This window comes from Apodemus sylvaticus, chromosome 22, assembly GCF_947179515.1.
Source record: "Apodemus sylvaticus chromosome 22, mApoSyl1.1, whole genome shotgun sequence".
In the NCBI taxonomy this organism is placed as follows: Eukaryota; Metazoa; Chordata; class Mammalia; order Rodentia; family Muridae; genus Apodemus; species Apodemus sylvaticus.
In genome coordinates, this window is record NC_067493.1 from 28,663,773 (window position 1) to 28,735,861 (window position 72,089).

Below are 72,089 nucleotides of genomic sequence, written 5' to 3' on the forward strand. Positions count from 1 at the left end.
TGGCTGAAAACATCCAATGGAAAAAAGATAGCTTTTTCAACAAATGGTGCTGGTTCAACTGGAGGTCAGCATGCAGAAGAATTCTAATTGATCCATCCTTGTCTCCTTGTACTAAGCTCAAATCCAAATGGATCAAGGACCTCCAAATAAAGCCAGACACTCTGAAGTTAATAGAAAAGAAACTGGGGAAGACCCTAGAGGACATCAGTACAGGGAGAAACTTTCTGAACAGAACACCAATAGCGTATGCTCTAAGAGCAAGAATTGACAAATGGGACCTCATAAAATTACAAAGTTTCTGTAAGGCAAAGGCCACCATCAAAAGGACAGATCGGCAACCAACAAATTGGGAAATGATCTTCACCAATCCTACATCAGATGGAGGGCTAATATCCAATATATATAAAGAACTCAAGAAGTTAGACTCCAGAAAACCAAACAACCGTATTAAAAAATGTGGTACAGAGTTAAACAAAGAATTCTCACCTGAAGAATTTTGGATGGCGGAGAAACATTTTAAAAAATGCTCAACTTCATTAGTCATTAGGGAAATGCAAATCAAAACAACCCTGAGATTTCACCTTACACCAGTCAGAATGGCTAAGATTAAAAACTCAGGAGACAGCATGTGTTGGCAAGGATGTGGAGAAAGAGGAACACTCCTCCACTGCTGGTGGGGTTGCAAATTGGTACAACCACTCTGGAAATCAGTCTGGTGGTTCCTCAGAAAACTGGGCATCTCACTTCCAGAAGATCCTGCTGTACCACTCCTGGGCATATACCCAAAAGATTCCCCAGCATGTAATAAGGATACATGTTCTACTATTTTCATAGCAGCCCTATTTATAATTTCCAGAAGTTGGAAAGAACCCAGGTATCCCTCAACAGAAGAGTGGATGCAAAAAAATGTGGTATATATACACAATGGAGTACTATTCAGCTATTAGAAACAATGAGTTCATGAAATTCTTAGGCAAATGGATGGAGCTGGAGAACATCATACTAGTGAGGTAGCCCAGACTCAAAAGATGAATCATGGTATGCACTCACTAATAAGTGGATATTAACCTAGAAAACTGGAATACCCAAAACATAATCCACACATCAAATGAGGTACAAGAAGAATGGAGGAGTGGCCCCTTGTTCTGGAAAGACTCAGTGAAGCAGTATACAACAAAATCAGAACAGGGAAGCGGGAAGGGTTGGGTGGGAAAACAGGGGGAGGGAAGGGGACTGATGGGACTTTCGGGGAGTGGCGGTCCAGAAAAGGGGAAATCATTTGAAATGTAAATAAATATATTAATAAATTAAAAAATAAATAAAAGTAAAAAAAAAAGGCAAAAAAAATGACCATGTAGTTTTTTTCTTTGAGTTTTTTTTTTTTTTTTTTTTTTTTTTTTTTATGTAGTGGATTGCATTGATGGATTTTCATATATTGAACTGTCCCTGCATCCCTGGGACAAAGCCTACTTGATCATGGTGGATGATTATTTTGATGTGTTCTTGGATTTGATTGGCAAGAATTTTATTGAGTGTTTTTGCATCTATATTCATAGGGGAAATTGGTCGGAAGTTCTCTTTCTTTGTTGGATCTTTGTGAACTTTTGGTATCAGCATAATTGTGGCTCTGTAGGAGCTCGGTAGTGTTCCTTCTGTTTTTATTTTGTGGAACAGTTTGAAAAATATTTGTGTTAGGTCTTCTTTGAAGGTCTGATAGAATTCTGTACTGAAACAATCTGGTCCTGTGCTTTTTTTGGTTGGAAGACTTTCTATGTCCCATTCTATTTCTTTAGGGGTTATGGGACTGTCTAGATGACCCATATGGTCCTGATATAATTTTGGTATTTGGTATCTGTCTAGGAAATTGTCCAGTTCCTCCAGATTCTCCAGTTGTGTTGAGTATAGGCTTTTGTAGTAGGGTCTGATGATTTTTTTTAATTTCCTCAGTTTCTGTTGTTATATCCCCCTTTTCATTTCTAATTTTGTTAACTTGGATACTGTCTCTGTGCCCTTTGGTCAGTCTGGCTAAGGGTTTATCTATCTTGTTGATTTTCTCAAAGAACCAGCTCCTAGACTTGTTGATTCTTTGTATGGTTCTCTTTGTTTCCACTTGATTGATTTCGTCCCGGAGTTTGATGATTTCTTGTCTTCTTCTCCTTCTGGCTGAAGTAGCTTCTTTTTGTTCCAGAGCTTTCATGTGTGCCATTAAGCTGCTAGTGTATGCTCTCTCCCATTTCTTTTTGGAGGCAGTCAGGGCTTTGAGTTTTTCTTTTAGCACTGCTTTCATTGTGTCCCAAAGATTTGGGTATGTTGTGCTTTCATTTTCATTAAATTCTAAAAAGTCTCTGATTTCGTTCTTTATTTCTTCTTTGGCCAAGGTGTCATTGAGTAGTGTATTGTTCAGCCTCCATGTGTATGTGGGCTTTCTGTTGTTTTTGTTGCTATTGAAAACGACTCTTATACCATAGTGATCTGATAGGAGGCATGGGATTAGTTTGATCTTCTTGTATTTGTTGAGGTCTGTCTTGTGACCAATTATATCATTGATTTTGGAGAAGGTACCATGAGGTGCTGAGAAAAAGGTATATTCTTTTGCTTTAGGGTGAAATGTTCTATAAACATCAGTTAAATCCAATTGGTCCAAAGCTTCAATTAGTTTTACTCTGTCCCTGTTTAGATCCTGTTTTCCTGATTGGTCCATTGAGGAGAGTGGAGTGTTGAAGTCACCCACAATTATTGTGTTAGGTGCAATGTGTGCTTTGAGCTTTAGTAAACTTTCTTTTACGAATGAGGGTGCCCCTGCATTTGGCACATAGATTTTCAGAATTGAGAGTCTTGGTTGATTTTTTTCCTTGGCCAGTAAGAAATGTCCTTCGGTGTCTCTTTTGATGACTTTAGGTTGAACGTTAATTTTATCTGATATTAGAATAATACTCCATTTCTAGGCTAATATCCACTTATCAGTGAGCGCATACCATGATTGCCTAGAAACTTTGAATACCCAAGACACAACCCACATATTAAATGATGTCCAAGAATAATGGAGGAATGGCCCCTGGTTCTGGAAAGACTCAGTGCAGCAGTACAGGGGAATACCAGAACAGGGAAGTGGGAAGGGGTAGATGGGGGAGCAGGGGGAGGGAAGAGGGCTTATGGGACTTTCAGGGAGTGGGGAGCCAGAAAAGGGGAAATCATTTGAAATGTAAATAAAGAATATATCAAATAAAAAATTAAAACAAAAAAAAAGAATGGCTACTTCTGGCTCATTTTCTGAGACCATTGGCTTGTAAAATTGTCTTTCAGCCTTTTACTCTAAGGTAGTTTTTGTCTTTGACACTGAGGTGTGTTTCCTGTATGAAGCAAAATGTAGGGTCTTGTTTCTTTATCCAGTATGTTAGTCTATGGTTTTTTATTGGGGAATTGAGTCGATTTATGTTAAGAGATATTAAGGAATAGTGATTATTACTTCCTGTCATTTTTGATGTTATCTTTTATATTTGAGTGGTCATCTTCTTTTGGGTTTGATGAAAGAAGGTTACTATCTTGCTTTTTCCAGGGTGTAGTTTCCTTCCTTGTATTGGAATTTTCCTCCTGTTATTCTTTGTAGGGCTGGGTTTGTGGAAAAATTTTGTGTAAATTTGGTTTTGTCATGGAATATCTTGGTTTCTCCATCTATGGTGATTGAGAGTTTTGCTGGGTATAGTAGCCTTGGCTGACATTTGTGTTCTCTTAGAGTGTCCATGAGATCCGCCCAGGATCTTCTAGGTTTCATGGTCTCTGGTGAGAAGTCTGGTGTAATTTTGATAGGTCTTCCTCTATATGTTACTTGGCCTTTTTCTCTTACTGCCTTCAATATTCTTTCTTTGTTTAGTACATTGGGGTTTTCATTATTATGTGACAGGAGGTATTTCTGCTCTGGTCCAGTCTGTTTAGAGTTCTGTAGGCTTCTTGTATATTCATTGGCATTTCTCTCTTTAGGTTAGGGAAGTTTTCTTCCATAATTTTGTTGAAGATATTTGCTGGCCCTTTCAGTTGTAAATCTTCACTCTCATCTATACCTATAATCCTTAGGTTTGGTCTTCTCATTGTATCCTGGATTTCCTGGATGTTCTGGGTTACAAGCTTTTTGCATTTTTCATTTTCTTTGACCGTTGAGTCCATGGTTTCTATGGTATCTTCGGCATCTGAGATTCTTTCTTCCATCTCTTGTATTCTGTTGTTGATATTTGCATCTATGTCCCCTGATTTCTTCCCAAGGTTTTCTATCTCCAAAGTTGTCTCCCTTTGTTATTTCTTAGTTGTTTCTACTTCTGTTTTTAGATCCAGGATGGTTTTGCTCAGTTCTTTCATTTGCTTGTTTGTGTTTTCCTTTAATTCTTTAACCATTTGACTCATTTTCTCCTGCATTTCTTTAAGGTGGTTTTTTTTTTTTTTTTTTTTTTTTTTTTTTTTTTTTTTTTTTTTTTTTTTGCGTTTCTTCTTTATTGGCTTCTATCTCTTGAGCCTTCTTCTCCTGAAATTCTTTAAAAAATTTTTTTTGTGTTTCCATTATACGGGTTTCTAACTTATTCATGTTCCCCTGTATTTCTTTAAGAGATTTATTTATGTCCTTTTTGTGTTCCTCTAGCAGCATCAGGACCAGTGATTTTAAATGAAAATCTTGTTTTTCTGGTGTGTTGGGGTATCTAGGACTTGGTGTTGTTGGAGAGTTGGGTTCAGACCCCGCCATATTGCCTAGGTTTCTTTAAGTAGTGTTCCTACATTTGCCTTTTGCCATCTTGTTATCTCTGGCGTTAGTTGGTCTTGTCACTGGCTGGTGTTTGAGCCTCCTGTTAGACTGTAAGCGTATTTCTGCAACACTGGATGGCTGGGTTTCCCCTGGCACAGATTGCTGATGTGCTGCTCTCTTCTTGGGTGCCCTTGGAGCCCTAGTGTGCCTTGCCACAGGTTGTCTCTGTGAACCAGGTGATGCCTGTTTGCTCCTTCAGTGAGTGATGGTGGTGGATGTTGCGGGGACCTTTTCCGAGTGCTGAACACTCTGCTGGGCATCTGATCCCCCAATTGGGTTGGTGCACACATGTCTAGCCTAGATGCTCAGGCCCTGAGTCCAGGCAAAGGACTGATAGGCTTAGGCCCAAGCAATGTTCGCCTTGGGCTATGTCAGGTAGCCAAGATGGTGCCACGTGCCCCTACAAGTGCTGGGCAGTCTGCCGGGCAGACAACCTTCTGGGTGGGTTGGCACACAGATGACCCACTGAGCTGCCCAGGGCCTGTGTGCAGGCCAGCGCCTGTCAGGCTTAGACCCAAGTGATGTTCGTCTCCGGCTATGTCTGCTGCTGGCTTTGTCTGTTAGAGCACTCTGGTGTCCTGCAACCAAGATCGCAATGTGCATGCCCCCTGCAAGTGCCTGGACAGCCTGCAGGGTAAACAATCTCCTGGCTGGATTGGCACACAGATGGCCCACTGAACAGCACAGGGCCTGGGTGCAGGCCAATGCCTGTCAGGCTTAGACCCCTGCGATGTTAGCCTCGGGCTATGTCTGTTAACTGGCTTTGTCTGCTAGAGCGCTCTGGTGTGCAGTAGCCAGGTGTGTGCCCCCTGCCAATGGCTGACAGTTTGCAGGGAAAACAACATGCTGACTGGGTTGGCACACAGATGGCCCACTGAGCGGCCCAGGGCGTGTAGGCCAATGCCTGTCAGGCTTAGACCCAAGCGATGTTAGCCTCGGACTATGTCTGTGTACCTGTGTCTGTCAGATCTCTCTGGTGTCCGGGAGCCAAGATGGTGGATAGCCTCTTGTAACTGGCTGGAGGGAGACAGATGTCTAATGTGGCTTCAGTGCAGTGAAAAATGCTGTAACTCCACTGCTGCTCACAGCCCGGCTGACCGGTGGTGGCCAGTGGTAGTGGGCACAGGGCCGGCCTGGACCCTGTTGCCTTGGTTCCACTGGTGGTGGCCTTCTCTGCTGGAGGAGCTGCTGCTGCCGCTGCCACTGCTGTTCCCACCTCCCAGGATCACCATTTCACAATGTTACTTCTACAAATCCATGAGCATGAGAGGTTCTCATGTTTTAGAGTGTCTTTATTCAAAATTTTACAATTTTCTTTATAGAAGTCTTTAACTTCCTTTGTTATATTTTTTCCCAGATATATTTAAAGATAATGTAAATAGGAATATTTCCATGAACCTTCTCTCAGTATAATTTTGATGGGAACATAGGGGCTACTGATTTTTGTGGCTTTATTTTTATACTCTGACTCTGCATCCACTCCATTTGATGCTCCATCTTACATTATTTCTTTCTTCCTTTATATGACTTCATTCTAGTTTTCCATCTTTAAAAACCCTCTCTCTTGAAACCCTCCCTTCCCATGACCACTTATCTAATTTTCTGGCTTCTCTTGGAATTCCCAATAAGACACACATCTAAATAGTACAAGATAATACCCACAAACTATAGAAAATATTTTATATTTGTCTTTCTAGGTCTGAATCACCTCACTCAGGATGAGTGTTTCGAGCTCTATCAATTTGCCTCTGATTTTCATAATTTCATTTTTCATGAATATTCCATTTCATCCACTGATGGACATTTAGAATTTTTTCACTATGCAGATAATATAAATAGAGCAGCAATGAACATGGATGAGCAAATATCTCTGTAGTAGGATATACAGTCTTTTGGTATATGATCTCCACATGCATGCTTTGGAACTAAGATATCAAACTCCTATAAAATAAATAAATGTACTGACTTATTTTTGATGTTCTAAAAATAAGTGATGTTGAATTGTTCAGCTCTAAATGGTACCTCTAGATTTCTCCTTTGAAGGTTCAGGGGACATAATGGCAGAAGGGGTGGAAAGAATTTAAGAGACAGAGGTTGGGGAAGATAGGTATCATACATTGTCTTCACTATATGAGATGGATATTGCACTCATTGCTTCATTGAAATTGTAGTTATCCAGGCCCATCACCATTTCACCATGTATAGGAAAGGGGTTTACGAACCTCTTTTACTAAAGGGAATATGTGCAGTTAATGGGTGCTGGTGGGATATCATTTTTTATTGATGTAACCACTGATGCATTTCTCATTCCTCAGTAAATAACCTCAATTTATGTTCATGCAAGTGGTCCTAATTAAACTCACAGGGTACAAAATTCAAAACAAGACATGAAAATAGGCAGCAGAATTGATGGGGAAAAGAGTTGCAGTAGGAGGGGGAAAGAAGATGAGAGAGAGTAATGAACAATAAAATTCATTAATATCTCTATCTCTATATCTCTGTATCTATATCTATATCTATCTATCTATCTATCTATCTATCTATCTATCTATCTATCTACCTCAAAATAAATTTAAACAAAGAATTATATTTTAAGTTGCAAAATATTTCTTAAATACACACATAAATGGAAATGTTAATTTTGTTACACACTTGGTATTGGCAATTGTTCTGTAAAATGTAGCATAAAGACATACATTGTACAGTTCACAGTTTTGTACCAAGGGATCATGGATTAGTTAATTGTAGAAAAGAATACTAAAACATGGATATATCAGTGGTTATCTACCAAACATAAAAGAAGTCTTTGGGGTACATGGGGCTCAGTAAAGATATGTTTACTAATCAAAAACTGGAGAAAACATTAACTGATGGTCTATGTGCTTGGTTAGAATTTTAGATCTCTGGACACCAGGGGAGTCCATGGAGAAGTAACAACATCAACAAATGATTCACCAGACAATCATTAATCAGGCATCTTGGGGGAAAGGGAATCTGAAGGAAGGAAATTGGTTCCTGTGAAGAGCACACCCCATGGGGAAATGTTTGGCTGAATTGTGGAATAATAAGACAGAAATGTACATAATGAGAAGACATGCAAAATTGTAAGTACTACCCCTCCTATTGTCCCTTGGTATGTGTAGTTTTGATTTGCACAGGGCATCATTATTTCCTTTAACATGCTGAACATTTCAGGGTATGATAATTGACTCTCTGCCAATAATTGCACCCTGTCTGTCTCTTCTGTTAGCCTTCTGGGTGGCAAATTGGTGTTCCACACAGAAACCTTCTATTTAGACATCTCACCCAGGTAAGTCTGAGAGATACTAGAGAAAAGATTGTGATAGAGAGAAGACTTGAGCACTTGACTAACGTCAACTGAAAGACAATCCAGCCAAGCAGATATGAGATGGTGGAATGGATGAGAGGTGCCTATGGATGTTTTCTTGCTCCTTCAAGATCACTAATGTATGTAGTGGATACAATAGAATCAGAAGTGAGCTTTCAAGTCAGCAATATTAGATTATTTTTTACTAAAAGCCAATTAAAACAGAAATGAAGATTGGGGGCTGGAATGCCTTTGTATAAGTAAGACACAAATCAAATATATTTGCTGTTCATTGAAGGGCAGGAGAAATTAAACATTGCATTTGGTGAGTAGTATGAAGATGTTAGAGCATTATTTATTTCTAAGTTGGAGTACCACTCTGGGTTGATTATTATTATTCTATAACTGTTTCCTACTTACATGACCATTAACAAGTATTTTCTGTTTATTATTTATGTACTTTTGTAGTTGCTATGTATTTTGGTCATTCGTATTAAAACAATTTCTCAGAGAATCATCTCTATTTTCTTCTGAGTTTTTCATCTTGTTGAGTCCACCTATGAACTTTAGCATATATTTAATTATTCAAGGTTTTAAAATAAGCTCTTATCATGTGCGAAATACCCAAATATACTAATGTCAGTGCATAGTTTTCAAGCTGCTCCAATGGGTCCAAATATTAAAACATCATTGTAGCTTATTCATTTTATATCTATCTATCTATCTATCTATCTATCTATCTATCTATCTATCTATCTATCTGTCTGTCTGTCTGTCTGTCTGTCTGTCTATCATCTATCTACATATATAAAATGTATTATATGTTTCCTTAATTCTTGATGAACAATTCAAGTCTTTAACATGATTGTTTGGAACATTTTTACTTTGTATCCCTAGTTATTATTTAGATACCATAACTTTTAATTTTCTTTTTAAGTTTTTTATGTTGTTATAGTATATAATGCACATATTCACTATCACCATGAAAGTACAAAGATAAGCAAATCAGGTTAGGTTTATTCACACAGATCTTGCATCAGAATGTTCAGACACAGAACACAGTGATGATTGTACAATGGGATGCCAGAGGGATGAACTACACACATAATTGAATTTAATATGAAAGAGATGTTTTCTGGTGAGTGAAGAACTTCAGAGGACATTCTTTGGGGGAGGGGAATGCACATTGGATGAAACAAAAGGCAGATCTTGAATATGCTTATTGGATTGAGCAAATATTCTAAAGCTGAAAAGTCTAGAATAACACAAGGAAAATGCCTATAGTGTGATGGGAACAATAATCACATGATATTAGTAGGAAACTAAGAAGCACATGAGATCATAAAATCATGGGTTGCTAGTTATTTTCAAGAAATGTGTGCATTCATATATGTGTGTGCTTTATGTGTATTTCTTTGTCTGGTTTGTCTATCTGTGGGGGCAGAAGCAGATATGATAGGACAAAGCTGTCTCAATATATTAAAAAATAAAGCACACATTATAAAAGCTGAGACAAAAAAGTGACATGTGTAAATAACAAATTGTGATTTCAAATGACAAAATACCTTTCAGCCACATAAAGATGCAAATGAAACACTTCTGACTAGAGTCATTACTGTGGTATCTTCATGTTTCAACACCATCGGTAGTACTTTGTTTCCTATCATTTTTCGCTTGCAACAAGTTCTGCTCTTTTGTACCCTTCAAGACTCTCTTTTTTAAATTTATTTTTACAATTTTATACAGTATATTATTATCTTATTGTTTCCCAAATACTTACCACCTCCCACACCCACAAACTAATCTTCATGTTCTTTGCCTTCTTTCATACTTTTGGTCAAAAGGTTAGCATATCCTTCAGTGTCTTTCTTATTTTTCCTAGTGTTATTTCTTCAGAGAAATATGTGACCATATGTCATGCATATGTTTTGCAGAACATATGGAATAACAAGAGGCTGAATTTGGTTGCTTTGGTCCTTGGCTTCTTACTATCCTTGTTTAAGGACTTTCCAAGAACTTATAGGTAAAAATCATCTTCAGAGATATTGAAAAGGTTTTATATTCTGCTATGTCTTTGGAGCCAGAACTGCTAAGCTTCAGACATCTTTCTTATACCATAACCACTTGGTCAGAGAGGTACCACATACCTAACATGGAGTTGGCACACCCATATTAATCAAGATTGTCCACAGGTCAATTTTATGGAGGCATTTTTTCCAGTTAATATTTTTCTCCCTAGAAATGTTTAGGTTTAGTGTTAACTTGACAAAGCCCATTGAGACATGGATTAGTGTTTAAATATGTCAATATGTAACTCATTGAGAAAATTCTGAGAACTAGTGAAGATTCCCACGTCATGGATGGGTAGACAAAATACTATGTTAAACTAGATTTACATAAAAAAATCAAATAATTTAGGTCTTGACTGTAGAATATGATAGTGTTTCTAATTGCCACATTTTTCTGTTTTGTTTCTAATTTTTAGTAATTTAAACCACATGGATGTAAAGAATTACACAAAAATTTCACAATTTCTTCTTCTGGGAATTTCAGAGGACCCAAGAATGCAGCCTGTCCTCTTTGGACTGTTCCTGGCCATGTACCTAGTTACAGTGCTTGGGAACTTGCTCATCATCTTGCTTACAATTTCAGACTCTCACCTGCACACACCCATGTATTTCTTCCTCTCCAACTTATCACTTGTGGACATCTGTTTCTCATCCACCACTATACCAAAGATGCTAGTGAACCTTCAATCACATTGTAAGCTCATAATGTATAAAAACTGCATCACCCAAATGCTTTCCTTCATATTCTTTTCAGGATTGGACATCTTTTTACTTACCATAATGGCTTATGACCGATATGTTGCCATTTGTAAGCCCTTGCATTACACAATTGTCATGAATCCCAGACTCTGTGTGCTAATGGTTCTGGTATCCTGGACAGTCAATATCCTGCATGTCTCATCACAAGGCTTCATGGTTTTACAGTTGTCCTTCTGTGCAGAATTAAAAATTTATCACTTTTTCTGTGAGCTTAATCAGATATTACAACTTGTCTGTTCAGACAACTTCCTTAAGGTTCTTGTCATGTATCTGTTACCTGTGTTGTTGGCAGCTGGGTCCCTCATTGCTATTCTCTGTTCTTACTCTGAGATACTTTCCTGCATACGTGCCATCTCATCAGCTCAAGGGAAGTATAAAGCATTTTCCACCTGTGCATCTCACCTCTCAGTTGTCTCTTTATTTTATTGCACAGGAATAGGTCTATACATGAGTTCTGTTGCAACAGAAAACTCACAGTCAACTGCAAGAGCCTCAGTTTTGTATAGTGTGGTTACTCCTATGCTGAACCCATTCATCTACTGTCTAAGGAATAAAGATATAAAAAATGCTGTGAAAAAGGTTTTGGCATAGAAACAAAATCACACCTAGTGTGCTTCAAGAAATCCTCATGGGCGCAGGATTCAGATTCTCATAGTGAGATCTTAGATACATTGATATGATTTTGGAAGTAGAATATTCTCCTTCTATTATATTATTGGAAGTTCTATTTCTCTAAGTTCAGCTTCACTATTCAATTGATAACACTATTTTTTATAATTTATGATCAATGAAATAGTCAACCATCTCCACTTTGTCATTTTCTGTAGTTTGTCCAGAAAAGCTTTAAAATTTTAAAATCTCTACAAACATCGTTAAGCATAATTTAATTTCAAATGGCATATATAACAAATAAATTTTCTGTTCTTTAAAATAGCAATAAGTGTTATTACTGTTAGGAAGAACTGCACTTGGCACACAAAGCTCTGTATATAATATTATATTAAAGGAAAATCAGAAACTATAGTTTTTCAATATGTATTCTTCATCTCATGGTATGTCATGAACTCAACTGAGCTTTTGGATGATATATTAGTATCTTATGGTTGGACGTTAGATTTTATTCCCATGTGCATTGTTTTTTTTTTTTTTTTTTTCTTTTTTGGATCACTGGCATGCGTATACCATCCTCTTATAATCTAATGTTTGAAGTCTCAGCTATAATAATATGACAAAAGAAAATTATTAAAGGGACAAACATGGTAAATAAAGAAGACAAACTATCCCTGTTTATAAATGACATGTTTCTATGTTTAACAGAACCCAAAGCTCTATCAGAAAACATCCTTTATATATAATAAACATGGTCAGTAAAGAAACAGGATAAAAACTTCAGAGTAAAATTCAGTAGCTTCTATATATACCAATAATGAACTTGATTGAGAAACAAATTGAGGAAAGTACCATATTCACAATAGCTGTAAAAATAAAGTGCCTAGGAAAAGTGATAACCAGAGAAATGGAAGACCTCTGCAAGAAATACTTAAGGCACTGTAAAAAGAAACTAAAATACTGAGATGATGGTTAGACTTTCCATGCTCCAGGATGGCCTGAATTATTATTGTGAACATTGCCAAAATTCTAATGTAATTCCCATCAAAATTCCAGTACACAATGCTAAAATATGCCAATATATAGCTTCAAACTATACTATAAAGCTTTAGTGATATTGTCATAAAATAGGTATGAAGACCAATGAACAGTGTAGCAGTTTAAATGAGAATATCCCCCATAGGCACTGACATTTGAATATTTGATCCCTAGCTAGTATTGCTGTTTGGTGATGCTTATGAAATCTGATCTTGCTAGAGAAAGCATATCATCAGGGCCAGGTTTAAAATCTTTGTGCAATTTCCTATTTGCTCTTGTTGCCTCCTGCTTGTGGTTCAAGATGTGAGCATACAGCCTCTGTTCCTGCCATAATGCCTGCTGCTTGCTACCATCACGGACTCTTAAACCCTCTAGATGTATAAGGTAAATAAACTGTTCTTTCTCTGTGTTGTCTTGGCCATGCTGTTTATCATGGTAATAGAAAAGCAGGTAACATAAATGAAATGCTGGACTCAGAAATGAACCCACATGGTTTTGGCAAGAGTATCTGAACATTAACTTGTTTTAAAAGACAGCCTACTCTTACAACTACTATGGATTGGCATGTGCAACTTTTGATGCTATGTAGCAAACATCATCTTCTTGTAGTTATGAACAGGCTCCGGATTTTGTGATCTCTACACCTCCTCTTCTGTGATGATCTCTGGACCTTAAGAGGGTGTCATATGATACAAATGTCCCATTTAGAGCTCTTCTTAATTCTTCATTCTTTAGCCTCCTTATCTCTCCTTTTGGCCAATTGGATATTTCTGTGTTCATTGCCATCTACTGCAAAATATTTATGCTTCTCCAATAAGGGTTAAGAGATACATGAGTCTATGGATACAATGAGAAATTATTCTTGCCCAAACTCAAGCCAAATAAAATCCTATCATGGAAAGGGAAGGTGAACATACATAAAGCCCCGCCCCTAGCTAAGAAGCTATTGGAAGAAGAGTCATATTTTTAAGGGTGTGCTTCTGGTGAGTCAACTATGCTACAATGGATGGCCACATACCTAAGAGTACATGTATAGTACAATTTGGATTTGATACATTTATTTTTTAAGAATGGAAGTTGAGTGTATAAGGAAAGTGGTACAGATCAGGGCTGAAATTTGGAAATGGTTAATATGATCAAAATATATCATATGAAATTCTCCAAGAACAATTTTCCATCACTTTCCTTTTTTATAAATATTTTTATTAATTATTTTATACACTCCATATTTTATTCCCCACCCTACCAACCCTTCCTCACCCTCCAACTGTTCCACATCACCTGCCTCCTCCCCTCCCCTTGTCTCCATGTGAATGTCCCTACTCCCAAACCCACTTGACCTCTAAAGTCCTTGGGGACTCAAGTCTCTTGAGAGTTAGGTGCATCATTTCTGAATGAACATAGACCTGGCAGTCCTCTATTGTATTGTGCTAGGGGACCTCATATCATCTGGTGTATGCTGCCTGTTTGTTGGTCGATTGTTTGAGAGATTCTGGAGGTCCAGACTAATTGAGATTGCTGGTCCTCCTACAGGGTCACCCTCAGCTTCATTCAGCTTTCCCTAATTCAAGAGCGGGGTCATTTGCTTCTGTCCATTGGTTGGGTGCAAATATCTACATCTGACTCTTTCAGCTGTTTGTTGCATCATCCAGAATGCTGTCATGCTAGGTCCCTTTTTGTGAGCGCTTCATAGCCTCTGATAATGTCAGGCCTTGGGATGTCCCCTCATGCTAGATCCCAGTTTGAGCCTGTCCCTAGACCTTCTATTCCTCAGGATCCTCTCCATTTCCATCCCTGTAACTCTTTCAGACAGGAACAATTATGGGTCAGAGTAATGACTGTGGGATGCCCCTCCCACTGTCTTCTTGATGCAGGTAAGCTTTATAAGTTCCCTCTCTACACTGTCAGGCATTTTCATCTAAGGTCCCTCCTTTTTAGTTCTGTGAGTCCCTGGTGCACTCTGGAGGGTCCCTCCAACCTCCTATTTTCTCAAGTTGTCTGTTTCCATTCTTTCTGCTGGTCTCAGGGCTTTAATACTTTTCCCTCTCCAATGTCCAATCAGGTTCCCTTCTATCCCTCATCCTCAACCCCATCTATTTTCCTTCCCAGGTTCCTCCCTCCTGTGTCACATGTGATTGCTTTCTTCTCTTTCCTAAGTGGGACTGAGATATCCTCACTTGGGCTCTCAGGTATTCTGTACATTTTTTGGCTAATATCCACTTATTAGTGAGTACATACCATGCATGTACTCTGGGTCTGAATTACCTCACTGAGGATGATATTTTTTTAGTTCCATCCATTTGCCTTAAAAGCTCAGGATGTCCTTGTTCTTAATAGCTGAGTAGTGGTCCACTGTGTAAATAAACCACATTTTCTGGATCCATTTTTTTTGTTGTTGTTATTGGACATCTAGGTTGTTTTCAGTTTCTGACTATCACATATAAGGCTGCTACGAACATAGTGGAACACGTGCCCCTGTGGCATGGTGGGGCAACATTTGGGTATAATCCCAAAAGTGGTATATCTGGGTCTTCAGGAAGATCTATTTCCAATTTTCTGAAGTACCTCCAGATTGATTTCCAGGGTAGTTGTACCAGTTTACAATTCCACCAGCAATGGAGAAGTGTTCCTTTCTCCACATCTTCTCCAACATGTGTCACCTGAGGTTTTGATCTTAGCCATTCTGATTGGTGTAAGGTGGAATCGCAGGGTCGTTTTGCTATGCATTTCTCTGATCACTAAGGATTTTGAACATTTTTATGTGCTTCTCAGCCATTTGATATCTCTTGCTTATGAAATCTTGGTTTAGTTCTATACCTTTGATTAGGTTGTTTGTTTTTTGGTCATTAGCTTCTTGACTTCTTTATAAATTTTGGATATTAGACCTCTATTGGATTTGGGGTTAGTGAACTTTTTTCCTATTCTGTAGATTTCCCATTTGTCTTATTGACTATGCCCTTTGTCTTATAGAAGCTTTTGAGTTTCATGATATCCAATTTATCAATTCTTGATCATAGAGCCTGAGAAATTGGAGTTCTGTTTAGGAAGTGTCACCCTGTGCCAATGAGTTCAAGGCTCTTTCCCACTTTGTCTCCCTATAGATTCAGTGTATTTGGTTTCATGTTAAGTTCCTTGATCCACTTGGACTTGAGCTTTGTGCAAGATGACGAATATGGCCCTATTTTCTTATTTCTACAAACAGCCAGTTAGATCAGCTCCATTTATTGAAGAGGATTTCTTTTGTCCATTGTATATTTTTTACTTCTTTGTCAAAGATCAAGTTTCTGTAAGTGTGTGGTTTCATTTCTGGATCTGCAATTCTATTCCATTGATCTAAATGTCTGTTTCTGTAACAATACCATGCAGTTTTACCACTATTACTCTGGAGTAAAGCTTGAGATCAGGGATGGCAATTCCCCCAGTTATTCTTTTATTGTTAAGAATTGTTTTCACAGCTGGGCAGTGGTGGTGCATGCCTGTAATCCCAGCACTCTGGGAGGCAGAGGCAGGTGGATTTCTGAGTTCGAGGCCAGCCTGGTCTACAGAGTGAGTTCTAGGACAGCCAGGGCTAGACAGAGAAACCCTGTCTCGAAAAACAAAAAAAAAAAAATGTTTTCACTATTCTGGGTTTTTTGCCTTTCCAGATGAATTTGAGAATTGATTTTTCTGTGTCTATGAAGAATTGTGTTGGGATTTTGATGGGGATTGCATTGAATCTATAGATTGCCTTTGGTAGGATGGCCATTTTTACTATGTTAATTCTGCCAATCCATGAACAAGGGAGATCTCTCCATTTTCTGAGATCTTCTATTTATTTGTTGAGAGAATTGAAGTTATTGTCATACAGATCATTCACTTGTTTGGTTAGACTTACCCCCAAGATATTTTTTTATTATTTGTAGCTACTGTGAAGAGAGTTGTTTCCTTAATTTCTTTCTCAGCCTGATTGCCATTTGTATAAATGAAGTCTTCTGATTTATTAGAGTTAATTTTATATCTGGCCACTTTGTTGAAGTTATCAGCTGAAGAAATTCTCTGGTAAAATTTTTGGGGTTGCTTATGTATACTATCATATTATCTGCAAATAGTGATACTTTTATTTCTTCTTTGCCAATTTGTATCCCCCTTGATCTCTTTTTGTTGGCTTATTGTTCTAGCTAGTACTTTGAGTACTATATTGAATAGATATGGGGAGAGTAGACATCCTTGTCTTATCCCTGATTTTGGTGGGATTGCCTCAAGCATGTTTCCATTTAATTTGTTTTTGGCTGTTGGTTTGCAGTAAGTTGCTTTTATTATGTATAGGTATAATCCTTGAAATTCTGATCGCTCCAAATTTTTTAACAAGACGAGGTCTTTGATTTTGTCAAATGCTTTCTCAGCATCTAATGAAATGATTATTTGTTTTTTTTTTATTTTGTTTATGCAGTGGATTACATTGATGGATTTTTGTATATTGAACCAACCCTGCATCAATGGGATAAAGCCTATTTGATCATGGTGTATGATCATTTTGATGTGTTCTTGGATTCAGTTTGCTAGAATTTTATTGAGTATTTTTGCATTGATATCCATAAGTGATATTGGTCTGAACTTCTCTTTTTTGGTTGGGTCCATGTGTGGTTTAGGTACCAGAGCAATTGTGGCTTCATAGAACAAGTTAGGTAGTGTTTCTTTTCTTTCTATTTTATGGAATAGTTTGAGGAAAATTGGTAACAGGCCTTCTTTGAAGGTCTGATAGAATTCTGCACTAAATCCATATGGTCCTTGGCTTTTTTTGGCTGGGAGATTCTATTTCTTTTTTTTTTTCGACACAGACATGTTTAGATAGCTTACCTGTTCTTGATTTAACTTTCGTATGTGACATCTGCCAAGAAAATCATCGATTTCTTCTATATTTTCCAGTTTTGTTGAGTATAGGCTTTTATATTAGTATCTGGTGATTTTTTGAATTTCTTCCATTTCTGTTGTTATGTCTCCTTTTTTGTTTCTTTTTTTTAATTTTTATTTTCTATATTCTTTGTTTACATTCCAAATGCTTTCCCCTTTCCCAGTCCCCCCCTCCCTATATGTCCCATAAGTCCTCTTCTCTCCACCCATTCTCCAATCACCCCCTCCCTTTTCTCTGTCCTGGTACTCCCCTACAATGCTGGATTAAGCCTTTCCAGGATCAAGGCCCTCTCCTTCCTTCTTCATGTGAATCATTTGTTATGCTAATTGTGTCTTCAGTATTCAGAGCTTCTGGACTAATTAATATCCACTTATCAGTGATTGCATTCCATGTGTATTTGTGATTGGGTTACCTCACTTAGGATGATATTTTCAAGATCCAACCATTTGCCTAAAAATTTCATGAATTCATTGTTTTTAATTACTGAGTAGTATTCCATTGTGCAAATATACCACATTTTCTATATCCATTCCTCCATTGAGGGCCATCTGGGTTCTTTCCAGCTCCTGACTATTATAAATAAGGCTGCTATGAACATAGTGGTGCATGAGTCCTTATTGCATGCTGGGGAATCCTCTGGGTATATGCCCAGGAGTAGTATAACAGTCCTCTGAGAGTGCCATGCCCAGTTTTCTGAGGAACAGCCAGACTGATTTCCAGAGTTGTTGTACCATCTTACAATCCCACCAGCAGTGGAGGAGTGTTCCTTTCTCCGCATCCTCGCCAAAACCTGTCTCTTGAGATTTTTTTTATTTATATATTTTTATTTTCTATATTCTTTGTTTACATTCCAAATGATTTCCCCTTTCCCAGTTCCCTGTCCCCATATGTCCCATAAACCTTCTTCTCTCCACTCATTCTCCAATCACCTCTCTCCTTTTTCTCTGTCCTGATACTCCCCTCCAATGCTAGATCAAGCCTTTCTAGGATCAGGACCCTCTCCTTACTTCTTCACAGGAGTCATTTGCTATGCTAATTGTATCTTGGGTATTCAGAACTTCTGGGCTAATTAATATCCACTTATCAGAGATTGCATTCCATGTGTATTCTTTTGTGATTGGGTTACCTCACTTAGGAAGATATTTTCCAGATCAAACCATTTGCCTAAAAATTTTGTGAATTCATTGTTTCTAATTGCTAAGTAGTATTCCATTGTGTAAATATACCACATTTTCTGTATCCATTCCTCCTTTGAGGAGCATCTGGGTTCTTTCCAGCTTCTGGCTTTTATAAATAAGGCTGTTATGAACATAATGGAGCATGTGTCTTTATTGCATGCCGGGGAATCCTTTGGGTGTATGCCCAGGCGAGGTATAGCAGGGTCCTCCAGAAGTGTCATGTCCAGTTTTCTGAGGAATGGCCAGACTTATTTCCAAAGTGGATGTACCATCTTACAACCCCACGAGCAGTGGAGGAGTGTTCCTCTTTCTCCACATCCTCACCAACACCTGCTGTCTCCTGAGTTTTTAACCTTTGCCATTCTGACTGGCATGAGGTGAAATCTCAGGGTTGTTTTGATTTGCATTTCCCTAATGTCTAATGATGTTGAGCATTTCTTAAGGTGCTTCTCAGCCATCCAGATTTCTTCAGGTGAAAATTCTTTGTTTAGCTCTGTACCCCAAATTTTAATACGGTTATTTGGTTCCCCAGGGTCTAACTTCTTGAGTTCTTTGTATATATTGGATATTAGCCCTCTATCAGATGTAGGGTTGGTGAAAATCTTTTCCCAATTTGTTGGTTGCTGATTTGTCCTTTGACAGTGTCCTTTGCCTTACAGAAACTTTGTAATTTTATGAGATCCCATTTGTTAATTCTTGATCTTAGAGCATAAGCTATTGCTGTTCTGTTCAGGAATTTTCCCCCTGTGCCCATGTCCTCAAGGGTTTTCCCCAGTTTCTTTTCTATTAATTTCAGTGTGTCTGGTTTTATGTGTAGGTCCTTGATCCACTTGGAGTTGAGCTTAGTACAAGGAGATAAGAATGGATCAATTCGCATTCTTCTGCATGCTGACCTCCAGTTGAAACAGCACCATTTGTCGAAAAGGCTATCTTTTCCACTGGATGTTTTCCGCTCCTTTGTCAAAGATCAAGTGAAAATAGTTGTATGTATTCATTTCTGGGTCTTCAATTCTATTCCATTGGTCCACTTGCCTGTCACTGTGCCAATACCATGCAGTTTTTAACACTATTGCTCTGTAGTATTGCTTGAAGTCTGGGATACTGGTTCCCCCAGAAGTTCTTTTACTGTTGAGAATAGTTTTACTGTTGAGAATAGTTTTAGCTATGAGTTTTTTGTTATTCCAGATGAATTTGAGAATTGCTTTTTCTAACTCTGTGAAGAACTGAGTTGGGATTTTGATGGGGATTGCATTGAATCTGTAGATTGCTTTTGGCAAGATTAATCCTGCCAGTCCATGAGCATGGAAAATTTTTCCATTTTCTGAGGTTTTCTTCAATTTTCTTCTTCAGAGACCTGAAGTTCTTGTCATATAGATCTTTCACTTGTTTGGTTAGAGTCACTTCAAGATACTTCATATTGTTTGTGGCTATTGTGAAGGGTGTCATTTCCCTAACTTCCTTCTCAGCCTGCTTATCCTTTGCATATAGGAAGGCAACTGATTTGCTTGAGTTGATTTTATTTTATTTTTATTTTTTTTAATATTTTTATTTTCTATATTCTTTGTTTACATTCAAAATGATTTCCCCTTTCCCGGATCCCCCCTCCCTATATGTCCCATAAACCTTCTTCTCTCCATCCCTTCTCCAATCACCTCCCTGCTTTTTCTCTGTCCTTATATTCCCTTCCCATGCTAGATCAATCCTTTGCAGGATCAGGACCCTCTCCATACTTCTTCATGGGAGTCATTTGTTATGCAATTTGTGACTTTGGTATTCAGGGCTTCTGGGCTAGTTAATATCCACTTATCAGAGATTGCATTCCATGTGTATTCTTTTGTGATTGGGTTACCTCACTTAGGAAGATATTTTCCAGATCAAACCATTTGCCTAAAAATTTAGTGAATTCATTGTTTCTAATTGCGGAGTAGTATTCCATTGTGTAAATATACCACATTTTCTGTATCCATTCCTCCTTTGAGGAGCATCTGGGTTCTTTCCAGCTTCTGGCTTTTATAAATAAGGCTGCTATGAACATAATGGAGCATGTGTCTTTATTGCATGCCGGGGAATCCTTTGGGTATATGCCCAGGAGAGGTATAGCAGGATCCTTTGGAAGTCTCATGTCCAGTTTTCTGAGGAACCTCCAGACTGATTTCCACAGTGGTTGTACCATATTACAGCCCCACCAGCAGTGGAGGAGTGTTCCTCTTTCTCCACATCCTCGCCAACACCTGCTGTCTCCTGAGTTTTTGACCTTAGCCATTCTGACTGGTGTAAGGTGAAATCTAAGGGTTGTTTTGATCTGCATTTCCCTAATGACTGATGATGTTGAGCACTTCTTAAGGTGCCTCTCGGCCATCCGAATTTCTTCAGGTGAAAATTCTTTGTTAAGATCTGTACCCCATTTCTTAATAGGGTTATTTGTTTCCCTGAGGTCTAACTTCTTGAGTTCTTTGTATATATTGGATATTAGCCCTGTATCAGAAGTGGGCTTGGTGAATATCCTTTCCCAATTTGATGGGTGCCGGTTTGTCCATTTAGCAGTGTCCATTGCCTTACAGAAACTTTGTAATTTTATGGGGTCCCATTTGTCAATTCTTGATCTTAGAGCATAAGCTATTGGTGATCTGTTCAGTAACTTTTCCCCTTTGCCCATGTCCTCAAAGCTCTTCCCCAGTGTCTTTTCTATTAGTTTCATTGTGTCTGGTTTTACATGGAGGTCCTTGATCCACATGGAGTGAAGTTTAGTACATGTAGATAAGAATGGATCAATTTGCATTCTTCTGCATGCTGACCTCCAATTGATCCAGCACCATTTGTTGAAAAGGCTATCTTTTTTCCACTGGTTGTTTTTGGCTCCTTTGTCAAAGATCAAATGACCATAGGTGTGTGGATTCATTTCTGGGTCTTCAATTCTATTCCATTTTTCCACTTGTCTGTCACTGTGCCAATACCATGCAGTTTTTAACACTATTGCTCTGTAGTATTGCTTGAAGTCAGGAATACTGATTCCCCCAGAATTTCTTTTGTTGTTGAGAATAGTTTTAGCTATCCTGGGTTTTTTGTTATTCCAGATGAATTTGAGAATTGCTTTTTCTAACTCTGTGAAGAACTAAGTTGGGATTTTGATGGGGATTGCATTGAATCTGTAGATCGCTTTTGGCAAGATGGCCATTTTAACTACATTAATCCTGCCAATCCACGAGCATGGCAGATTTTTCCATTTTCTGAGGTCTTCTTCGATTTCCTTCTTCAGAGACCTGAAGTTCTTGTCATATAGATCTTTCACTTGTTTGGTTAGAATCACACCAAGATACTTTATATGGTTTGTGGCTATTTTGAAGGGTGTCGTTTCCCTAACTTCTTTCTTAGCCTGCTTATCCTTTGAGTATAGGAAGGCAACTGATTTGCTTGAGTTGATTTTATAACCAGCCACTTTGCTGAAGTTGTTTATCAGCTGTAGGAGTTCTCTGGTGGAGATTTTCTGGTCACTTAATAGACTATCATGTCATCTGCAAATAGTGATAATTTGACTTCTTCCTTTCCAATTTGTATCCCCTTGACCTCCTTATGTTGTCTAATTGCTCTAGCTAGAACTTCAAGTAATATATTGAAAAGATATGGAGAGAGAGGACAGCCTTGTCTAGTCCCTGATTTTAGTGGGATTGCTTCAAGTTTCTCTCCATTTAGTTTGATGTTGGCTACCAGTTTGCTGTATATTGCTTTAACGATGTTTAGGTATGGGCCTTGAATTCCTGTTCTTTCCAATACTTTTAGCATGAAAGAAAGCTGGATTTTGTCAAATGCTTTTTCTGCATCTAATGAGATGATCATATGGTTTTTTTCCTTTAAGTTTGTTTATGTAGTGGATAGCATTGATGGATTTCCTTATATTGAACAATCCCTGCATCCCTGGGATGAAGCCTACTTGATCATGGTGGAAGATCGTTTTGATGTGTTCTTGGATTCGGTTGGCAAGAATTTTATTAAGTATTTTTTCATCAATATTCATAAGAGAATTTGGCCTGAAGTTCTCTTTCTTTGTTGGATCTTTGTGTGGTTTTGGTATCAGTGTGATTGTGGCTTCACAGAACGAGTTGGGTAGAGTTCCTTCTGTTTCTATTTTGTGGAATAGTTTGAAGAGTATTGGTGTTAAGTCTTCTATGAAGGTCTGGTAGAACTCTGCACTGAAGCGATCTGGTCCCATGCTTTTTTTGGTTGGGAGACTTTCTATGACCTTTTTATTTCTTCAGGTGTTATGGGACTGTTTAGTTGATCTATTTGATCCTGATTTAGCTTTGGTGTTGGATATCTGTCTAGGAAACTGTCCATTTTCTCCAGATTCTCCAGTTGTGTTGAGTATAGGCTTTTGTAGCAGGATCTAATGATTTTTTAAATTTCCTCAGTTTCTATTGTTATATCTCCCTTTTCATTTCTCAGTTTGTTAATCTGGATACTGTCTCTGTGCTCTTTGGTTAGTATGGCTAAGGGTTTATCTATCTTGTTGATTTTCTCAAAGAACCAGCTCCTGGTTTTGTTGATTCTTTGTATGGTTCTCTTTGTTTCTACTTGTTTTCGGCCCTGAGTTTGATGATTTCCTGCCTTCTACTCCTCCTGGGTGAAATAGCTTCTTTTTGTTCCAGGGCTTTCAGGTGTATCATTAAGCTGGTAGTGTATGCTCTCTCTATTTTCTTTTTGGAGGCACTTAGGGCTATGAGTTTTCCTCTTAGCACTGCTTTCATTGTGTCCCATAGATTTGGGTATGCTGTGTCTTCATTTTCATTGTGTTCTAAAAGACTTTAATTTCTTTATTTCTTTCTTGACCAAGGAATCATTGAGTAGAATATTGTTCAGTTTCCACGTGTATGTGGGTTTTCTGTTGTTTTTGTTGCCATTGAAGACCACTTTTACTCCATAGTGATCTGATAGAAGGCATGGGATTAGGTCGATCTTCTTATATTTGTTGAGGTCTGTCTTGTGACCCATTATATGTTCGATTTTGGAGAAGGTACCCTGAGGTGCTGAGAAAAAGGTATATTCTTTTGCTTTAGGATAGAATGTTCTATATATATCTGTTAAATCTAATTGGTCCAAAGCTTCAATTAGTTTCATTGTGTCCCTGTTTAGTTTCTGTTTTCCTGATAGGTCCATTGAGGAAAGTGTAGTGTTGAAGTCACCCACAATTATTGTGTTAGGTGCAATGTGTGCTTTGAGCTTTAATAAAGTTTCTTTTACGAAAGAGGGTGTCCTTGCATTTGGAGCATAGATGTTCAGGATTGAGAGTTCTTCTTGTTGTATTTTTCATTTGACCAGGAAGAAGTGTCCCTCAGAGTCTCTTTTGATGACTTTGGGTTGAAAGTCAATTTTATCTGATATTAAAATGGCTACTCCAGCTTGTTTCCTGAGACCATTTGCTTGTAAAATTGTCTTCCAGCCTTTTACTCTAAGGTAGTGTTTGTCTTTGACCCTGAGGTGTGTTTCCTGTAAGCAGCAAAATGTAGGGTCCTGTTTATGTATCCAGTTGGTTAGGCTATGTCTTTTTATTGGGGCATTGAGTCCATTGATGTTAAGAGATATTAAGGAATAGTGATTGTTACTGCCTGTCATTTTTGACATTATTTTTTTAAATTTGATTGGTTAACTTCTTTTGGGTTTGATGAAAGGTCACTATCTTGCTTTTCCAGGGTGAAGTTTCCCTCCTTGTATTGGTGTTTTCCTCCTATTATTCTTTGTAGGGCTGGGTTTGTAGATAGATATTGTGTAAATTTGCTTTTGTCAGGGAATATCTTAGTTTCTTCACCTATGGTGATTGAGAATTTTGCTGGATATAGTAGTTTTGGCTGGCATTTTTATTCTCTTAGAGTCTGCATGAGATCTGCCCAGGATCTTCTAGCCTTCATAGTCTCAGGTGAAAAGTCTCCTGTGATTCTGATAGGTCTTCCTTTATATGTTACTTGGCCTTTTTCTCTTACTGCCTTTAATATTCTTTCTTTGTTTAGTACATTTTGTGTTTTGATTTTTATGTGACGGGAAGTATTTCTGTTCTGGTCCAGTCTGGAGTTCTGTAGGCTTCTTGTATATTCATGGGCATCTCTCTTTAGGTTAGGGAAGTTTTCTTCCATAATTTTATTGAAGATATTTGCTGGCCCGTTAAGTTGTAAATCTTCACTCTCATCTATGCCTATAATCCTTAGGTTTGGTCTTCTCATTGTGTCCTGGATTTCCTGGATGTTTTAGTTTATAAGCTTTTTGCATTTGCATTTTCTTTAACTGTTGAATCCATGGTTTCTTGTTGTCAATGCTAGACTCACCAGTGCAAGCTTCCTCTTTGCAGCTGGTCTCTGCGTGCACAGCTGACCTCCTGAACTGCCTCGAGACTGGGTTCAGTAGCCTAGGCTGTTCCTGATCCTGAAGCTGAGGCCTGAAGGCTCCCACCAGAGGCCTCAGGGCTGGATCCCCCACTCTGCAAGGCCAGACTCACCAGAGCATGCTGCTTGCTCCCAGCTGGCCTCCGGGTGTACCGCTGGCCTCTATCACTTCCTGGAGACAGGGTGCCGTGGCCCTGGCTATTCCTGATCCATAAGCTGAGGCTTGAAGGCTCCTGCCAGAGGCCTCAGGGCTGGATCCTCTGCTCTGCAGGGCCAGACTCACCAGAGCATGCTGCTTGCTCCCAGCTGGCCTCCAGGTGTCAACTTTTGCATTCTACACAGATCTTTTTATTGCCTTGGCATTGCCTATGTCATTGTCATAACTAATTTATATTCCCGAAATGCAGGAGAGTGTTAGCACTAAAAGCCTATAATGATTTGGAAAAAATTCTAAGTGTGGCAATAGGTGTTTAAATCATTCCCAGAAATGTTATGGAGTATTGCAGATTCAATTCATATTTTTAGTCTTGTAATTCAAGTCTTGGATGCAGGAAACATGTAGCAGGGTTTGTCAAATGTTGTGCAATTGGGTCACATATTTTCATTTTGTCTCTTTTTATTAGTCACAATAACTAAATGGGGTCCAAGAACACCCTTCTGGGAATTTCAAAAAACCCAACACTCCAGTCTGTCTTATTTGTGCTGTTTCTGGCTGTGTACCTGGGCACCATACTTGGACACCTGCTGATGGTCCTGGCAACAATTTCAAGCCCCCATCTGCATACACCAATGGACTTCTTCCTCTCCAACATATCTGTCGTGAATGCCTGCTTCACTTGTACAACTGTCCCAAAGACGTTGGTGAATATAAACACAATAAGTGACATCATCACATATAAGTACTGCCTTTCCCAAATGCATTCTTTACTGTTTTTTCAGGGAATGGAAATACTTCTGCTGACTTTGATAGCCTATGACAGGTAAGTTGGCATCTGTCAGCCGCTGCATTATACTACCATCATGAGCCTCCACCTCTGTTTGCTGATGGTCCTAGCATCTTGGATCATGAATAGCTTCCACTCCATAACACAAAGCTTAATGATATTATGACTGACCTTCTGCACATAATTAGAAATCCCACACTTCTTCTGTCAACTTAATCAAGTAGTGCAAAATACTTGCTTTGCCGTTTCTTTTCCCACAGCATTGAGCTGGGCTTTTCAGCCCTTTCTATCAGCCCGTGACATTCCTGGCTGCCAGGCCCCGCCCCTTCTGCTTGTGTTATCTCTGGCCTTCCTTCTTCTGAGAACAATACAGCTGCTTTCACCTGGAAATCAAGGCAGCCTCAGGGCAGTCTCACTTGGAAACATTCCCAGACCTGTAAGACATGAAGTCCTTTAAGCCCAGAAGGCAACCTGCTTAGAAGTGGAGCCAACGAATTCTCAGATCTCTCCTTGAAGTCTGGGGGCACGGTTTTATTTTAAAGGCTATATATTGACTAAATATTAGTAAAGATTTGGTCTCGATTGGCTAATGTCATCCTGAGTCATTTCTCTTTTGTCACCTCCCTGTTTATCCCCAGAATTCTCTTCCAGCTCTCCAGTTCACCTGTAGTTGCTGGCAGCAACAGATTGGCGCCTGAACAGGGATGGACCTGATACAGGAGAATTTCCTGAGGTGACCCTATCTGGCGAAGCTTCGCAGAAGATGGTATCCTGCACAGTAAACAACTATCGGAGTTCAATGCTAGCGCTAGTGTAAGATTTTATCTTTTGAAACTATTGTTGTGGGTGTGGAAGGATATGGCTAAGCAGAACAATGTTGGCCCAGCACCGAATCTGCTTGGTATAGATAGTGGAAGATGGGGCAGGAAAGTTCTAGGCAAAAATTCATCTGCAGCCTTCAGGAGCTGCTTCAGGTAAAAGGGATTGGGTTTGACGAACAAAGATTAAAAGATTTCTTTTATCAGATAGATTCTTGCTGCCCATGGTTCGGAGCAAAAAGAACCTTAAATGAGAGAGCCTGGGAAAGAATTGGTAATTTGCTAAAGACTGCCAAGGCAGATAGTATTACCCTCTGCCTCTGGACACTTATAAAGAATGTTATAGATGAAGGAACCCTGGAGGAATTAAATATCATGCAGGAAGAACTTGAGGAATCTCAAGAAGAAAGCCTGCCAGAGAGGACTTTCTCAAAAAAGGACCCTCTTCACTCTAAGTTACAAAAATGTGGAGATAGTTTAGAAAAGGAAACTCATCCCAAAAAGAGAACAGCTAAATTTCATGGGGAAGAATGGGCCCCTGTGGTGCCTTCTGCTCCTCCTATGACTTTGGTTATGGGAGATGAGATCCAGAGAGATATGCAGTTACAAAAATTGGAGTTTGAGATTAAGTTACAGAAATTGACTAATGAATTACAGGAGCTAAAAAGGGTATCAAATACTAGAGAGAACAATGATCTTGAGAAGCACCAATCACCACTAGAAAGAGCTTTAAGTCAGGCTCATGGAGTAGGACAGGATACGTCAGAACTGTTAGTCTTTCCTGTCCTTGAGATCGGAGACTAGGAGAATAGGATTAGACAATATCAGACATTGGAATTCAAAATGATAAAAGAATTAAAGGCAGCTGTGGCTCAATACGGCCCTACAGCTCCTTTTACACAAGCTTTATTGGATACTGTGATGGAGTCGAATTTAACTCCACAGAATTGGAGAACTCTGTGTAAGGCTACTTTGTCAGGAGGAGATTTTTTGCTTCGGATTTCTGGTGGTATGAAGCTAGTAAAAAGACTGCCACCGTAAATACTCAGGCAGGCCATCCAGATTGGAAAGCTGATATGTTACTGGGAGAAGGTGTATATAAAGGGAATACTAATCAGATTGGGTTTCCTATCGCAGTGTATGATCTCCCTTATCGAAGGGAGATCTTAGTGGAAGCTTAACAGGCATCAGACAGGCTCCTGATGAGCTTTTTCTGGATTTTTGTGGACAGAATATTGAAAACAGCTAACAGAATTTTTGGAAATTCTCAGGCAGAAAATCCATTGCTCGCTCAGTTGGCTTATGAGAATGCTAGCACAGCCTGCCGCGAGGCCATCAGACCTCACAGGGGGAAGACAGTCTTGGCTGGTTATATTTGCCTCTGTTCTGAAATTGGCCCCTTGTATATTCGGCGTCTAGCAATGGCCGCAGCTTTGCAGGGAACTACCATACAGGGAATACTTTCACAGAGACGGGGGAATAAAAAGCGTTTTAAATGTGGCAGTCTGGGTCATTTTAGAAGTGGTTGCCCTAACAACAGGGGTGCTATAAGTGGGCAATCAATTTGCACCCCAGGAATCTGTCCTAAGTGTAGGAAAGGAAACCATTGGGCTAGAGAATGCAAATCTAAGACTGATATTCAAGGCCGACCTGTGTCGGGAAACAGGGGGAGGGGCCGGCCTAAGGCCCTGACTCAACCAGGGCAGATAGATTATGGGGCCACGAAGCTGCTGCCAAGCCAGGAAAATCCATCTTTGAGCTTATCAGAGCAACACCAGGAAGCACAGGACTAGACATGTGAAGCAGCTTCCATGTCGTATTAACCCCAGAAATGGGTGTCCAGATTCTGCCTACAGGAGTCTTTGGACCTTTACTTTCAGGAACTTGGGGATTGCTTCTAGGATGAAGTAGTTCTACTGTAAAGGGGCTACAGATTTATCCAGGTGTCATAGACAGTGACTATGAGGGAGAAATAAAAATTATGGCTGCTTCCCCTCATGGTGTCATAACCATACCTGCTAACCAAAGAATTGCTCAATTTGTTTTGGTTCCTTTACTTCTACTGCCTTCCAAATTCATTAAGGATAAGAGAGGACAGGAGGGCTTTGGCTACTCTGGAGTATATTTGGTTCAATCTATTACTAATAAAATACCTAACCTTAAATTAACAATTGAAGGAAAGGGTTTTAAAGGATTAATAGATATAGGAGCTGATGTAACAACTATTACATCACTGTAATAATTGGACAAGACTGGCCATCCAGCTGGCCTTTGACAGAAACACCCATCTCCAAGGTATTGGATATGCTAATAATCCAAAATAGAGCATGAGACTTCAAACTCAGAAGGATAAAGAGGAAAATTCAAGACAAATCCAGCCTTATGTTATGCAAAACTTGCCTACTACCCTTTAGGGGAGAGACCTTTTACCAAAAATGAATCTGATTGTCTGTAGTCCTAACGAAATTGTCACTAGGCAAATGTTAGAGCAAGGATCTTTGCCTGGTTAGGGGCTTGGGAAAGAAGGGCAAGGCATTAAAAGGTTTGAAAGCTCCTTGCCTAACTCTAACACTAGAGGTATGGGGCATTTTCAGTAATGACCACTGTCTTGCCTGCATTCCACGCCGATAAAATTCAATGGCTTAATGATAACCCTATGTGGGTTGATCAGTGGTCTTTATCTAAAGAAAAAACAGAATCCGCCTCTTCGCTAGTGCAGGAGCAACTAGAGGCAGGACACTTAAGAGAATCTCAATCTCCCTGGAATACCCCAATATTTGTTATCAAGAAAAAATCTGGTAAATGAAAATTGTTACAAGATCTAAAAACAGTTAATAAAACTATGCTACCCATGGGAGCCTTACAAACTGGTCTTCCATCTCCCGTGGCTATTCCTAGAGGATATTATAAAATAGTTATAGATTTAAAGGATTGCTTCGATACTATTCTATTACATCCTGAGGATTGCAAAAGATTTGCTTTTAGTGTTCCTTCTATTAACTTCATGGAACCTATGAAAAGATACCAATGGATAGTTCTTCCTCAGGGCATGGCTAACAATCCTGTCTTATGTCAGAAGTTTGTGGCACAGGCCATTCAGCCTATAAGACAACAGTGGCTGGATATTTACCTTGTCCATTACACAGATGATATTTTGATTGTGGGGAAAAAAATCCTCAGACGTTGCTTTTATGTTTTAAAGGTTTGCAGCAAGCTTTAGCCATTAAAGGATTGCAAATAGCTCCAGACAAAGTACAAACACAGGATCCATATAATTATCTTGGTTTCAAACTTACAGATCAAGCTGTTTTTCCCCAAAAAGATAATTATTCGCAGGGAAAATTTAAAAACTTTAAATGATTTTCAAATTTTATTGCGTGATATTAACTGGTTTCGCCCATATTTAAAGCTTACTACAGGAGAATTATGATCTTTATTTGATATTTTAAAGGGGAATGCTGACCCTATATCCCCTAGATTATTAACTCCAGAAGGACTTTTGGCTTTACAGCAAGTGGAGAAAGCTATTAAAAACCAATTTGTTACCTATATAGATTATTCTTTACCTTTACATCTGCTAATTTTTAATATGACTCATTTGCCTACAGGTTTATTATGGCAAAAGGCTCCTCTTATATGGATTCATTTGAGGGTGTCTTCAAGGTGTAATATCTTGCCAAATTATGAGGCAGTAGCCCAAGTAATTGTGCTTGGAAGAAAGCAGGCACTAACTTATTTTGGCAAAGAACCAGATATTATTATTCAGCCTTATAACGTAGATCAAGATGCTTGGTTAAAACAACATAGCACAGACTGGTTGCTTGCTCATATGGGCTTTGAAGGGACTATAGATAACCATCATCCTCAAGATAAGTTGATAAAGTTTTTAAAAATATGCATGAGGTTGTATTTCCTAAAATGGCATCTTTACAGCCATTGCATAACACTCTCTTAATTTTCACAGACGGCTCTTCCAAAGGAAGAGCTGGAGATCTTATTAATAATAAACAGGTGGTTATAGAGACCCCTGGGCTTTCAGCTCAGTTATCAGAACTGACAGTGGTATTATCTGTCTTTCAATCTGTAAATAGTACCTCTAATCTCTTTACTGACAATGCTTATATTGCATTTTCTGTACCACAATTAGAGACTTGTGGCACATTTAATTTTAATACGCTAGCAGCATCCTTGTTTTTACAATTGCAAAGTATCATTCTTGCTAGGAAAAAATCCCTTTTACATTGGCCATATAAGAGCTCACTCCAGTCTTCCTGGAGCTTTAGCTGAAAGCAATCAGTGCATTGACAGAGCTCTAACAGGAGAGGCTTTAGTTTTAGAACCTGTGGAAATGGCTAGAGGTGATCATACATTTCATCTTTCTAGCCATACATTAAGGCTCAGTCATAAGATCACAAAGGAGCAAGCAAGAATGATTGTAAAACAATGCCCTAATTGCCTTATATTATCGCCAGTTCCTCACTTAGTGGTTAATCCACGAGGCTTTTTACCTAATCAAATTTGGCAAAAGGATGTAACTCACTATGTAGAATTTAGAAAATTAAAATTTATACGTTTGCATTGATACTTGTTCAGGATTTCTCTTTGCTTCTCTACATTTGGGAGAAGCCTCTAAAAATGTAATTGATCATTGTTTGCAAGCCTGTAATACCATGGGATTACCCAAGGTCATTAAGACAGACAATGGACCAGCCTACTCTGGCAATAACCTTATCTTGTTTTGTAAAGAATTTGGTATTAAACATAAAAGTGGAATTCCTTATAATCCAATGGGTCAAGGAATTGTCGAGCATGCACATCGCACTCTTAAAAATTGGATTTTTAAAACAAAGAAGGGGAAATTATACCCTCCCCCAGGTCACCCAAAGCACACCTTGCTTTTGTTTTATTCGTTTTAAATTTCCTGCAGACTGATGCTAACAGTCAATCTGCAGCGGACAGGCACTGGCACCCTACCACTTCTAATTCTTATGCCATGGTTAAATGGCACGACCCTTTAACTAATAGATGGAACAGTCCAGATCCTGTTTTAATCTGGGGCAGGGGGTCGGTTTGTATCTTTTCTCAAAAAGAAGATGGAACCCGATGGCTTCCAGAAAGATTGATACTGCAGATAAATTCACACCCTAAAGCAGCTGGTAAGTCTAATTAATTCACAAATGTATTCTCTAAGCCGCTTCTCACTTACTTGGGAAGAAAGGTTCCTTTGTACTCTTGCAGTTAATTTGCAAGCTAGGCCTCTTGCCTGAGTCACAAATTTGCAATCAAATTGAACGCCTTTGGCCTTCCAGATACAGCCCAAGCAGGTTTTTTCTTATATTCTCTTTTTGGGTTTCAAGCAGGTATCTGTCAAATACAGCACTCGAAGGTATGCTACTGCAGCAATGGCTTCTAGGATCTGACGGGAGGCTGTGCAGGCCCACCAGGCCACACTCACAGGACATTTACTTTACCAGTGGATCCCTCTAGAGGGGGCTGCATAGAACCGGATCTATGCATGTTTGTTAATTTTATGTTAATAAGCATGGGCATCAGTTTGAGGTGCGAGGCAAAGCACTGCAAGGGAAAAGGAAATGTCCTGCTTCCGAGTTTCCATGAGAAGCACGCCTGACTGTATAGGGGTTTACAATGAAAACTGTCCTTAAATTATTAAGGCAGTCTATTTCCCCTCCCCTGAAAAAGATGTCAATTAATGTTTAAGGGGGTCGAGGCCACTTCTTTCCCTCACTCATTAAAGCCCATCGTCTTTTGATGAATATATCTATGCACTGAGTTTTTTAAAAAATAAATGATTAAGGGAGAAATTGTCCCTGCCCCCACAGCATTGAGATGGGCTTTTCAGCCCATTCGATCAGCCTGCAACATTCCTGACCACCAGCTCCCCACCCCTTCTGCTTGTGTTATCCCTGGCCTTTGTTCTTCTGAGAAAAATACAGCTGCTTTCGCCTGGAAATCAAGGCAGCCTCAGGGCAGTCTCACTTGGAAACATTCCCAGACCTGTAAGACATGAAGTCCTTTAATCCCAGCAGGCGACCCTCCGAGAAGAGGAGCCAAGGAGTTTTCAGATTTCTCCTTGAAGTCTGGGGGCAGGGTTTTATTTTAAAGGCTATATATTGACTAAATATTAGTAAAGTTTGGTCTTGATCGGCTAATGTCGTCCTGACTCATTTCTCTTTTGTCGCCTCCCCATTGATCCCCAGAATTCTCTTCCAGGTCTTCAGTTCACCTGTAGTTGCTGGCAACTACACTTTGCTACCCTTCCCAATGATGTGGCTATCTATCTAGCAGCTGTTCTGTGGACTTGTCCCCTGATTAGAATCCTTTACTCTTACTCCAAGATATTTTCCTCCCTACATGCAATCTCATCACTGCAGGGGAAGTACAATGCATTTTCTACCTGTGTGTCTCACTTGTTCATTGTCTCTTCATTCTATTTAACAGGACAGTGGGTTTGCCTCAGATATACTTTAACAAAAAACTCACAGTCAAGTGCAAGAGCCTTTGATATATACAGTGTGGTCACACCCATGCTCAACCTCTTCAACTATAGCCTTAGATATAAAGATATAAAGAGGGCTCTGAGGAAAATTTGGGGCTGGAAGAAAAAAAATCCTTTACTAAGATGCTAAACATGAGCACATTGCTCTCTGCTGGGTCCTTGAAAATAAAACCTACTTCTTCTGTTTTATTGAGGGTTTTTCATTTTTTGATTTCAGTTTCTTTATACATTTCGATTGAATTATCCAGTTTCTCACCTTCTGCATGCACTCTGACATTCGTTCTTCATCTTTTCCTTTTCCATTTTCCCTAACATTTAAATATATTGGCTCAAGAAACACTCACAAATCCCCACTCATAAAAGAGAAAAATGTTTAGACATAATTTCATTCCTAGGGACATGTGTCAGAGTGAGAATTTAATAATTTTATTTATACTTGTGGTGTGTTACTGTACGGTACATACATACTGGCTCACATGCTATGTATGGATGTCAAACAAATCTTTCTGGAGTCAATTATCATCTCTCATTTTTATATATTTCAAATCATCAGGTTTTTTTTCAACAACTGCCTTTACTAATTGAGATATTTGCTTTACATAGGCTCAGTAATTTTAAGTTGTAGTAAAAATAGTTATCAATTTGACTGCTGTGAGAAAACACTGCATTTTGCATTTATGATCCTATGTATAACTTTATGGTGGAAGAATATTAGAGACTAGATTGCTTCAGTGTTTGGCTTATCATTCCATGGTGTCTCATCAACTTAACCATCTTTCCTGGTGATGTTAACATAATTTATTTGCATATATAATGTTTTTTAAGTAGAGTTTTTCATATATCTATGATCCTGTATATATTTTGACTCAGTGTCTAAATTTCATATCAAAATGTCTACTAAATGATCTAAGATTTGTCTAATCCCCAGACTTTAACAAGCAAAATTGTATGTGTGTTGATTCAGATAGAATTATCAGTAGTAATATTTACATATAAATTACAAAGAAATCAGTGTTATAGTCACCTTATTTCTTATCCATTCATATAATAAATAATTAATCAGTAATTTTCTTATCATAGAGATTGTAAATATTACCACAATAAGCATGTGTGGGTGTGTGGTTTTTTTCTTTGTTGATTTCATTTACTTTCTACTATAGGTAAAAGTAATAATATGACACTATATCACAACTTTTCTTGATGTTGCCATTGGAAATCCAAGCAAAAAATTTCTTTTCTGTCACCTTTTTATTCTTATACACACACTATGAGTTTTGCAAAATAACAAAGTATAACACACTGATACATTTTGAAAGGTCACATGAGAGCACAGACAGTGCCATGGTTTTATATATTCAAAGGAACACAACACCTCTCCTGTTTAGTGCAGTGGCCATTTTCTAGAAATAAAAAGCTATGTACTAGCAATATTTGAAGTTTCAAGAGACCTAAGGTTGAGAGTAAAAAACTTTAATTGGCTCTAGTATTTATTATAAGATAATAGAAAAGTCATGAATACAGAAAAGTTGATGGAGAAGAAATAATAAAAAGTGATTCCCGTGCCTTATATTCCGATAACCTGGGAAAAGACTCTCCTGGAAACATTTTCATTGCACACATAACAATGTCCCACAGGGTTTGGAGTGCCCAGAATGTGGTCTAATAATAGAATGGTGCCTAATGAGCACATTTATCTCTCTCTGATTGCTGACCCTTAAATTGTGCAACATTGTTCTGGAAAGGGCATGATTTTTCTCATAAAAACATAAAGTGGCTTATGGACCATTGCCTTCATTCAAAAAACAGAGAATAACTTGGAGATTGTAAGTCGTATCTCTGTGGCTCTAGGTTTCAACCAGCTGTCCTGGGTAGATACCCCGAGGCTTCAGATCAATTCTAATTCTCAATACTATCTCTCTTGACAAAAATGGATTTAATGGGGAAACTGATGGGTAAGTGAAGTGAAGTCATGTGTTCATTAGCATGTTCAGAGATATGACCAAGATCATACAAACACAGATTGATTCTTCTATGCTGAGGAACAAGGATGTTTGAACACATGGAGACAGTCTAATATTGAAAGAAAAAGGGATGTATTTAGACCAGCCAACAAGCAAGATCTAGAAAGAGTGAGTATAGTCTATAGACAGGAATTAGAGATGTAGAGTCTAGATCAGGAAGCATTGATATACTGTCAGGGAGAATTCCATCTAGACTCCTGACTTGAAGTCTATATTTGACCTAATGCTCATTATGTTCACCAAGGCTTCCCAGCCTCTAATGTTAAGTGCAGGCTAGCTCCATGGATTAATTCTTGTAACTTATTGTTACTCTAGTCTGGGTTCTTAGCAGCTTCATGAGTCCTGGCAGTGAGCAGAATCAACTCATCTGGGACTCAGGCAAAATCTAATCTCCCCCTTTCTCCTTGTACTGTATCCATACACAGGAGCTGAGTGAGATCATTGTCACATCATTAGGCAATGTATGACACTAATAGTGTGCTCCACCCTCTACTGACTTGATAAGACAGAGGGACAAATTACGCTTTTATGGAAGTTAACATCTGTAATCATGGAATAACAAGATCTCAGAAGGTTCAACATAGGATAGAAGGTCATGGAAGTATTTTGTTAGGGGATGGCATGTTGTGAGAACACATATGACAGTGCATAAGAATTCTCAACTATAAATGGGATATTAACAAACCATTTAGATTGAATCAACCATGGTTAACTCATGGCTGTGATCTTCACACTTGAGTGACTGAGGCAGAAGAGCCACAGATTCAAGGTCATGTAGAACTACAGCCTGAGACCCTGCCTCAAAACTAAAATAAATTATATGGACCTTAATTCCATTTCTATTATTTACCAGCAGGATGATCTTTTTGAAATGCTGTTCCCTATCTCTTGGATACTATTTCCTTACTTTCAAAATTGGGATTAAAGACCTCCATGTTCCATGAGGCAGGTCTGAGGTTCAAAATGAAAGCTTGGTGGCACAGACTTGGCTATGTAAGTAAGTTCTAATTAAAAAGTTGTCATAGTAGAACACTACTGGAATTCTGGAATTTTGGAGGTAAAAGAAAGATAATGAGTACAAATGTGTCTAGCTCTATATATGTACACGTGTGCATGTGTGTATGTATCAATAGTAATCAAAGAATAAGAGGTTATCTATTTGAGAGATTTCAATTAAGGAGTTGGAGAAAAGGGACATGGGAAGGGCTAGAAAGAGAAAATAAAAGGAGGAAAATGACTTAAATGTAAAAAGAAAGGAAACTATTTTCCCAGAATTTGATCTGAAATTATTCTTGTTCCTAGACTCATTAGTTATTGATTTGGCCTTTTAATGGTGTCTCAAAGATGCTGTGTATTCTGTTCATATGTTAATTTTCAAATTTTCTTTACGTATGTTATCTAATTCTTCTATTTTATCTTCAAGTTCAGATATTCTGTTTTTCACATGGTACAATCTGTTGATGAGGCTTACCACTTAGCTTTTTATTTGACTAACTTTTAATTACAGCTTCATTTATGTTTTGATGTTCTTCATTATTTTTATATAATTACTAAATTCTACAACTCTCATGTCACTCACATGTGCAGTGATTTTCTATCAAGTGAACACAATTGGGATTAATAGTTTCTTGCACTGGTCAGAATAGCTAAGATGAAAAACTCAGGGGACAGCAGATGCTGGAGAGGATGTGGGGGGAAAGGAACACTTTTCCATTGTTGGTGGAATTGCAAGCTGGTAAAACCACTCTGGAAATCAGTTTGGCAATTCCTCAGAAGATTAGACATAGTACTACCTGTGGACCCATCTATACCACTCCTGGGCATATACCCAGAAAGGGCTCCTACATGCAATAAGGACACATGCTCCACTATGTTCATAGCTGCCTTACTCATAATAGCCAGAAGCTAGAAAGAACCCAGATGTCCCTCAACAGGGGAATGGATACAGAAGCTGTGGTATATATACACAATGGAGTACTATTCAGCTATTAAAAACAATGAATTCATGAAATTCTTAGGCAAATGGATGGAACTAGAAAGCGTCATCCTGAGTGAGGCAATCCAATCACAAAAAAACACATATGGTATGCACTTACTAATAAGCGGATGTTAGCCCAAAAGCTCAAAATAAGCAAGTTACAATTCACCCATCACAGGAAGCTCAAGAAGAAGGAGGACTTAAGTGAGGGTGCTTTGGTTCCTCTGAGAAAGGGAACAAAATACTCACAAGAGCAATAAGGGAGATAATATGTGGAGTAGAGACTGAAGTAAAGGCCACCCAGAGACTGCCCTACCTGGGGATTCATCCTATAAACAGTCAACAAATCCCGACACTACTATGGATGACAAGATGTGTATACCAAAAGGAGCATTCCATGGTTGTCTCCAGAGGGGCCTTGCCAGAGCCTTACAAATACAGAGGCAGATGCTAGCAACCAACTATTGGGCTGGGGTGGAGGAGCTGGAGGATGACCCAGAGGAGCTGAAGGGATTTACATCTCCATGGGAAGAACAACGATTTTGGCTACACAGACTCCCTAAGACTCCCAAGGACTGAACCATCAAAGAAGGGGCACACATGGTTCCAGTCAAAAATGTGGCAGAGGAAGGCCTTGTTGGGCATCAGTGGGAGGAATGGTCCTTGGTCAGGTAAAGGCTCAACAGAGGCCCCAACAAAAGGAAACTGAGGGGGGAAAGGGGGAGTGCATTGGGTGGAGGGGCATATAAGTGGAGGTAGGTTGAGGGAGGAGGGGGAGGGGTTGATGTCTTAGGGGAGGGGGGAAATCAGGAAAGGTTTTACCATTGGCAATGTAAATGAAGATGATATTCAATAAAGAAAAATATCTTTCTACATATAGGAAGAATATGATTACCAGCCCATTGTTCTAAGTCAAATAGATAGTAGCAGATTTGTTATTGCTCTATAAAATGCATTATTGTGATACCACTGTTCACTGTAGACACAATGGAGTCTTATGATATCATAATTCCACATATGATAGTACAATGGATGATTGTGATACCAAAATCCAGTATCATAATGAAAAGGCCAGCATTTCATTATGGTGGAATACTGTGTGATGTCAATATAATTTTCTGATATAAAGATATAACCCTGTAATATTATGTATCATTGCAATGGTAAATTCAGCATCATTGTATCACATTCAATGAGAAATTAGAATGGAGCACTGTCAAAGATGAATTGTAACATGAAAATGTTGTAATTGTACTACAAGTGTGATACCACAATAGATCACTGTGGAGATGTCATAATGAAGAATTATGATGTTACATTGAGCATGGGATATCATAGCATGCATTAATAGTGTCATATTGTGGTGCTGTGATGTTAGAGTTGAACATTGTGATGTCACAATAGAGAATTATGAATACAATGAGTATTATGATCTCATGAGACTTTGTGATTTCACATGAAAAATTCATATATCAAATGGAGGATTATATCACAATGAAACATTGTGATTCCAGAATTGATTTTTTATTTAATTGTATTTATTTTACTTATTCACTTTACATCGCACTCACTGCCTTTTTTCAGTCACTCCCTCCCTAAACCTTTTCTTCATTCACTCTCTCTTCCCTTGAGTGGGTGGGGGACCAATAGGTATCCCATAATCCTGGTACTTCAAGTCTTTGTTAGGCTAAATGCTTCCTTTCCCACTGAGGCCAGACAAGGTAGCCCAGCTAGTAGAACATTTAGCAGGTCCAGGCAACAGCATTTAGGATAGCCCTATTCCAGTTGTTAGTAACCCACATGAAGTCCAATCTTCACATATGCTACATATGAGCTGGGAGGCCTAGGTCTAGACCATGTATGTTCTTTTGTTGGTGTTTCAGATTCTGAGAACACCATTACTCAAGGTAACTTGTATCTGTTGTTCTTCCTGGTGAGTTCCTACCTTCTTTAGGGCCTACAAGCCTGCCTCCTCTTCTTCCATAAGAGTCACCAATTCCATTTTCTGTTTGGCTGTGGGTGTCTATATTTGTCTGAGTCAGCTTCTGGGTGGAGTCTCTCAGAGAACATCATGCTTCTGTCTGCAAGTACAACACAGTATCATTAATAGTGATAGCGTTTGGTGTTTGTTCATGGGATGGTCTCAAGCTGGGATTGTTTGGTTATTCCCTCAGTCTCTGCTCCAACCCCTGTACCTGCATTTCTTGTAGAGTCCTCATAAATCACTCCAGGAGTAAGCTAGGGATACCTCCAATAGGGCAGGATCAGAAAGGGAATGAGTGAGGGACATTAGAGATCAGCACTAGAGGACAGTTTAAAGTCTGACAGCCAGAGTGCTGGAGCAGAGACATTCTCATCCTCATTGTCAAAATAAACCTGATTACCAAGAGAAAGTGGGATGGGTCAGCAATGGAGAGATAAATATTAGCCTGTTACTGGCAGTGATTGTTATGGGTAAAACCACTTCCTCTGGGGAAGAATTCTTAAGACTGGAAATGACTACAAGGAGGATGGGGACAAAGAACAATGGAGAGATAATCCCAGACTGTACCTCACACTTCTGGGCAAGGAAGTGAACACACATCTAGAGGTCAGCATCCCAAATGTTCTCCGGGGATACTCAGGGGGCCAATATAGCAGCCTCCTCCCAAAATTGTTCCAAGTCATGAGTCTTAACCTTGAAATAATTAGTAACCAAAAGGGTTTTCAGAGCCCTAATCCAGGGTTCCTTGATGTTAGAGGGGCAGAACCCATGACTGTGAGCATGAAACAAACAAACAAACAAACAAACAAACAAACAAACAACAGCTATGCCAAAAATGACAGAAGAAGCAATGGAAGTCAAGGTGTATGTACTAAGCAGGGGAGTCCCTCAGGTGTGGCTCAAAGGCCTTATGCCTGGATGGTATATCCAGGAAGGAAAAGGTGTTTGAGAGCTGGTCCCTGGTACCACCACCTGAGAAACCAGCCCCTATGTCAGGTACCAGGATGAATCCAGACCAAAATTGAACATGAAGGGACAAATAAAAAAAAAAGACAGAAAAATGGCCACTTCATGTTTATCGAAGCACAATCAACCAAAGACAACAAAGAACAAAATGTCTGTTGTACACTTGCAGCATGCCTGCCACAAGCTCACTCAAAGACAAAGGAAAACAGAAAGATGGACACTATAAGCTGGCTGCATGCTTGGAACACTTGTCTCACACTTGCCTCATGCTTGTTTCACACTTACCTCACATTCGTCTCATGCTTACCTCACATTTGTCTCATGCTTACCTCAAACTCACTCTTGAACCAAGCTGAAACCAAATGTGAGATTGAAAGAATGGACAGACAGAAAAGACAAAGAAGGCAGTAATGAGGATCATGCACTCACCTTCATGGGAGCCACAACACAAAACACTAAGGGGCCAACTCACCAAATAAGCAACTGAAGAGGCACAACAGCAGCACCTCGAGGAGAATAGCAGATCAGGCCAAACAATGAGTACAGTCCTTGCAGTATCAGGCAAAAAAAATAAGCCCCCAGAAAAAGAGATTAGCAAGCAACCACAAAAGGAGAACAATTTAGTAGTCCATTGACGACATTGGGTGCCAGATGTTTCCTGTACAGCTCTCTGCCTGTCCTTAGTTACTTTTGGAGGTTGGAGATGAGTAGGGTCAGTGCCAAGGACACAGATTCCAGGATCAGTTGAGAAATTCTCCAGCAAGCTCATCTGAGCACTGCTGCAAGCTCCTTTAATACCCTCCACCCATGCTCCCATTGGGCTAAGGAAAGTATCTATTCTAAACAGCAGTTCAGAAACTGGCATTATTTGGACCAGCAACCTTTGATCTCTCAGGCAGTCCTCAATTAGGATCTTCTGTATGAACGCTGATGTCACAGGCAGCCCTGAATTTTGTTGTCCTGCAGAAGATGCTTCTGTAGGTTCATGGCCCCCATCATTTACATAGAGGCAACCCTGCTTTTCCTGCCACAAGCAGCTATCCAGAGAAGGCTGTCTGAAGGCCAAACATGACTCTTTTAGAAAATTTTCTGACTTTCTGATTTTGATTGGAAACCCCAATAATTATTTTTAGATTTTTTTCTAGCTGTATTTCTGACTTGGACATTAAATCCACAAATGTTTTATAGCAGCTTTTCTGACTTTGGTCAGAAAACCAATGAGTTACCTAGAAAAGTTTTAGAATTTTACTAGCAGAGATATCTGCCTCAAAAGATAGGTTTTTAGATTAGCAAAGAAAAGCCGTCCAGAACAAAAATGAGAGAGAGAGAGAGAGAGAGAGAGAGAGAGAGAGAGAGAGAGAGAGAGAGAGAGAGATGCAGAGAGACAGAGAGACAGAGAGACAGAGGGAGGCAGAGACAGAGACAGATAAGTCTGAAAAGCTGTCTAGACCAGTCTACAGAGCCAAGAGCCTGTATCACAACTGTAACACAATTAGAAAGAGTACAATCAATACAACTTACATTAAATACTGTAAAAGAGACAAAAGTAATTTTGACATTACCAATTAATAAAAGATTTGGAGCTTTAACAGAAACAGTAACACTTGTTTCAAATCCATATCTTGTCCCAGTTTTATACACTGCAAATATAACGTTATACAAGGCAGTAGCCAATTTTAAAATGTCTCTGAAAATGTCCAGAACCAGACTTCCAAATGAAGATTGTCATTTCCAATATTGGATTGATTTCTATACCAGTCCATGATTGAGTCAGAATAACTGGTCATACTAAAGGATAGAGAAGAGTCATTATAATAACTTCTCTATTTGATTAATTTTTCTAAGTCAGTTTCCACAGTCTCCATGCTCTCTGTCCCAAAGGTCTAAAATCTTGAAGCAAGGCAACTTGTCCAGTCTGGGATATAGGCAAGTGTGACCTTCTCCAGCCCATTGTTCTCAAAGAATAGCAGCCAGCAACCTGACTGCCAGTCTCCTGCAGAACATGCAGAACCACTTCCCAGCCTTCAGGGGAGGGGCTTGGCCTGCCTTTTTATCTTTAGAGAGATGCATTAAAGGTTGAAACTTGAGCAAAAAGTCATGCCCGTCTCCATGTGTTTTCTCTTGCCACCCTGTTCTTTTTATCCCATCTCTCCTTCCAGAGAACCCACTGTTAGTATATAGCTGCTGGCAGCTACATAATGACACCCAACGGAATGGACCTGGAAATGAAGAGGTCAAATGAGTTTCACTGTCTTGGGTGGAGTTATGTATCTGTCACGGTAAGCAACAGGGTATTGATTTAGCGCTAACAATGTCATTTTTTAAAGGCTGTTGCTACAGGTGTGCATAGAGATACAGGCTAGACTGAATCAGCACAGGCCCAATGCTGAGATCAGCTAGGGTGTAACAGAAAAATGGAATAGGGAATTAATTTAGTTAGACAGTTTGTCCACAGTCTAAGAACTGCATCAGACAAGAGAAATAGGGCATAATATAAAACAAAACAAAATAAAAAGAGTAAAAAACAAAACAAAGCAAAACAAAAGATTCTAGACACATGACAGAGAAAGAGAAAAGGAAAATGGATTTGATTGCATTAAAAGTGTGCTTTTCTTTCTATGTATCACTTTCTTTGTCTCCAGTGCACACCGTGTGTCGACATGTACATTTGTGTCCTATTCGTGTCTTTGAATGAGTGTTTATTTGTTTCATATTAAAAATAAAAATTGGTAAGGATTTCATCTAATTTGTACAGTGGAGGCTGATTTAAAACTGCCCCACACTCAGCTACGAATCAAGCATGGCTGGGGGAAAAGCGGCTTTTTAAAGAGCCAGCAGCCTCAGGTTTTGGGAAAATTTTGGTTTGACTTACGAGATTCCTGTAATCGCTTTGTTCTTGTTTCTAATTGGTCTTAATGGTATAGGGTTTCCATGCCTTTACTATAGAGTTATAAATAATAAGAGGCAAGTTTAGAGCTGGTAGCTCAGGGTCATAGCCATTTTGTGATCAGCCAACATGTGGTGACCAGCTGAATTTGAGCATATTAGTCAGTGGAGGAAAAGAAACTAACCAGGATTCCCTCATTAGGAGTGAGTGAACAGGCAAGAGCCCAGCACCAAATCCCTCCTGCATGTTGTGGTGCGAGAAATGTGGCGTACAGAAGACCCCCTCCCTGGCGCCGCTTGTTGGGGGTGGGCAAGTCCTTCTGATCAAGGCCCAGCCCATGGATGGTGTGAGTCTGGTAGCACTCCTCCCCCCCCCATGCACCAGTCCTGGGTCTTCCTGGAGTCAGGTTGCTTGGGAATGCAGCCCAAAGTGAGTGGTAAACTCGATCTAAGGCTAAATACCGGCATGAGACTGATAGTCAACAAGTACCTTAAGGGAAAGTTAAAAAGAACTTTGAAGAGAGAGTTCAAGAGGGCTTAAAACCTTTAAGAGGTAGTTGCCTCAATAGAGGCTTTTTTGGCTTATAGGTCTCACTTTCAGAGTTTCTGGCCAAGAAAATATTTTTTGGCAGATTCATGCAGGTGTGATTCAAAATACAGTTCAGATATAGCCTTACCTTATGTGAGAAAAAAGTCTTGTCTCTGCCTCAATACAAGAAGCTAGGATCTTAGATCTTTCAGAGTATATTGTTCATGGAATTTTTTTTTTGTTACAGGCCTTTGCTCTTAACTATGGGCTTTTAAAAATTTTAAGTAAATGATTTTCAAAAGTTGTTAGAATAAATTAATTGGCTGAGACATCACTTTAAGCTTGCCACAAGAGGATTTGAGCCTCTAATATTTTTGAAATAAATGATGCAATAATCAAATTGATTTTTATTGATGGTTGATCTATTACATGACAAGCCTTTTTAGGCAAAATTAATAATTGTTATCCAAAAGATAATTTGTTACAATTTGATCACATATTTATTCTTTTGAGTTTCCCCCTGCTTCAGCACAGATAAATGACTTGGGTGCTGTAGCAGCTATTTTTAAGATGTGAAAAATCAAGCTTTTAATAATAGTAAATATATATATATATATATATATATATATATATATATATATATATATATATATATATATCCTGGCTTACAATTGATTAAAATTTTTCCATTATTTTAATACTTCTAATTCTTTAAGTTTTATGCAAATGTAATTTAAGTTTACAAAAATATGTTTTTTAAATGTCTGTCCTCTGGATATTTGAGAGCTGATGCAGGCCCTGGAGAGATGGTTCAGCGGTTAAGAGCACTAACTGCTCTTCCAGAGGTCCTGAGTTTAATTCCCAGGAACCACATGGTTGTTCCCAACCACCTATGATGAGATCTAATGCCCTCTTCTGGCGTGTCTGAAGACAGCTATAATATACTTATATATAATTAATCTTTAAAAAGTTGCCTAGACAAAGACCCCTTAAGGCAAGGCACATAAAATTTCTATCCCAGACAGACTGTATAGAAACAACTGACTGGTCAAGCATATTCTTTATATCAAGAGTAATGGTTTCAAAATAATTTTGTGTTTTTGTGCACATCAAATTATAAAGATTTGTTCTTGGTGTCCTCAATTTCTACCTCTACCACATAATGGTGTTAATTCTAGAGGACTTAATTAATTATTACAGATAAATGATATTCATATTTCTTAATTAATTTAGAAAATTAAAATATGTGCATATGACTAATGATTCATTTTTAGGCTTTCTAGTTGCAACTGCTCTAACAAAAAGCAACTAAAAATGCTATGTTTATTTTCTATAATTATGTAGTTATTGCCTATATTATAATTATAATATATGCTTGATGTTCCAACTTAAATTAAAACAGACAATGGAACTGGCCATTTAATAAAGTTATCAAACATTTGAGATGTCTTTGACAATTTAGTTCTTTATTATCTGCAAAGACAAGGTAATATAAAAAATTTTAAAACACCATCTTCTTAAAAAGGGAAAAGAGAGGGGAAATTGCATCCCCGTGCATATCATTTATATTATGCTTGAATATTTTTAAGAAAATTTTAAAATTTGGATGACAAGGAACTCCTTGCTGAGTGTATATGGCATCATATAACTAGGCATACTGATGCCTAGGTGAGATGGAAGAATTCACTTCTTGGCATATGACATGACCCTGACTTAATATTGGGGAAGAAGGCATGTCTATGTTTTTTCCACAGAATGCTGCAGAAGCATGCTAGCTGCCAGAGTTATTGGTGTGGTACTGAAGATAATGTTGACTACGGGCTTGCTGAGTGCCCAGACAATGGTAACAGAAAAGCTATATTGAGTACACTTTAATTGTCAAATGTCCCAGATTAAATAAACTGCCTTGCTTCAAGCTTTTAGAACTTGTGGGACAGAGAAATTGGAGACTGTTAAACTAACTTAGAAAAATCAATCTATAGGAGAAATTAGAATGACTCATTCACCTACAGGATTATTATGGCAAAAGGCTCCTCTTATGTGGATTCATTTGAGGGTGTCTCCTAAATGTAATATCCTGCCATATTATGAGGCAGTAGTCCAGATAATTGTGCTTATAAGGAAGCATGCACTAACTTATTTTGGCAAATAAAAAGATATCATTATTTTGCCTTTTAACATAGATCAAGATGCTTGGCATAAGCAGCATAGCACAGATTGGTTTCTTGCTCAAATAGGATTTGAAGGAACTATAGATAACCATTATCCTCAAGAAAAATTAATAAAATTTTTAAATATGCATGAGGTTGTATTTCCTAAATACAAAGGTTGGTCAGGAACAAATGTCCAAAACAGCTTTCCAGTCACCTTTGTCAGGGCACTCAGCAAGCTTACAGGTCAGCATCATTCTTTGTCCCAGCAACAGCATGTCATACCAATCACTCTGGCAACTAGCACAGTCTTTCATCATCCTGTAGAAAAAAACACAAACATGCCCTCTTCCCCATATTAATTACCTGATTGGGATCATGACATACACCAGTATGTGGATCGTTCCATCAATCCTAGGCATTGTAGGGTGCCATAGACACTCACCAGAGAGTTCCTTGACATCCAAATTAAAAAAAAAGTAAAATAAAAAAATAACATGATTTAAATCCTTTTTTGGTGTAAATATGAAGGATATAACTCTCCCTTTTTATTATATGAGGATATTGTTTTAAAGTTCCATGGGCCCATTCTACAATGCCTTGTCCTTGAGGATTAAAAAGAATCCCTGTAATATGGGTGATATTAAACTGTCTGCAGAAAGTCTCAAATACTCGACTGCAATAGCCAATTCCATTATATGTTTTAATCTGAGTTGGAATACCCAATATAGAAAAACAGCCTAGGCAATGACTGATTACTGTTTTAGTTGCTTTTCCTGTTAAAACACTGGCAACTAGAAAGCCTGAAAATGTGTCAATAGTCACATGTACATATTTTAATTTTCTAAAATCAGAAATATGAGTAACATCTATTTGCCATAATTGATTAGGTATAAGTCCTCGAGGATTAACACCATTTGTGCTACAGATAGAAATTGAGGACATTCAGGGCAAGTCTTTCCAATTTGACGTGCACTTTCTTTAGAAATACCAAATTGCGATAAGAAATCTATGTAGAGCGGCGGCAGTAGCAGCAGCAGCAGCGGCTGGTCCAGAGGAAGGGCCATCAGCAGTAGAACCAAGCGGACAGGGTCCAGGCAGACTCTGCGCCCACGACCACTGGCCATCGCTGGCCAGCCAGGCTGTGAGCAGCGGAGGATTTACGGCGCCTTTCACCACAAAGAAGCCACTTCAGAACTCTGCCTCCCGCCAGTCAGATACGAGGCCTCCATATTGGTTCTCAGTCGCCAGAGAAATCAGACTGAGGTATGCAAGTATAACCCGAGACCAACATCGCGGGGGTCTAAGCCCGACGGGCGTTTTCCTGCACCCAGGCCCTGGGCTGATGGGGGGGAGGGCACCAGGGTGCAAACCCGGCCAGGAGGTTCCCCCCTCCCCCCGCCGGCGCGCGCGCACCACCGCCATTTTGCCTAAGGGAAGCCAGAGAGACCTAGCAGGCAAAACCAAACCGGCTAACAGGCATAGCCCGAGGCGGACATAGCAGGGGTCTCAGACGGTCAGGCCCTGGACTGCCCCCAGGTCCTGGGTTGCTCGGTGGGCCATCTGTGTGCCGACCCAGCCAGGAGCTTGTTTGCCCAGGCCGGCGTGCACTGCCGCCATTTTGCCTACGGGAAGCCAGAGGGACCCAGCAGACAAAACCAAACCAGCTAACAGGCATAGCCTGAGGCGGACATAGCAGGGGTCTCAGACGGTCAGGCCCTGGACTGCCCCCAGGCCCTGGGCTACTCAATGGGCCATCTGTATGCTAACCCGGCCAGGAGGTTGTTAGCCCAGCAGACTCTCCCAGCACTCTCAGGGAGCATGCACATGCCACCATCCTAGCCACCTGACAGACCCAATTAACACTCACAGCTGAGGGGAACTTTGCTCAGATATTGGCCTGCCAGGCTTTTGCTTAGACTCAGGGCCTGAGCAGCTAGGCTAGCCTTGTGTGCACCAACCCGGTTGGGAGTTCCGCTGCCCAGCAGAGAGATCAGCACGCAGAAAAGGTCCCTACAGCATACAGCCTCAGCACTCCCTGAAGGAGCAAATGGGCACCTTCTGGCTCACAGACACAATCTGGGGCAAAGAACACTAGGGCTGCAAGGGCACCCAAGAGGAGGAAAGCACATTAACAATCTGCAACAGGGGAAACCCTGCCCTCCAGTGGTGCAGAAATAGCCCTAGAGCCTCTCAGGAGGGCTGAAACACCAGCCAGAGACAAGACCAATTAGCTCCAGAGAACAAGATGGCAAAGGGCAAACGCAGGAACGCTACTAACAGAAATCTAGGCAATATGGCAGCATCTGAACCAAACTCTCCAACATCAGCAAGTCCTGGTTATGCCAACACACCAGAGAAACAAGATTTGGATTTAAAATCACTGTTCATGATGCTGCTAGAAGAACACAAAAAGGACATGAATGAATCTCTTAAAGAAATGCAGAGGAACACGAATAAGCTAGAAACCCGTATAATGGAAACACAAAAAACACTTAAAGAAATGCAGGAGAATAAGGCCCAAGAGATAGAAGCCAATAAAGAAGAAAGGCAAAAAAACTTAAAGAAATGCAGGAGAACTTGAGTCAACAGGCAGAAGTCATGAAAGAGGAAACACAAAAATCTCTTAAAGAATTACAGGAAAACACAGACAAAAAAATGATGGAACTGAGCGAAACCATCCTGGACCTAAAAACAGAAGTAGAAACAACTAAGAAATCACAAAGGGAGACAACTTTGGAGATAGAAAACCTTGAGAAGAAATCAGGGGCCATAGATGCAAATATAAACAACAGAATACAAGAGATGGAAGAAAGAATCTCAGATGCCGAAGATACCATAGAAACCATTGACTCAACTGTCAAAGAAAATACAAAATGCAAAAAGCTTGTATCCCAGAACATCCAGGAAATCCAGGATACAATGAGAAGACCAAACCTAAGGATTATAGGTATAGATGAGAGTGAAGATTTACAACAGAAAGGGCCAACAAATATCTTCAACAAAATTATGGAAGAAAACTTTCCTAACTTAAAGAGAGAGATGCCTATGAATATACAAGAAGCCTACAGAACTCCAAACAGACTGGACCTGAGCAGAAATACCTCCCGTCACATAATAATCAAAACCCCAAATGCACTAAGCAAAGAAAGAATATTAAAGGCAGTAAGGGAGAAAGGCCAAGTAACTTATAAAGGAAGACCTATCAGAATCACACCAGACTTCTCACCAGAGACCATGAAAGTTAGAAGATCCTGGGCAGATCTCATGCAGACTTTAAGAGAACACAAATGTCAGCCAAGACTACTATACCCAGCAAAACTCTCATTCACCATAGATGGAGAAACCAAGATATTCCATGACAAAACCAAATTTACACAATATCTTTCCACAAACCCAGCTCTACAAAGAATAATAGGAGGAAAACTCCTATACAAGGAGGGAAACTACACCCCTGAAAAAGCAAGATAGTTACCTTCCTTCATCAAACCCAAAAGAAGATAACCACTCAAATATAAAAAGAACATCAAAAATGACAGGAAGTAATAATCACTATTCCCTAATATCTCTTAACATCAATGGTCTCAATTCCCCAATAAAAAGACATAGACTAACAGACTGGATAAGGAAACAGGACCCTACAATTTGCTGTATACAGGAGACTCACCTCAGTGTCAAAGATAAAAGCTACCTTAGAGTAAAAGGCTGGAAGACAATCTTACAAGCCAATGGTCACAGGAAACGAGCAGGAGTAGCCATTCTAATATCAGATAAAATTGACTTTCAACCTAAAGTCATCAAAAGAGACACAGAAGGACACTTCTTGCTGGTCAAAGGAAAAATCCACCACGAAGAACTCTCAATTCTGAACATCTATGCGCCAAATGCAAAGGCACCCTCATTCGTAAAAGAAACTTTACTAAAGCTCAAAGCACACATTGCACCTAACACAATAATTGTGGGTGACTTCAACACTCCACTTTCCTCAATGGACCGATCGGGAAAACAGAAACTAAACAGAGACACAGTAAAACTAATTGAAGCTTTGGACCAATTGGATTTGACTGATATTTATAGAACATTTCACCCTAAAGCAAAAGAATATACCTTTTTCTCAGCACCTCATGGTACCTTCTCCAAAATCGACCATATAATTGGACACAAGGCAGACCTCAACAAATATAAGATGATCGAACTAATCCCATGCCTCCTATCAGATCACTATGTTGTAAGAGTGATTTTCAATAGCAACAAAAACAACAGAAAGCTCACATACACATGGAGGCTGAATAATACTCTACTCAATGACACCTTGACCAAAGAAGAAATAAAGAAAGAAATCAGAGACTTTTTAGAATTTAATGAAAATCAAGGCACAACATACCCAAATCTTTGGGACACAATGAAAGCAGTGCTAAGAGGTAAACTCATAGCCCTGAGTGCCTCCAAAAAGAAAATGGAGAGAGCATACACTAGCAGCTTAATGACACACCTGAAAGTCCTGGAACAAAAAGAAGCCAATTCACCCAGGAGGAGTAGAAGGCAGGAAATCATCAAACTCAGGGCTGAAATCAATCAATTGGAAACAAAGCGAACCGTACAAAGAATTAACGAATCCAGGAGCTGGTTCTTTGAGAAAATCAACAAGATAGATAAACCCTTAGCCAGACTGACCAAAGGGCACAGAGAAAGTATCCAAATTAACAAACTTAGAAATGAAAAGGGGGATATAACAACGGAAACTGAGAAATCCAAAAAATCATTAGATCCTTCTACAAGAGCCTGTACTCAACACAACTGGAGAATCTGGAGGAAATGGACAATTTCCTTGACAGATACCAAATACCAAAATTAAATCAGGACCAAATAGATCATCTAAACAGTCCCATAACACCTAAAGAAATAGAAGGAGTCGTAGAAAGTCTTCCAACCAAAAAAAGCACAGGACCAGATGGTTTCAATGCAGAATTCTATCAGACCTTCAAAGAAGAGTTAACACCAGTACTCTTCAAACTATTCCACAAAATAGAAACAGAAGGAACACTACCCAATTCCTTCTACGAAGCCACAATTACGCTGATACCAAAGCCACACAAAGATCCAACAAAGAAAGAGAACTTCTGACCAATTTCCCTTATGAACATCGATGCAAAAATACTCAATAAAATTCTTGTCAACTGAATCCAAGAACACATCAAAACGATCATCCACCATAATCAAATAGGCTTTATCCTGGGAATGCAGGGTTGGTTTAATATACGGAAATCCATCAATGCAATCCACTACATAAACAAACTCAAAGGAAAAAAAAAACACATGGTCATTTCATTGGATGCTGAAAAAGCATTTGACAAAATTCAGCATCCTTTCATGCTTAAAGTCTTGGAAAGAACGGGAATTCAAGGCCCATACCTAAACATAGTAAAAGCAATATACAGCAAACCAGTAGCCAGCATCAAACTAAATGGAGAGAAACTTGAAGCAATCCCACTAAAATCAGGGACTAGACAGGGCTGCCCCCTTTCTCCTTATCTTTTCAATATTGTACTTGAGGTACTAGCTCGGGCAATTCGACAACATAATGAGGTCAAAGGGATACAAATTGGAAAGGAAGAAGTCAAACTATCATTATTTGCAGATGACATGATAGTCTACCAAAGTGACCCAAAAACTCCACTAGAGAACTCCTACAGCTGATAAACAACTTCAGCAAAGTGGCAGGTTATAAAATCAACTCAAGCAAATCAGTGGCCTTCCTATACTCAAAGGATAAGCAGGCTGAGAAAGAAATTAGGGAAATGACCCCCTTCACAATAGCCACAAACAGTGTAAAGTATCTTGGGGTGACTCTTACCAAACATGTGAAAGATCTTTACGACAAGAACTTCAAGACTCTGAAGAAGGAAATGGAAGAAGACCTCAAAAAATGGGAAAACCTCCCATGCTCATGGATCGCCAGAATCAATATAGTTAAAATGGCCATTTTGCCAAAAGCAATATACAGATTCAATGCAATACCCATCAAAATCCCAACTCAATTCTTCACAGAGTTAGAAAAAGCAATTAACAAATTCATCTGGAATAACAAAAACCCCAGGATAGCTAATACTATTCTCAGCAACAAAAGAAATTCTGGGGGAATCAGTATCCCTGACCTCAAGCAATACTACAGAGCAATAGTGTTAAAAACTGCATGGTATTGGTACAGTGACAGGCAGGCGGATCAATGGAACAGGATTGAAGATCCAGAAAAGAACCCACACACCTATGGCCACTTGATCCTCGACAAAGGGGCTGAAAACATCCAATGGAAAAAAGATAGCCTTTTCAACAAATGGTGCTGGTTCAACTGGAGGTCAGCATGCAGAAGAATGCGAATTGATCCATCTTTATCGCCTTGTACTAAGCTCAAATCCAAATGGATCAAGGACCTCCACATAAAGCCAGACACTCTGAAGCTAATAGAAAAGAAACTGGGGAAGACCCTTGAGGACATTGATACAGGGAGAAAATTTCTGAACAGAATGCCAATAGCGTATGCTCTAAGATCAAGAATTGACAAATAGGACCTCATAAAATTACAAAGTTTCTGTATGGCAAAGGACACCATCAAAAGGACAAATCGGCAACCAACAAATTGGGAAAAGATCTTCACCAATCTTACATCAGATAGAGGGCTAATATACAATATATATAAAGAACTTAAGAAGTTAGACGCCAGAAAACCAAACAACCCTATTAAAAAATGGGGGTACAGAGTTAAACAGGGAATTCTCACCTGAAGAACTTCGGATGGCAGAGAAGCATCTTAAAAAATGCTCAACTTCATTAGTCATTAGGGAAATGCAAATCAAAACAACCCTGAGATTTCACCTTACACCAGTCAGAATGGCTAGGATTAAAAATTCAGGAGACAGCAGGTGTTGGAAAGGATGTGGAGAAAGAGGAACACTCCTCCACTGCTGGTGGGGTTGCAAATTGGTACAACCACTCTGGAAATCAGTCTGGCGGTTCCTCCGAAAACTGGGCACCTCACTTCCAGAAGATCCTGCTATACCACTCCTGGGCATATACCCAGAGGATTCCCCACCATGTAATAAGGATACATGCTCTACTATGTTCATAGCAGCCCTATTTATAATTGCCAGATGCTGGAAAGAACCCAGGTATCCCTCAACAGAAGAGTGGAGGCAAAAAATGTGGTATATCTACACAATGGAGTACTATTCAGCCATTAGAAACAATGAATTCATGAAATTCTTAGGCAAATGGATGGAGCTAGAAAACATCATACTAAGTGAGGTAACCCAGACTCAAAAGGTGACTCATGGTATGCACTCACTAATAAGTGGATATTAACCTAGAAAACTGGAATACCCCAAAGATAATCCATACATCAAATGAGGTACAAGAAGAAAGGAGGAATGGCCCCTTGTTCTAGAAAGACTCAGTGAAGAAGTATAGGTCAAAACCAGAACGGGGAAGTGGGAAGCGGTGGGTGGGAGGACAGGGGGAGAAAAGGGGGCTTATGGGACTTTTGGGGAGTGGGGGTCTAGAAAAGGGGAAATCATTTGAAATGTAAATAAAAAATAAATCGAATAAAAAAATAATGAAAAAAAAAGAAATCTATGTACTTCAATAAAATACATAAAAGCTTCCATATTTTAAAACATTTATGTAAAATAGTTGTTTCATCTGTCACTTTATTAAAAATCCAATAAAAAAAAGAAATACCAAACTGCATTTTCAAGCTATTACTGTTTTGATGATGTAAAAAATGAGAGTGTTGGGCTAATTGTCCCTGTGTAAGACCTATAACCTTCCTGGTATATAAATCAGCTGTGGAATTGCCCTCACTAAGGGGCCCTGGCAATCCAGTATGAGCTCTTAAATGCCCTACAAAATAGGGAACTGTATGTTCTCTTAAATTGAGCTGTATTTGCATAAATAATTGCAAAATTTGAGAATTAGTATCTAAAAAAGGAACAGTTTTGAGTAATTGCGAACCATGAGCTATGTATTGGTTATCAGTATACAAATTAAAAGCTCGGTTTTTCAGCATTTCAAAAACAGCAGCTACAGCACATAGTTCAGTTATTTTTGCTGAAGCAGGAGGAAACTCAAGAGAATGAACCTGTGATTCAATCACATATGCAGCCTTCCCATTAGATGAGCCATCCGTAAATACAGTGAGCACATTCACTATGGACTGCATGAGTAAATTCACAGGGAATACAGAAGCATGCATATAGCTAAATTATAACAACCTGTCTTTTGGATAATGATTATTGATTTTGCCTAGAAATTCTGTACATGCAATAGGCCAAATATCAGTATTTTGCAATAACCAATTTAATTGTTGTTTGGAATAAGGAATAAATAGTTCATCAGGTTCTTTCCCAAAATATTTTCTTGATTCTATCTGTAGTTCTGTAGTATTAACACAACAGCTTCATAATAAGGTGTTAAACCTTTCTTTAGTATTCTGTAGTATTAACACAGCAACAGCTTCATAATAAGATGTTAAAACTTTCTTTAGAGACAAAGAAAGATGAATCCACAATAGTGGTCCCTTTTGCCAAAGGACTGCTGTTGGTGTGTGACTTGTAGCAAGAATGCAAGCAGCCAATAATTGATCATAGTCTATATGACGTATTTGTTGTTGGTTAATAGCTTTCTCTACTTTCTGCAAAGCTATTCTTCCCTCATTAGTTATTTGTCAAAGGGAATTAGGATTTGCATCCCCCTTGAGGGTATCAAACAGAGGTTTAAGTTCTGTAGTAAGCTTAAGATAAGGTCTTAGCCAATTAACATCTCCTAGGTTTTGAAAATCACTTAAAGTAAATAAATTATCTTTTCTTATTTGAATTTTCTGTACTACAATCTGTTTAGAATATAACTGATATCCCAAATATTGAAAGGATATTAAATCCAATTTTTTTTTCTGGAGCAAAAACTAATCCCCAAAATTTTAAAGCCCATTGTATAATAGTAAAGGTCTGTAATAAAACTCCATGAATAATATACACTGAAAGTTTCAAAGTTCTAGCTTTTGTATTGAAGCAGAGACAAACAGTTTTTCTCCCTTAAGGTCAAGCTATTAGCCTTTCCTTGAGGCAAAACTTTCCAATGATATCTCTTCACAAACCCTTTACCATCATCAGGATGCAAAGGAATAACATATAAACAATTCTCTAAATCCATAATAACTCCATATGCAGTAGGCAGGCCAGATTTTAATGACTTCATAAGTTCCATAGGCTCATTAACCTTTCATAAATGTTAAATTTGCACTTTATTTTGAACAACACCTTGATAGATCTGCAATAATGCTGCTTTGGCCTAAGAGGAATTCACTGAAGGCAAGGCAAGAACCTAAAAATTTTCCCTAGGCAAGGAGGGTAATGCAAACCTCCGAGGCTGCTGTGAGCTTTGCAACTTCAAATATAAATACTTCTTTATCTGAGACTATTGCCTGAGACCAGGTCCAAAGGTGACCCCTCCTGCATTAAGGACAGATTCCAGGGGAGCAATTCTACTACCTGTCTATGTCTTTAATTTATTGGACAATCTTTCCTAAAATTATTTATGTCCCATACTTAAATCATTCCTTATCACCTCAGCACTTAGAAAGCATTACTTGTACTCTAGACCTCTGCAAGGCAGAAGTCAAAGCCAGACCCCAATTGTATGAGGGTCCAATTTAAGTCTGTCTTTGTTTTGTATGGCTGGATGGCTGTGGCAGACTACTTTAGCATTTTCATAAGCCAGTTGTGTAACAAAAGAAACCCCTGCTTGAGGGTCTCCAAAATTCTACTCACCTTTTTTTTTTTTTTTTTTTTTTTTAGCTATCCACAAATTCATGAAACAGTTCATCAGGAGCCTGTTTGATACCAAATAAATTCCCACTGAGATCTCCTTTTCAATCTTGGGGGATTAAATTTTGCTTCTACTACTGTATCCAATAAAGCTTATGTAAAAGGAGCAGCAGGCCCATACTGGCCACCGCTGTTTTTAACCATTTTTTCACTCTTGAAATCATCCTAATTACAGAATATGGGTGAGTTAAAAATCATGAGCCTGGGATCGAACTGCAAACTGTAGTTGATGGAACACTGGGAGTTTAGCCTTAATAAGTTTCTTTTGCAATACTAGAGCATAACCACAACTTGGTGGGAAACAAAACCCAATTTTAAACAATGCATTTTATTTATTTATTTATTTATTTATTTATTTATTTATTTATTTATTTATTTATTTAATATATTCTTTGTTTATATTCCAAGTTATTTCCCCTTTCCAAGGTACACCCTCCACATAAGTTCCATAAGCCCTCTTCCCTCTGCCCATTCCCCAATCAACCCCTCCCACTTCTCTGTCCTGATAATCCCCGACAATGCTGCATTAAGCCTTTCCAGGACCCGAGCCCTCTCCTTCCTTCTTTTGGGAATGATTTTATATGAGAGTTATGTCTTGGGTATTGAGAGATTCTGGGCTAAAATCCTCTTATCAGTGACCATATTCCATGTGTGTTCTTTTGTGAATGAGTTAACTCACTTAGGATGATATTTTCCACTTCCACACATTTGCCTAAGAATTTCATGAATTCATTGTTTTTAATTGACGAGTAGTATTCCATTGTGTAAATATAACACATTTCCTGTATCCAATCCTCCATTGAGGGACATCTGGGTTCTTTCCAGCTTCTGGCTATTATAAATTAGGCTGCTATGAACATAGTGGAGCATGTGTCCTTATTGCATGTCAGGGAATCCTCTTGGTATATGCCCAGGAGTGGTATAGCAGGGTCCTCCTGAAGTGTCGTGCCCAATTTTCTGAGAAAACTCGAGACTGATTTCCAGAGTGGTTGTACCAGCTTGCAATCCCACCAGCAGTGGAGGAGTGGTTCTCTTTCCCCACATCTTTGCCAACACCTGCTGTCTCCTGAGTTTTTTTTTTTTTTATTATTTAAAAACAAACTTTTTATTCATGAAAACATTATTCATGGGCATCGTTATTATCCACCAAAATATTCCATTTTATTCTTTATACAGCTCACCGAGTTTTATAATATATTTGTGACAGTCAGTTCCAGGTGGCTAGTACAGGACAAAATTACTCCCTTAAAGCCGATTTACATCATGGCACCAATCCACAAATATAATAATATTAAAAACACTATCTTTCATCTTGTATCTTAATTATCTCAAGGAGAGTCTATTCTATGAACAAAATTCCAAACTTAGCCACAAAAAGTAACAAAATCTAAATAGAAATCTCCTTGCTCTTTAAGATAAAACAATTTTCTTTTTTTTCCTTTTTTTTATTCGATATAATTTATTTACATTTCAAATGATTTCCCCTTTTCTAGCCCCCCCCCCCAATCCCCGAAAGTCCCGTAAGCCCCCTTCTCTTCCCCTGTCCTCCCTCCCACCCCTTCCCAGTTCCCCGTTCTGGTTTTGCCAAATACTGTTTCACTAAGTCTTTCCAGAACCAGGGACCACTCCTGCTTTCTTCTTGTATCTCATTTGATGTGTGGATTATGTTTTGGGTATTCCAGTTTTCTAGGTTAATAACCACTTATTAGTGAGTGCATACCATGATTCACCTTTTGAGTCTGGGTTACCTCACTTAGTATGATGTTCTCTAGCTCCATCCATTTGCCTAAGAATTTCATGAATTCATTGTTTCTAATGGCTGAATAGTACTCCATTGTGTAGATATACCACATTTTTTTGTATCCACTCTTCTGTTGAGGGATACCTGGGTTCTTTCCAGCATCTGGCAATTATAAATAGGGCTGCTATGAACATAGTAGAGCATGTATCCTTATTACATGGTGGGGAATCCTCTGGGTATATGCCCAGGAGTGGTATAGCAGGATCTTCTGGAAGTGAGGTGCCCAGTTTTCGGAGGAACCGCCAGACTGCTTTCCAGAGTGGTTGTACCAATTTGCAACCCCACCAGCAGTGGAGGAGTGTTCCTCTTTCTCCGCACCCTCTCCAACACCTGCTGTCTCCTGAATTTTTAATCTTAGCCATTCTGACTGGTGTAAGCTGAAATCTTAAGGTTGTTTTGATTTGCATTTCCCTAATGACTAATGAAGTTGAGCATTTTTTAAGATGCTTCTCCGCCATCCGAAGTTCTTCAGGTGAGAATTCTTTGTTTAACTCTGTACCCCATTTTTTAATAGGGTTGTTCGGTTTTCTGGAGTCTAACTTCTTGAGTTCTTTATATATATTGGATATTAGCCCTCTATCTGATGTAGGATTGGTGAAGATCTTTTCCCAATTTGTTGGTTGCCGATCTGTCCTCTTGATGGTGTCCTTTGCCTTACAGAAACTCTGTAACCTTATGAGGTCCCATTTGTCAATTCTTGCTCTTAGAGCATACGCTATTGGTGTTCTGTTCAGAAACTTTCTCCCTGTACCGATGTCCTCAAGGGTCTTCCCCAGTTTCTTTTCTATTAGCTTCAGAGTGTCTGGCTTTATGTGGAGGTCCTTGATCCATTTGGATTTGAGCTTAGTACAAGGAGACAAGGATGGATCAATTCGCATTCTTCTGCATGCTGACCTCCAGTTGAACCAGCACCATTTGTTGAAAAGGCTATCTTTTTTCCATTGGATGTTTTCAGCCTCTTTGTCAAGGATCAAGTGGCCATAGGTGTGTGGGTTCATTTCTGGATCTTCAATCCTGTTCCATTGATCCTCCTGCCTGTCACTGTACCAATACCATGCAGTTTTTAACACTATTGCTCTGTAGTATTGCTTGAGGTCAGGGATACTGATTCCCCCAGATTTTCTTTTGTTGCTGAGAATAGTTTTAGCTATCCTGGGTTTTTTGTTGTTCCAGATGAATTTGATAATTGCTCTTTCTAACTCTGTGAAGAATTGAGTTGGGATTTTGATGGGTATTGCATTGAATCTGTATATGGCTTTAGGCAAAATGGCCATTTTAACTGTATTGATTCTACCGATCCATGAGCATGGGAGGTTTTCCCATTTTTTGAGGTCTTCTTCCATTTCCTTCTTCAGAGTCTTGAAGTTCTTGTCATACAGATCTTTCGCATGTTTGGTAAGAGTCACCCCAAGATACTTTATACTGTTTGTGGCTATTGTGAAGGGTGTCATTTCCCTAATTTCTTTCTCAGCCTGCTTATCCTTTGAGTATAGGAAGGCCACTGATTTGCTTGAGTTGATTTTATAACCTGCCACTTTGCTGAAGTTGTTTATCAGCTGTAGGAGCTCTCTAGTGGAGTTTTTTGGGTCACTTAGGTAGACTATCATGTCGTCTGCAAATAATGATAGTTTGACTTCCTCCTTTCCAATTTGTATCCCTTTGACCTCCTTATGTTGTCGAATTGCCCGAGCTAGTACCTCAAGTACAATATTGAAAAGATAAGGAGAAAGGGGGCAGCCTTGTCTGGTCCCTGATTTCAGTGGGATTGCTTCAAGATTCTCTCCGTTTAGTTTGATGCTGGCTACCGGTTTGCTGTATATTGCTTTTACTATGTTTAGGTATGGGCATTGAATTCCTGTTCTCTCCAAGACTTTAAGCATGAAAGGATGCTGAATTTTGTCAAATGCTTTTTCAGCATCCAATGAAATGACCATGTGGTTTTGTTCTTTGAGTTTGTTTATGTAGTGGATTGTATTGATGGATTTCCGTATATTGAACCAACCCTGCATTCCCGGGATAAAGCCTACTTGATCATGGTGGATGATCGTTTTGATGTGTTCTTGGATTCGGTTGGCAAGAATTTTATTGAGTATTTTTGCATCGATGTTCATAAGGGAAATTGGTCTGAAGTTCTCTTTCTTTGTTGGATCTTTGTGTGGCTTTGGTATCAGCGTAATTGTGGCTTCGTAGAAGGAATTGGGTAGTGTTCCTTCTGTTTCTATTTTGTGGAATAGTTTGAAGAGTATTGGTGTTAACTCTTCTTTGAAGGTCTGGTAGAATTCTGCACTGAAACCATCTGGTCCTGTGCTTTTTTTGGTTGGAAGACTTTCTATGACTCCTTCTATTTCTTTAGGCTTTATGGGACTGTTCAGATGGTCTAGTTGGTCCTGATTTAATTTTGGTATTTGGTATCTGTCAAGGAAATTGTCCATTTCCTCCAGATTCTCCAGTTGTGTTGAGTACAGGCTCTTGTAGTAGGATCTGATGATTTTTTGGATTTCCTCAGTTTCCGTTGTTATGTCTCCCTTTTCATTTCTAAGTTTGTTAATTTGGATACTTTCTCTGTGCCCTTTGGTCAGTCTGGCTAAGGGTTTATCTATCTTGTTGATTTTCTCAAAGAACCAGCTCCTGGTTTTGTTGATTTTTTGTATGGTTCTCTTTGTTTCTACTTGATTGATTTCGGCCCTGAGTTTGATGATTTCCTGCCTTCTATTCCTCCTGGGTGAAATAGCTTCTTTTTGTTCTAGGGCTTTCAGGTGTGTCATTAAGTTGGTAATGTATGCTTTCTCCATTTTCTTTTTGGAGGCACTCAGGGATATGAGTTTTCCTCTTAGCACTGCTTTCATTGTGTCCCATAGATTTGGGTATGTTGTGTTTTCATTTTCATTGTGTTCTAAAAAGTCTTTAATTTCTTTCTTTATTTCTTCCTTGACCAAGGTGTCATTGAGTAGAGTATTGTTCAATTTCCACGTGTATGTGGGTTTTCTGTTGTTTCTGTTGCTATTGAAGACCACTTTTATTCCATAGTGATCAGATAGGAGGCATGGGATTAGTTCTATCTTCTTATATTTGTTGAGGTCTGTCTTGTGACCAATTATATGGTCGATTTTGGAGAAGGTACCATGAGGTGCTGAAAAAAAGGTATATTCTTTTGTTTTAGGATAGAATGTTCTATATATATCAGTTAAATCTAATTGGTCCAAAGCTTCAATTAGTTTCATTGTGTCCTTGTTTAGTTTCTGTTTTCCTGATCGGTCCATTGAGGAAAGTGCAGTGTTGAAGTCACCCACAATTATTGTGTTAGGTGCAATGTGTGCTTTGAGTTTTAATAAAGTTTCTTTTATGAAAGAGGGTGCCCTTGCATTTGGAGCATAGATGTTCAGGATTGAGAGTTCTTCTTGTTGTATTTTTCCTTTGACCAGCAAGAAGTGTCCCTCAGAGTCTCTTTTGATGACTTTGGGTTGAAAGTCAATTTTATCTGATATTAAAATGGCTACTCCAGCTTGTTTCCTGAGACCATTTGCTTGTAAAATTGTCTTCCAGCCTTTTACTCTAAGGTAGTGTTTGTCTTTGACCCTGAGGTGTGTTTCCTGTAAGCAGCAAAATGTAGGGTCCTGTTTACGTATCCAGTCAGTTAGTCTGTGTCTTTTTATTGGGGCATTGAGTCCATTGATGTTAAGAGATATTAAGGAATAGTGATTGTTACTTCCTATCATTTTTGACGTTATTTTTTAAATTTGATTGCTTAACTTCTTTTGGGTTTGATGAAAGGTTACTATCTTGCTTTTTTCAGGGTGAAGTTTCCCTCCTTGTATTGGTGTTGTCCACCTATTATCCTTTTTAGGGCTGGGTTTGTGGATAGATATTGGGTGAACTTGGTTTTGTCGTGAAATATCTTAGTTTCTCCATCTACGGTGATTGAGAGTTTTGCTGGATATAGTAGTTTTGGTTGGCATTTGTGTTCTCTTAGAGTCTGCATGAGATCTGCCCAGGACCTTCTAGCCTTCATAGTCTCCGGTGAAAAGTCTGCTGTGATTCTGATAGGTCTTCCTTTATATGTTACTTGGCCTTTTTCTCTTACTGCCTTTAATATTCTTTCTTTGTTTAGAACATTTGGTGTTTTGGTTATTATGTGACGGGAAGTATTTCTGTTCTGGTCCAGTCTGTTTGGAGTTCTGTAGGCTTCTTGTACATTCATGGGCATCTCTCTCTTTAGGTTAGGGAAGTTTTCTTCCACAATTTTATTGAAGATATTTGCTGGCCCTTTAAGTTGTAAATCTTCACTCTCATCTATGCCTATAATCCTTAGGTTTGGTCTTCTCATTGTGTCCTGGATTTCCTGGATATTTTGGGTTACAAGCTTTTTGCATTTTGCATTTTCTTTAACTGTTGAGTCCATGGTTTCTATGGAATCTTCAGCATCTGAGATTCTTTCTTCTATTTCTTGTATTCTGTTGTTGATATTTGCATCTCTGTCCCCTGATTTCTTCCCAAGGCTTTCTATCTCCAAAGTTGTCTCCTTTTGAGTTTTCTTAGTTGCTTCTACTTCTGATTTTAGATCCTGGATGGTTTTGCTTAGCTCCTTCACTTGCTTGTTTGTGCTTTCCTGTAATTCTTTAAGAGATTTTTGTGTTTTTTCTTTCATGACCTCAGCCTGTTGACCAAAGTTCTCCTGTATTTCTTTAAGGGATTTTTGTGTTTCGTCTTTCATGACCTCAGCCTGTTGACCAAAGTTCTCCTGTATTTCTTTAAGTGTTTTTTGCATTTCCTCCTTGTTGGCTTTTGTATTCTCCTGGATTTCTTTCAATGATTTTTGTGTTTCCCTTGCAAGGGCTTCTAACTTTTGATCCATTTTCTCCTGAATGTCCTTCATGTGTTCCTGTACCAGCATCATGACCAGTGATTTTAAATCCAAATCTTGTTTTACTGGTGTGATGGGGTATCCAGGACTTTCTGGTAGAGGAGAATTGGGTTCAGATGTTGCCATATTGCCTTGATTTCTGTTAGTGACGTTCCTGCGTTTGCCTTTTGCCATCTAGCTCTCACTGGTGTTACTTGGTCTTGTCAGTGCTGGACTCACCAGTGCAAGCTGCCCCTTCCCCGTTGGCCTCTGGTGCACAGCTTACACTCTGCACTGCCTGTAGACAGGGTGCTGTTGTCCAGGCTGTTCAGATCCCGAAGCAGGCACCTGAAGGCTCCCGCTGGGGCCCGCAGGATTTATTGGAGCACACCGACTTCTCCCAGCTGGCCGCCCGGAAGCCCCCACTAGCCTCTTGAGGGACCTGGAGATGTGGCGGCCACCCAGGCTGATCTGAAGTGGAGAGAGTTGACCTGAGGGCTTCTGCCTGAGGCCTTGCCCCAGATTGTGTCTGTGGGCCAGATGGAACCCGTGTGCACCCCCAGGGAGCTCCGAAGGTGTATGTTGCTGTGACCTCCCCTGTGTTCCGCTCACTCCACTGGGCAGCCGATTTCCCCAACCAGGCTGGAGCACACTAGGTTAGCCTTGTCGCCCGGGCCCTGAGTCCAGGCAAAAGCCTGGGAGGCCAAGGTCCGAGCAAAGTTCCCCTAGGGCTATGACTGTTATTTGGGTCCGCCAGGTGACCCGGATGGCGGGCGTGTGCGTCCGCGCTCCCCGAAAGCACCGGGAGAGTCTGTTGTGCTAATAACCTCCTGGGCGGGTTGACACACAGATGGCCCACCAAGCCGCCCAGTTCTTGGGGTCAGTCCTGTGCCTTTTGGGGCCTAGGCCCCCGTTTTGTTAGCCTCAGGCTACGCTTGTTAGCAGTCTCTGCCCTCCCGAGCACTCTGGGTCCTGTAGGCAAAATGGCGGCGCGTGCGCCGGCCAGGGCAAAAAAAACTCCTGGCTGGGTTGGCGCCCCGATGGCCACTCGAACAGCCCAGGGCCTGGGTGCAGGCCAACGCCCGTCAGGCTCAGACCCCTGCGGTGTTGGGCCTAGGATTATGTTTGTGTACCTCAGTCTGACCGATCTCTGGAGCCCGGAATCAAGATGGAGGTGAGTCTCTCCTGACTGGCGGGAAGCCCCTGAGTTTTTAATATTAGACATTCTGACAGGTGTGAGGTGAAATCTCAGGGTTGTTTTGATTTGAATTTTCCTAATGACTAATGATGTTGAACTTTTCTTAAAGTGCTTCTCAGCCATTCAAAGTTCTTTAGGTGAAAATTCTTTGTTTAGCTCTGTACCCCATTTTTAAAAGGGTTATTTGGCTCCCTGGAATCTAACTTGTTGAGTTCTTTGTATATATTGGATATTAGCCCTCTGTCAGCAGCGCAAGCAACCCAGGACAGGGCTGGCACACAGATGCCTGGCAGAGCTGCCTAGGCAGAAGCCTGGCAGGCTGTGTTCTGAGCGATATTAAACTCTGGATATCTCTGTGTACCTGGTATTGCCTGTCCAGTCTTTCTGGGAGCAAAGATCTCATCAATATATCTTAATAAGAAAATTAGTATTGCTAACATATCCTAATCTATTGAAATTCAAAAATATGAGGAATTAGAAATTTGTTGGTTCTCACCCAGTGGTCTCTCTAATTTGGTAACTGGAGAAACATTTCCAATATTGTACAATCCATGTACACATTCTGCTTGTTTATATGTGACAGTGTCTTGCTGTGTACCACAAAAGGTCTTGAAATCATGCTTTTCCTATCTCAGTCTCTCTATTAGAATGATTGTTTATTTGATGCTTTTACACTAAATTATGGTTTTCTGAACAGCTTACATATTTTAAAATTACTTATACAGTGAAAAGAAACATAGACAATTAATTTGGCAGGTGTCTTGTAAGAGAATAACATAGAGTGAGACTGAATGTTTTGCTTGATATTTCTAATTATTGTATCAATTTTGAAGAACCAGACTTTATAAGTTACTCTTTTTCTGAGATAAATGCTTTTCAAAATCATCACAGCCAATGAACCAGAATCTTACCCTCACCTAATGTCTGTGTCACTCTTCAAGCACAACCATTGTTAATTGAAACAGTTGATGAATGACTTCATGGATATACCCTATTAATACATACTTGATTTCTTAAATGAATGTAACCTGTTCCCTGTTGGTTGAGAATGATGACAATCACTCAAGTCAAATAGCTTTGACCATAGCAGGAAATCCATAACCAAATAATTATTCCTACAATTCATTCCTTGTTGTGGCAGAACTGTTAACTCTTAGCTTAGCTACTAGAAAGGTAAAATCCTTTGGTGGTGTGAGAGTCATTGAAGTACAGCCTTCTTATGATGAACCCAAATGTCTAAAAATTGTCCTTATTTTGGGTTTGAGCAACAGTAAGGGCCAAGATTTTAAGCTGTACTAAAAACAATGCAAACAAAAAGACTTTATCTATTTATTTTCATTTAATAATATGTCCATCATTTTTATGAATGATATAAAATATATTTTGTGTTGAATATAAAAAATAAAAATAAAAAAGCAAAAAATAAATAAAAATAAAAAAATACAGAAAAGCACAATAAAACAAGTGAAGGAATTGAACAAAACAATCCAAGTCCTAAAAGGGAAATAGCAGAATAAAAGAAATCACAAATGGAGGGAACTTTAGAGAATGAAAACCTAAGAAATAGAACAGAAACTATAGATGCAAAAAGCATCATCACCAGAATACAAGAGATGGAAGAGAGAATCTCAGGCATAGAATATATCATAGAAGATGTTGGTACATTAGTTAAAGAATATACAAGAATATGCATCATTTTCATGATTGGTATAAAATATATATTGTGTTGAATATAATAAAAAATAAAAATAAAAAATCCAAAAAATAGATTTAAAAAAGGAATACAGGAAAATATAATACAACAGTTGAAGGAATTGAACAAAATTCTGCAAATCTTCAAAGGTAAATAGAAACAATAAAGATATCAGAAATGGAGGCAACTCTGGAGAATGAAAACCTAGGAAACAGAACAGGAACTATAGATGCAAGCATCACCAACAGAATATGGGAGATTGAAGAGAAAATCTCAGGCATAGAAGATACCAAAGATGATGTCAATACATTAGATAAAGAATATGTGGTCACCATCTTTGATCCCATGACTGTGTAGAGGGGCAGACTAGTAGGCAGGGATCACCAGAGTAGAGGATCACTTGGGACACACCTCACCAGGACTCTGCCTGCACTCAGGTACTTGGCAGCACCACAGCAATCTGTGCCAGGGGAAGCAGGTCACACCTTGTTGCTGAGATAGGCTTGCAGGAACACAGGAGGGGAAAGCACCAGCCAGTGACAGCAGGACCAACTAACACCAGAGATAACGAGACGGCAAAAGGCAAATATAGGAACGGTGCTAATAGAAATCAAGGCAATATAGCACAATCCAAAACCAATTCTCCCATAAGAGCAAGTCCTGGATACCCCAACACATGAGGAAAGCAAGATTCAGATTTAAAATCACAGTTCAGGATGCTAATGAAGGGCTTCATGGAGAGTTTCAAGAAGGACATACATAATTCCTTTAAATAAATACAGGAGAACACAAGTAAACAGGGAGAAACCCTTGATGAACTAAGGGAAAACACAACAAAAGGTGAAGGAATTAAACAGAGCCATCCAGAATCTAAAGATGAGGGTAGAAACAATAATGAAATCACAAAGGGAAACAATTCAGAACATAGAAAACCTAGAAAGGAAGCTATGAGTCATGGATCCAATCAACAACAACCAAATAAAAGAGATAAAAGGGAATCTCAGATGCAGAAGATTTAGAAAGCGTTGATACAACAGTCAAATGAAAAATGCAAAAAGCTCCTGACACAAAACATCCATGAAATTAAGGACAAAAAGAGAAGCCCAAACCTAAGGATTATAGACATAGAAGAGAGTGAAGATTTCCAACTTAAAGTGCCGGTAAATGTCTTTAACAAAATTATAGAAGAAAAATTTTCTAACATTAAAGAGAGAAGCCCATGAACATGCAAGAAGCCTACAGAACTCCAAATAGATTTGACCGGAAAAGAAATTCCTCCTGTCACATAATAATTAAACACCAAATGTACTAAACAAGGAAAGAATATTAAAAGAAGTAAGGGGAAAAGGTCAAGTAGCATATAAAGGTAGACCTATCAGAATTACACCTGACATCTCACCAGAGACTGTGAAAGACAGAAAAGCCTGGACAGATATCATACAGACCTAAGGGAACACAAGTGCCAACCCAGACTGCTATATCCAGCAAATTTCTCAATTACCATAGGTGGAGAAACCAAGGTATTTCATAACAAAAACAAATTTACACAGAATCTTTCCACAAATCCAGTCCTTCAAAGGATAATGAATGGAAAACACTAACCGAAGGAGGGAAACTGCACAATAGAAAAAGCAAGAAATTAATCTTCTTTCAACAAACACAAGAAACCCCACTCAAACATAAAAATAACTTCAAAAATAATCATTATTCCTTAATATCTCTTAACATCAATGGACTCAAGTCCCCAATAAAAAGACATAGACTAACAGACTGGATATGTAAACAGTACGCTACATTTTGCTGGGTACAGAAAACACACCTCAGTGTCAAAGACAAACACTACCAGAGTAAAAGGATGGAAAACAGATTTCAAAGCAAATGGTCCTGGGGAAAAAGCTGCAGTAGCCATTCTAATATCCAATAAAATAAACTTTCAAACAAAAGTCATCAAAAAAGATACAGAGGGACACTTTATACTTATCAAAGGAAAAAAATCTACAAGGAATAACTCGCAATTCTGAACATATGTGCTCCAAATACAAGGGCAGCCTCTTTTTCAAAAGAAACTTTACTAAAGCTTAAAGCATACATCACACCCTAGACAATAATTTTGGGTGATTTCAACACCCCACTCTCTTCAATGGACAAATCAGGGCAACACAAACTAAACAGAGAGACAGTGAAACTAGCAGAAGTTTTAAGCCAAATGGATTTAACACATATCTGTAAACCATTTCATTCTAAATCAAAAGAATATATCTTCTTTTAAGCATCTCATGGTACCTTCTCCAAAATTGACCATATAATTGGTCACAAAACAGAACTCAACAGATATAAGAAGATGGAACTAATTCCATGCCTCCTATCAGACCACTATGGAGTAAGAGTGGTCTTCAGTAGCAACAAAAACTATAGAAAACTCACATGCAAGCCAAATAATGCTCTACTCAATGATACCTTGGCCAAGGAAGAATTAAGGAAAGAAATCAAAGAGATTTCAGAATTTAATGAAAATGAAGGCACAACATACTCAAATTTATGGGACACATTGAAAACAGTGCTAGAAGGAAAACTCATAGCTCTGAGTGTCTCCAATAAGAAGCTGGTGATAGCATACACTAGCAGATTAACAGCATACCTGAATGCTTTAAAAGAGAAAGAAGCTAATACACCCAAGAGGAGTACAAGGCAGGAAATCATCAAACCAAACTCAGGGCTGAAATCAAGCAAGTTGAAACAAATAGAACTATACAAAGAATCAACAAAACCAGAAGCTGGTTCTTTGTGAAAATCAACAAGATGGATGAACCCTTAGCCAGACTAACCAGAGGGCACAGTGACAGTATCCAAATCAACAGAGTCAGAAATGAAACAGGAGAAATAACAAAAGATACTGAGGAAATAAAAAAATATTGTATCCTTCTACAAACACTATACTCATCACAACTGGAAAATCTGGATGAAATGGACAATTTCCTGGACAGATAGCAACTATCAACATTTAATCAGGATCAGATAGGTCATCTAAATGGTCCCATAATCCCTTAAGAAATAAAAATGGTTATTGACATTCTTCCAACCAAAAAAGCACAAAACCAGATGGTTTTAGTGCAGAATTCTATCAGACTGTCAAAGAAGACCTAACACCAATACTTTTCAAACTATTCCACAAAATAGAAACAGAAGGAACACTACCCACCTCGTCTGTGAAGCCACAATTTCACTAATATCAAAACCAAACAAAGATCCAACCAGGAAGGAAAACTTTAGACTAATTTCCCTTATGAATATCAATAAACAAATACTCATTAAAATTCTTGCCAACCTAATCCAAGAACATATCAAAATGATCATTCACCATGATCAAGTAGAGTTCATCCGAGGGATGCAGGAATGGTTCAATATATGGAAATCCATCAATGTAATCCACTACATAATTAAACTTAAAGAAAAAATACACATGGTCATTTCATTAGATGCTGAAAAAGCATTTGACAAAATTCAGCATCCTTTCATGCTAAAAGTCTTAGAACAGGAATTCAAGGCCCATATCAAAACATCATAAAAGCAATATATGTTAAACCAGTAGCCAACATCACACTAAATGGAGAGAAGCTTAAACCAATTCCACTGAAATCAGGGACTAGATAAGGTTGCAGTCTCTCTCCAAATTATTGAATATAGTACTTGAATTTCTAGCTAGAGCAGTTAGAAAAAAAAGAAGGTCCAAAGGGATACAAATTGGAAAGGAAGAAGTTGATATTTTTTTAATTTTTTTTATTCGATATAATTTATTTACATTTCAAATGATTTCCCCTTTTCTAGCCCCCCCACTCCCCGAAAGTCCCGTAAGCCCCCTTCTCTAAGTTGATTTATCAATATTAGCAGATGACTTGATAGTATAGTTAGTTAAGTGACCCAAAATCTCCATCAGAGAACTCCTACAGCTGATAAACAACTTCAGCAAAGTGGCTGGACATAAAACTAACTCAAGCAAATCAGTAGCCTTTTTATACTCAAAATATAAACAGGCCGAGAAACAAATTAGGGAAATGACACCCTTCACAATAGCCACAAAGAATATAAAGTATCATGTTATGACTCTACCCAAACAAGTGAAAGATCTGTATGATAGGAACTTCAAGTCTTTGAAGAAATAAATCTGAAGATGACCTCAGAAGATGGAAAAATCTTCCTTGTTCTTGGATTGGCACGATTAATATAGTAAAAATGGCCATCTTACCAAAAGCAATCTACATATTCAATGCAATCCCCATCAAAACCCCAACTCAGTTATTCATAGAGTTAGAAAGAGCAATTTTCAAATTCATCTGGAATAGCAAAAAACCCAGTATAGCTAAAACTATTCTCAATAGTAAAAGAACTTCTGGGGTAATCAGTATCCTGGACCTCAAGCAGCACTACAGAGCAATAGTATTAAAAACTGCATGGTATTGGTACAGTGACAGGCAGGCAGATCAATGGAATAGGAATGAAGACCCAGAAATGAACCCATGCACCTATGGTCACTTGATCTTTGACAAAGGAGCTGAAAACATCTGGTGGAAAAAAGATAGCCTTTCAAAAAATGGTGCTGGTTAAACTGGAGGTCGTCATACAGAAGAATGCAAATTGATCCATTATTATCTCCGTGTACTAAGCTCAAGTCCAAGTGGATCATGGACCACAACATAAATCCAGACACACTGAAACTACTAGAAAAGAAACTAGGGAAGAGCCTTGAGAACATGGGCTCAGGGAAAATTTTCCTGAACAGAACACCAATAGCTTATGCAATAAGATCAAGAATTGACAAATGGGACCTCATAAAATTACAAAGTTTCTGTAAGGCAAAGGACCCTGTCAATAGGACAAAACAGTTACCAACAAATTGGGAAAAGATCTTTACCAACTCTATATCTCAGAGTCCCACATCTGGAGTCTTAAAGAAGTTAGACTCCAGAGAGACAAGTAACCATTTTAAAAATGGGCTATAGAGCTAAACAATGAAATTTCACCTGAGGAATATCGAATGATGGAGACGCACCTGATGAAATGTTCAACACCCTTAGTCGTCAGGGAAATGCAAATAAAAACAACCCTGAGATTTCACCTCACACCATTCAGAATGGCTAAGATAAAAAACTCAAGAGAAAACAGGTGCTGGCCAGGATATGGAGAAAGAGAAGTACTCCCCGACTACTGGTGGGGTTCCAAGCTGGCACAACCACTCTGGAAATCAGTCTGGTGGTTCCTCAGAAAACTGGACATGATACTACTGGAGGACCTGATATACCATTCCTGCGCATATACCTAGAGGATTCGTCATCATATAATATGGATACATGTTCCACTATGTTCATAGCAGCCCTATTTATAATAGCCAGAACCCAGAAAGAACTCGGATGTCCCTCAACAGATGAATGGATACAGAAAATATTGTATATTTACACTATGGATTACTATATAGCTCTTAAAAACAATGGATTCATGAAATTCTTTGGCAAGTGGGTAGAACTGGAGAATGTCATCCTGAGTGAGGTGACCCAATCACAAAAGAACATTGTATGCATTCACTGATAAGCATATATTAACCCAGAAGCTTGGAATACTCAAGAAACAGTTCATATATCAAATGATGCTCAAGAGAAAGGAAGGAGACGCCCATGGTCCCAGAAAAGCTCAGTACAGCAGTGTATGGGAATACAAGGACAGGGAATTGGGAAGGGGTTGGTTGGGGAACAGGAGGAGGGAAGCAGGCTTATGGGACTTCTGGGGTTGGGGGATCCAGGAAAGGGGAAATCATTTGAAATGTAAATAAAGATTATATCAAAATAAAAAATAAAGACTATGCAAAATGTACAAAGTTCCTAACCCTAAATAATGAGGAACTTTGAGACACATGAAAAGACAAAACCTAACAATAATAAGAATAAAACTGTTTAAGGATTTCCAGTTCTAAAAGCCAGTAAACATCTCCAACAAAATCATAGAAGAAAACATCCCTATCCTAAAGTAAGATATAGTTATTTTCTTAGTTAGTGTTTTATTGCTGTGAAGAGACACCAAAACAATTCTTGTAGGGGAAGTGTTTAACTGGGGCTGACTTACTTGTTCACAGATTTAGTCCAGTATCATCAAGGCAGTAACATGCAGCTTCCAGGCAGGCATGGTGCAGGACAAAGTGAGGTCTGCATCTTCATCTCAAGACTTCTAAGAGAAGAGTGACTTCCAGCCAGGTTGGACCACAGTATTAAAGGCCATGACCACAGTGACACACCTACTCCAACAAGGCCACACCTCCTAATATTACCATTCCCTGGCCCAAGCATATACAAACAAACAGAGCTATAAATTTACAAAAGGTCTAGAGAACACCAAATAAATTGAACCACAAAATAAATTCTTCCTACCACATAATACTCGAAACATAAATGCACAAAACAAAGAATAAATTTTAAAAGCATTAATGGGTAAATGCCAAGTAACTTATAAATGTAGACCTAACAGAATTACATTCACAACAGTCACTCCAAAAGCCAGACGATATTGGACAGATGTCATAAGACCATAAAAGACCACAAATAACTGCCCAGACTATTATACCCAGCAACAGTCTCAAGGAACATAGATGGGGAAACCAATATATTCCATGACAAAACCAAATTTAAACAGTAACTTTCTACTAATCCAGCTTTATCCAAGAAAATAGAAGGAAAACTACAACCCAAAGAGGGTAACTACACCCAAGAAAATCCAAGAAATTAATCATCTCAAACATATCAAACCCAACAACATAGAAACACACAGACACACACACACACACACACACACACATGCATGCATACACACAAACA

General features: G+C 38.9%; 1 protein-coding gene and 1 pseudogene across 1 annotated transcript; both read left to right on the forward strand.

Moving 5' to 3' along the window:
- Positions 1–10,615: 10,615 nt before the first annotated feature.
- On the forward strand, positions 10,616–11,536 carry LOC127672714 (olfactory receptor 7A17-like). Its single transcript, XM_052168030.1, has one exon. It carries the CDS (start codon positions 10,616–10,618, stop codon positions 11,534–11,536), a length of 921 nt encoding a protein of 306 aa, XP_052023990.1.
- A 14,129-nt stretch (positions 11,537–25,665) lies between these two features.
- LOC127672474 (olfactory receptor 7A17-like) lies at positions 25,666–33,438 on the forward strand (annotated as a pseudogene).
- The last annotated feature ends 38,651 nt before the right edge of the window (positions 33,439–72,089 follow it).

What these genes read in the sequence shown, in the direction of transcription:
- LOC127672714 (XM_052168030.1), top strand. Translation starts at nt 10,616, where the DNA reads ATGGATGTAAAGAATTACACAAAAATTTCACAATTTCTTCTTCTGGGA.